Source organism: Tetrao urogallus, assembly GCF_951394365.1.
Source record: "Tetrao urogallus genome assembly, chromosome: Z".
NCBI lineage: Eukaryota > Metazoa > Chordata > Aves > Galliformes > Phasianidae > Tetrao > Tetrao urogallus.
The window spans coordinates 8398524-8459471 of record NC_136816.1 but is presented as its reverse complement, the minus strand read 5'-3'; the positions used below and the strand labels follow the sequence as shown (position 1 = coordinate 8459471).

General features: G+C 42.6%; 1 protein-coding gene across 2 annotated transcripts; it reads right to left on the bottom strand.

Moving 5' to 3' along the window:
• Positions 1-2948: 2948 nt before the first annotated feature.
• On the bottom strand, positions 2949-39534 carry CEP120 (centrosomal protein 120; the record flags this gene model as incomplete). Of its 2 annotated transcripts, none has more annotated exons than XM_079548687.1 (21): positions 2949-3186; positions 3850-3995; positions 12865-12963; positions 14431-14553; positions 17270-17431; positions 21175-21267; positions 21867-21956; positions 22647-22799; positions 22893-22989; positions 25923-26105; positions 26935-27084; positions 28589-28766; positions 29512-29625; positions 30235-30439; positions 30668-30895; positions 32427-32624; positions 32879-33027; positions 35996-36137; positions 37080-37194; positions 38003-38159; positions 39483-39534. In XM_079548687.1, the coding sequence occupies 21 exons, from the start codon at positions 39532-39534 to the stop codon at positions 2949-2951; spliced, it is 3072 nt and encodes a 1023-aa protein (XP_079404813.1). The 2 variants fall into 2 exon arrangements, with proteins under 2 accessions (XP_079404813.1, XP_079404814.1); XM_079548688.1 differs by having other exon boundaries at positions 29527-29625.
• Positions 39535-60948: the final 21414 nt, after the last annotated feature.

Genomic DNA, 60948 nt, shown 5'->3' with positions numbered 1-60948 from the left:
AGTGCCAGATGTAATATTGCTGCTTCTCTGCAACAGCAGTTTTGAAAAGTCTAGGGTTGAAAATGTTGGGTAACTGGTAAAGTATGGAAATAATAGTTACAGCTTCATCCCCAAGTACACAACATGCTGGAAAGATCTATTCGTAGCTACATGTTTTAATAAACCAGTTTTAGAGGAAAACCTTTCTTCTTATTTCTATAATTCTAAGATTTTTTTCACAATGCATTTCACTGCTTGAACAATTAAGAATTTAGAGAAATTTTCTGATAAAGCCTAATAATAAGTGAAGAAGAGCTCAATTTCCTTGTAACAGTTCTTAGTTCATGCTCCTTATGAAGGTGCATAAATAGATATTATATGCAGATTTGCTGCTTTGCTATACACAATTTCCAGCAGGATTTTTTTGCTGGACAAGTTAAAATAAGCTTAAATGGTTTTTATTCTTGCCACAAAGAGGGATTACGATAGAAAATAAGATAATTTTTGTTTTTATTTTTAATAAAAACAGTATTTGATTTTTCCACTGAATTGACTATAATGTTTAAAATGGCTTCATGGCAACAAAGAGCCCATGGACTCCAATGTAAAAATATAAAAAAGCAGTACCAAACTGCTGTCTGCAATACCTAGCTACTACAAATATGAATACATATTTATTTCTAGATTACTTCAGAATGAAAGACCTCAACCTTTATCCTCATAATTTGAGTTGAAATATAAAGCCCAAAGTATTGTTCACTATTTTATCCTAATACAAATAATGAACTTGAAGCATAATGGCTGCATGACCAAAAAAACTGCTAAGGAATTAGGAAGATATTGTAACACACATGCCTGTCATCCTGTAAGCACTGAACTTCCAGGAGACAAAGTGGTCCCAAAGAGCTTAAAATAGCAGGTTGAGGCATTTTTTCCTCCTAAAAAAATAATAAAAATGTTGACCTACTGTACATTTTACTAAATATTCTGATTTACTAGAAGAAAATTAATCTGTATGGCTTCTTTCAAATTTTACCACCTCATGACTGTTGTTCCCTGTACAAATCATGGAAGAGACTATCAGAAATTGAAGAAATGAAATTAACTTTGAAAGTCAACTGATCAGTTTCATGGTTCCAAGCACCAAAGACTGTCATATGACCTACAGTAATAAAAAAAGTTTTGTTCAAATAAATAGAAAAAAAAGAAACACAAAGTCTTTAATACTAAAAAACATGAGTTTATTAAGTAACGTAACACCTGAAAAATCACAGAATTGGTTAAAAAATTACCCGTCAGGAAAATGCTATTAAACACACTCTGCAATCTGTAAGTCTAATGGACCCCCTAGTGTTGGAAAAAGAAACTGCACGTCTTGTAAAAGAAGCAATTTCAAGAACAGTGTCTTGCAGTCTTCTTGGTAAGACAGAAGAATCCCCTGCTTCATTTCCAATAATGCAGGATTATGCAACAGTGCATGATCATGCATCAATGATAACAGAAGCACTAACATAAAAGCTTAAAATTACATGCCATGGATTTGTGCAGGATTCATCAAGGTGTTACTTGCTTTACTAGCAGAGTAGAATCTTTCCAAATACCTTCACTTGAAAAAATATAGGTGTGAGAGTATAAGTAGCTACATTAAAGCTTCCAGCGGCCTAACACCCAGGCTTTCTTATCAGGAAATGGGCCCATACTAGGCATAGTCAGATGCACTACTCTATGGATTACACCATGAAAAATAGGCATGGTTTCATAGGTTTACACCATGAAAAGGCAATACACGTACAGTTGCATCCATGCAAGTTCACAGAAAAAAATGCTTTGCATAGGATCTGTTATGCTTTGCCTGAATAGAGATATTTAATGCTTCTTCAGTACCCAAGATTCAAACTGAGAATCATGGCAACATGACAAAAATCCCCATTAAAAAGACAGTGCTGTAGGTTTATGTAATTAGTTAAGTCCATGTGAATGATTTTAATCAAACAGAATAGAAGCTAGAAAAAACAAACGTTTTCAACTACTATGCAGAAATTAACATTTCTCATGGATCTTTCTTCTGGCTTTGAAGTATTTGAGGCTATCCTTTTCACACTTCAACAATCAAATAAATCATACAAACAGCAATGAGAAAACACAGGTTGAAACACGCGTTAAAGAATTGCAAACTAAGAAGGCTATGATTAACAAAAATGTCTTTACTTAGTAAAGCTCTTATCATGCATATGCCCAGCATCTGAAGTGTTTAAAAATCTCTGAATTAAATGACTCAAACATCATTTGCATACGTATTTATGAACAAAGGCTGGGTTCACCCTTACAGTCTTATGTGCAAAGCTGCTAGGACAAAGGCATTTTCATCCTGTATGATCATACTAGTTACTTAACATTTCAATCAGTTTCAGTTTCACAAGGTTTGGGAGCTCCTTCCCTTCCAATTAAATGCCTGCCTCTAAAAAGAAAGATGAACTGTAGAACATAGCTATTTTCACTGCAGTTGCAGAAGTGAAAATTGATTAGCTTGTCAATTTAATAGTGACATTTGTCACTTTTGCATTTTGGGACAAAATTAAGAATTTGATCATGGAAGAAAGCTGATGACACTTCTTCCTAGTATAGTTGAGGAACGTTAAAAAAACAATAAAATTGAAATACTGACCAAAAAGTTGAGAACAATTATTAAATATTTTAAAAATAAACCCTGCCACAATAGTGGAAGGAGTTGTAGAAAACACTTCAGAATATAAACATATCTGCATGTGTAGAAGTACAAAAACACTAAAAACAGCCACCCCCTCTGAAACTTACAACTTCACTTAACATCACGCACTGCAAATATTGACACTGACTTCAAAAACAGCTAACAATGTGCAAACCTATGCATCACCACACATTTTTGAAGAGGAAGGTTTAAAAACATCAGTAAGCCTATTCAAATTCAGGCTGTTTTTTTTTGTATGGTTTTATTTAGTGGCATTTCTTTTCGCAATAGCCTCTCTGATTTGACGATCAAGTTCACTTACAATGTGGTCTTCATGATTATACACTCCTGTCCTCAACAAGGTATCCCTCTCCTCCATCAGACGTGAGAGATAATCATCTATGTTCTCATTTGATTTTCTAGTATGAAGACTCTCCACTTTACATGCAGAATTATCTCTAGCATCTTGAAACTGCTTTCTCTCTTCTTGTTGCTTTAGCCTGATGTTGATAAAATGGAAGAGAAGAGAGGATGAGTGTATTAAAAACTGCTTTGCTTTTCATACGAAAACAAGGCATCTGCTGAAATAATTAGTAAAATAAACAAATTGATAAAAGATGAAAATTTACCTTGTGTATACTGAAATTAAGGGAAAAAGACATAAATGAGGTATTAATATGATAGCTAGAGTACTTCTCTTTAAGATGAGTGCGTAACAGTAATAATTACCACCAAAGCTCCTATTTTGATTTTGCAAATGCCACTCACATTACAAGATTTTGATGTACAGTATTAATGCTGACAGCCATAGGAGGATAACAGACATCTAAAAATTTAATGTATCCCAAATAAGGACAAATATCTGCCTTTCCCCACGCCTCCCCCACAATACAGTTCTTTTTAGACCTGACGGTTCAAAATAGACACATACAAAAAACGCTGATGTTCTACAACTACAACAACATTAAGTATACTGACATAGATTTTCTGTAGTACAGTGCTGTAGCATTTTACAGATTTGCAATCTTTACCTAAGGGACACCAAAACATATTCTATTACTGGACTGACAGCCAATTATAAATGATTTAACCAAACCTTTTCTTATTCAGAGGCAGAGTTCAAGAAGAGAGGAAAAAGAGGAGTCTTACAACTGTTGTAATACCTGTTAAGTTCATTTCTGATCTCCTCCAGCTCTTGTCGGTCTGTTTTCCCCAGCTCTTTTTCTTCTGCTGCCAAGTAGCACAGCCTCATGTGCTCCAGCTCTTGCTGCTGCTTTTTAAGGCGAGCCATTGCATTTTCTTGTTCACGCTGATGTGTGAAAGGATAAAAGCAACCCAGTTATCTGCACGGTTATACATGGAAGTGCTTGTTATAACAACACAAGCAGAACTTCAGGAATGAAATCACAACAGTTAAATTCCCAGTATTAGTAGAAGTGCAGAAGTTAAACAAGATGTCTTCATAGTTGTTATCCACAGTATTGTAAAGCTGTTACAACTGCAGTAAACCTATCCAGAGCAGATCACCTGAAGTCCAGTCAGAAATACCTCTCCATTAATGAAGCAGCAAAAGTGGGACAAACCCACTTTTTGAAGGTAGGAGGACTACAAACACTAGCTTAAGCTTGTAAATAGAAAATTTGTGAAACTGCTGAAGATTCTCAGATTTTTTTTATTTTTTTTTTTGCTATTTTGAATTACAGATTATACAAAATTATGTATTAAATAATAAAAAATACACTGAATTACACATACAAAATGCTAAGTAGCTGCAGAATATTCCCATTACTGGCCCTGCAATATCTACCATTAAAACGTCAAGGATGACTTGCCGAGGTTGCAGTTTATGTTGAATAAATAAACCTTAAAAACTTAAAACTCTGGCAAGGTTTCCTTTTACAGTTTTATGGATCTATGCAAAGCGTTAGATAATTTATTTGGTGCATTTTATCCAACTAACCTACCTATTCTGCAAGTCTGCTTGGTTCTAAGTTTGCTTTTTGCTTTAGCATCGTGTATAGAGATGAAAAATTAGGGTTGGAATCACCTATTATTCAGGGACACTGAGCAATGTCTTAATGACAATTATGCTGCCTTCTCTGCTTGTTCTCCTCCCAGTTTTGATAATACATCCTTGATTACTAACTCTACACAGTCAATGAAAAAGAAAGCCTGAGGTGAAGTGTTAGTTGATTCTGTAGTGACACAGAACAAAGTAGGAGAGGGTCACAGAATCATTAAGGTTGGAAAAGAACTCTAAGATTATCTAGTCCAATAGTCATCCACCACCAGTACTGCCCACTAAAGCACGTCCCCTGAGCTCCTCATCTACCCTGTCCTTAAATGCCTGCATGGGCAGTAACTCCACCACCTCCATGAGCAGCCTGCTCCAGTGCCTGATCACCCCTCCTGAAAAGAAATTCTTCCTAACATCCAACCTGAAATATAGACAAACCATAAAGCGTGAGCCTACTGTTTAGTTTTGATATCATTCTGATCTCAGTTCTTTAACTGTTAATACAAAGTTTTATACTCATTACTGCAGCAGAAAACTATTCTCTTTCATGGACACGAGCATATTCATTATACAGCCAACCTAATACTTTCTGAAAGAATCTAATCCTTGTTGTCAGCTATCTCGGTCATAGGCATCTTCAGAACTTCTTGCTGATAACCATTAAATAATAATAAAATCCACATTTTGCAAGGAATCAGAGCAAAAGCTCTAATTGTTAACGAGAGCAGCAGTGAAATACGGAAAACACTCATACAAGATTACATGAAATCACAGGACGAACGTAACCAAACCATTTTATTTTTATACTAAATCCAAAATACCACTCAGGCATATTAAAAGCTGCTACTTCAGTGAGATGGGTCAGAATGACAAAAGAGCAATTTGCTGAATTTGCAGATACTAGTAATCAAGACCACAAGAAGGAATCTTGCCAAGGAGTTTCTACAGCTGATCGAAGTATAAAAAAAGCCACTTAGGAAAGATAAGACCAAAGTTCTTCCTTTTCCATCAAGACTTTGCTGCATAGAAGAGGTAGTCTCAGAACGAAGTAAGTCAGGTTTTATAACAGAAACCAATAAATCTGCACAGAAAACAGTAAGGCATCATTATTGCCAACAGATACCTATCCAAGAGTTGTACAGAAATCCAAACACAAAGTTGTAAGACAAACTGGTCATGTAATCCATCGATCAAATTGATGCTGGCAACCAAAGAGTAACAACCACCTTCCATTTCATCTCCCTCTTATTTATTAAACTGAGTGGAAAAAAGACAAGCATACACAGACATACAAACCTCAGAAACATCCAGGATCTACCACTGGAACCCATTTCTATGCAGGCAGTAGCTTTCAGACACTAAAGCCAAGTTTCCAGTACACAGTGTGGCAGGGATCTTACTGGCAGCAATACCAGATGCTGCTCACGACACACACTGAACTGGGTTGTTATAAAGACAATGCAACAGAAATTTAACACAACCAAATTAGATAATGAAGATGGTGCATTTGATTACCCTGCTTGTCCTGAGCACAGAAATTTGAAGGCAGGTCAATATTTATTTATTTGAAACCATTTGAAACATGACTGTTGTGTTGCTTTCACGAGACCTGCAGTTCTTTTCAAAATGAAGCAAATTAAAAATGCTGCCAGATTTCAGAAAAAAGTTATTGAGATTAATACTTGAAGCAAAGCACAAAACAGACTACATTAAGCTACATTAAACTGTTACTCAATTTAAAATTCTAAATTATATCTAACCTCAGAAGAAATGTTGCACTGTACAAATCCACAGATTTGCCTGTCCCTCTAGGTAAAGCATCTGTACAGTAGTTCAGCCTGCTGACCAGCTACTACTCTTCCTGGTCAGACATTAAGTCTGAAGAAACTTGTCATGCCAGAAAATACATACTGCTGTACACATACAGCCTGCGTACCCAAATTCTGCTTTTGAAATTCATTTGTCTTGTAGCTTAGTTTTCCTATTGGCTTTATCTGAGAATATTGGGAATCCTGAAGGCCACCCAAAAGATTATGTAAGAACACAATACACAAGCAAAAGGCCTTATGTGGAGGAAGAAATCCATGCTACTCAGAGGATAGACATTTTCTTAAATGAAGTCAGAAACCCAGATTTTCTACAGAAAGGAGGCCTTCTAATGTCATTTTCTCCTTTTCTACCTATGCTGATGTGTAGATATGATTAGTTTCAGTCCAGTGAATTGTTACAGATTGTGAGAAAAGGATGAACTTATTTGGGAAAAGAAAACTTGCTCTTCACCTCAGTAAATTCATGCTCTAATTGTACCCAATTTTAAACTGTAACTCCTGTCATGGGAAGCTAGATATGAATGTGAGTTTGTCCATTTTCTTTTTTGTTTTTTCTGTTTTGTTTAAGTCTCAGTAATTGTAGGAGACAATTTTTTCTTTCTTTCTTTTTTTTTTTTTAAACACATGCCAGGCAAACATAACCTGAAAACCAAATACTGGAAAACTAATGCACAGAGGAGCACTCATTATTAGCACAGCAAGACGTCAACTGGCCAGGAGAAAGTGGCACCCTTGCCTATTAATTACTTCAGTAGATAAAAATGAAGCACATAATACATACAAATCTACTATGTGACTGTCCTGAATGGAAGCACTGTAACCCAGTCCTTTGGCTTGTAGGGTGTTACACACATCTAATAAGGTAAGATTTTGAAAATATTCTTCAAGTCACATCTTCAGAGAAAAGACACAACAGTGTTTGCCTGGAAACAGAATTATGATTACAATTTGATACCTTATTCTCTGTGGCAAGGAAGTTCAGTGACTCAGAGCTTTCTGCTGCAATAGCAGACTGATAGCAAGAAGAAAAAGAATATGAAAGAAGTAAACATTTGAAGAAGTATATTCTTTGAATATTCAGAACAAAGTCCTATGCTAAGTTTCAAGAGTACATTCTTTGCTCAGGACAGTATCTCTAGATTTGTAGGGAAGTAAGGGTTAACATATAGAGTATCATGTTATCTTTTTCTCCATTAAGGAGAAAAATTTTTCCAGTACATTTTGTCTCCATAACACTGAATGGGGCTTCTTTCTAGGAAAGTGCAATTAGAATTTTAATGTGACTAATACAGCTGCGATGTAAGCATGACAAAATATTTACCACTTTCTTGTTTGGGAATAATGAGGGAAATGAGATTAATTTTAGTCCTGTCATACTGCAAAACAGCAATTTCTGTAGCATGTTAGAAAGTGTCGTGCAGTGATCCTGGATAATACGATCTTAAACCAGAAAACATTCAATAGAAAAAATCAACAGTATTTTCTGAGGAAATATTTCTGTAGCACTTAGCTTAAGTTACAACTCAGGAACTAAGACATGAAGGCAAGTGACAGGGATTATGCTAGTTCATTTCTGATGGATCCTTCAGATAATTTAAGTTATGCACTTTGTAATACCTGATAAATTTGAAATATATTTCCCAAAGCAAGTTTTTGACTCTTTTAAATGTCTACTGGTTGTTATAGGGTGAGTAACAGTGCACTTGCTCACAGACAGCCAAAAAGATTTGCTACAGCCTGAGAGAAGGAAGAATTCCCTATTCACAGTGGTGGCGCTGGTGCTGCCTCCTTTGTGAGAGATATTCAGGTACTGCATCTACTTTGCTGTCACAGTTTAATAATTCATTGTGCATTTTTTTAAACCAAAGAAGAAACTGAATTCTATTTCACATTAGTATTTAGAATTTAGCAGAATTTACTGCATAATCTTCTAAAAAGGCATTATATTCATGAAATAGTACTAATACAGTACTAATAAAACTAACTCCAACATCTTCATGCGCAATATCTTCATTCTGTTCTGTGTTCATTTAATTTAAAAACAAGAATGTAACTGAATACAGCAAAATGTGTATGGCAGTGCACATAACCTTACACATAAACATATTTAAAGCTCTTATGGCAAAATATTTGTGTGGTCATTTATGCTACTTCCAGAGAGAATATGCTCTTACAGTATATCCCATATCAGGGAACATTTCAGATTTATTCCTAATCACTTATTGTACTCAGTCAGGCTGCTTTAAGACTGAGTGAGAACCACTGAAACTCTGCATAAATTCAAATCTCTAGAAGACTGTGTATTTAAATTTCAGATAAGGAATCATTACAGAATCATCATCTGCCGGACTAATGACAGCTATAGAGAGAGAAGTTAAGACTAGAAACTCTGAACACTTGCAAACTTAATTCTTGCATTACAACCTGAGTATCAACAGCCACAGTACTAAAGTAAAGCAACAACAGATGACCAGGAGGACCATCTGCAAAGTACTTTTAATTTTTACCATTTGAAAAGTAATTTTTGCAGTATACTTAATTGGCATAGGTACTTCCTCCTTCATTACCCTCTTAGCTCTTCACGATGCTATTACTCCTTTCACTTTTTACCTTTTTTTTTTTTTCCAAAGAGTGAAAATGAAAATTTACCAATACTCCTTTTTTTTTTTTTTTCTTCCTATCATTTTGATACTGTGCCATCCTCGCCTTGATTCCCAAAAACAAAGTCAAGCCAAACAGTGCACTAAAGCCACATACTATTTATCAGATTGTTTACTTCATTGTTTTACTGCTTTTATTCATTGGTTTGCATGTCTAGCACAGTCCTTGAGAACAAGAATATTGTTTTAGGGCTGGCACAGCGGGAACTTAAATTGTGTTTTGGAGAAACACTCAACATTAAATAAAAATTAGCCAGCATTAAGAAAACAAAAATTTCAATTACAATCAAACTGTAAAAGAACCCCTCTGAGCCACCAGGTGCTTTGGTTAAGAGGCTCTTCAATCAAGGAAGCGCAATCTTTATTTTGCCATGGCTGCCTATAAATCCAAAAGGGAGATGTAAACATACATACACTAGACTAAACAATGGCTAAATAGCGGCCACTATTCAATCTCCCACTCACACATACCATGCAAGTCTGTGGGAAAACTTACGATTGAAGCTAAAGAACTCAAATAAAGTTTTCTGAAAATAACCCAGAGCTGACAAGGCAGTAGGAGGGCCTGGATGGTTTCAAGACACAGTTTTTAACCAGGAATTGGACCTCCAACTGTTTTCTCCTTTAAAAAAAAAAAAAAAAAAAAAAAGCAAAAAAAAAAAAGCAAAGATTTATATCCCATCCTTTGCTACATTAGTCATAAATTAATCAAATTAATTATGGAGTGGATAAGCAGGAGACTAGACAAAATAGAGTGAATGTCAGCCAGCCAATAAGATCCACACTGCTTTAAGTAAATGCATCAGTATTGGTTTGAACAGATCTGTAGGTCACAGAAACAACAAAAGTCTTAACTGAGAAAGCATTTCTCCCAGAACACCGAATATGCATGCATGTACTTTGAAATTATGACAGTGACTACCAGCTGCTGAAAATGACACTTCTGCTAGTTTAGGTGTTTGTTTTAAAACTGTGGTTGTTTTTTTTTTTTTTTTTTTTGTTTTTAACAGGTTTAGAATCTAGGACCTCTGCAATTTTGTACAAATGGTTTAATTAATTTCACAAACAGGGCTCGCACGCACAAAACTTGGTACATTTTGTTTGTGTAGGTTCCAACAAACATTGAAAGACAGGTTTTGAAACCTGTAGAAGTGATGGAAGTTACCTGCATAAACACGGACCATGTAGCTAACTTGGTTTTGTGTCCTCCTAAGCTGAAAAGGGGTGTGATAACTATTAATATAGAAGTAACAAAGAAGGAATAAAGAAGCTAGGTTACATTCAGGTGAAATCTATTTTCACTCAGCATTACAAACTGTGCTTAAATTCAACTGCCTTCTATTCTGTTAAGCACAGGTTACGTATATACACATGTGTACATGTGCTTGAGGTTTTTTGTTGTTGCTGTTACCACCAGTACAATGTTTTTAATATAGTGCAGTGTTTTTTAACATTTAAAACACTGCACATGGAGAAGCTCAGAGCATATTCTGTTGACAGTTCAACACTTTCTTTTTTAAAAGCCTATGCAGTACATATCTTATTGTCCAAAATGTAAAGACATCAGAAATTTGCGCTAACAACTAGTTCCCAAGTAAAAGGAAACTTTTTAATTAAAGAAACATTGACTTTTATGGTTGCAAATCAGGACAGCATTTTACTAAATGCTTAGCCTGTAGAATTATGCTTCTTTAATTCACAAATTGACTGTACTAGGTCACCTTTGAGTAATGGAAATCTCTATTTAAACATTTTTTTGGCAATAGGCACAAAGCATTAGATCTCATTTCCAAGACTTACCAGCTGGGTTTTGTCATTAACATTTATTAACAATCTAAGATATGGCTTTCAGCGTCTAATCCTCACTACACAAATGTTTTGTATAGTTCTCTAGAGAGCTTTGGTGTGACAAATTACTGGCACAGATTACAGCCCTGTGGCTATTCACCAGAGGCAATGCAAAATTAACATGGTACTAATCCAATTTAAACAAGAAATTGGTCAAACTATGTGCAATTGCACAAATCATCTGAACTAAAGCAGATCTAGAATTCCTGAAGCAACACTTTCCAAATTTATATTTAAAGCACAGTAAATGGTTTTTGATCAGCCCCGCTTTAACTTTTATTTGGCTCTCCAAATACACTTAAATCCTTTATCAATAGACTAAGTATAAGTTGAAGCATGGGAATATAAAAACATAAGAAACCACTTTTAAAGGGTTTGTTCTTTAGTATAGAAGTTTTAAGAAGAATAATTCATGGTATATGAAAGCTCGTTTTTTGGTTCAGATTTTTAGGAATGGGGTCAGCTGAAACCATCCACATATTACTAAATTCAGATCATCGTGTCCACTGTGATAAAACTTACAATAAAATCTTAATGACGATGATATACAGTCAGATTTAATCTGGCAAGCAACAATATTTTCCTTTATTCTGCAGGGATTTTTAAACATGGCATTAAGAAAAAAATATCCTAAACATTTCATGGCAATTCAAGAAATCTTGATCAGAAAGATGAGATTTATTCTTCTTCTATCATCTTGCCAAGAACAGCTATTTCAGAAACTGGAAAGGAAAATTCATGACTCGGTAGGCAAAAAAGATTAATTTAAAGACAACAAACAAATATGAATTTTTAATAGCAATTACACAGCATGTTTACTGTCTTCAAAGTAAAACAAATGCAGCTATTAATTAGAAGAAGTGAGATTCTTTCCTTGCTCTCCAGAAGACGAAAGTTCTGAGAAAAAGAATGAAGTAGGGACTATAATACTTTGAGGAAAAAAGTATCAAGAGACATAGTAAAAGCCTGTTACTAAACTTGAATTCTTTAGGCTTTGATCTGTGTCCCTGTCCCTGGTCAGTAACAGTGAGTAATGATTTATTAATTTGTCACAGCCAATGAACATGCTCTGTCACTCCTACGTATCACAGCTTAGCTTATGTTTACTGTAATTCATGAAAAAGGCAATCACAAGAAGACAAAAGCATCTACAGTGAGCATCTACAGTCCTCATCTTCAGTGAGGACAAAGCTGTTACTACTGCCAAGTTTGAGCAGAGTATTGTTAAGTTGCATATGTATGACTGTAAATATGTGTACAAAAGCACTGTAAAAAGAACCATGCCACTGCAGTTTCAGAGATGAGGATTTCCAACAGCAGGAGTAAAAGTTTTCACCCTCTGTTTCCTTTTTGTTTTTTATTTCCTCCAATTTTATATCACATCACAGCATTCACCAACTCTTAAATCATTGCTTCTATTTTTGGTTCTAATCTTTACTCTTCATTTCTGTTAAAAGTGGGAATCGTTAGGACTGTTACTGACCAAGATAGCCAGGATGGTCAAAGCACTTTCTCTGGAAGTGCAGGCTGAAGTCACTGGGAATGAGATAGAACGTTTCTTTTTTAAACCATGCCTGCTTTCAGCTAAACCAACCTTCTTTGCTGACCTGACTTATGCTCCTTCCTGAATGTAACATCATACTCAGATGGGTTTTGCTATGCTTGTTTTTCCAAATAGAAATGTAGCTCAGAGCTTGAATTTAATGAAGATGAACAAAGCACTAACGTGAGGAAAGCTGCCAGTAATTAGTAGTAACCGTAAATAGCTTCCAACACGGCATTAACTTCATTGTGTTGTATACTGAAAGAAAGCAACCTGCATACCTGTTTCAACCTTGCAAGTTCTTTCAAAGCCCTGGCCCACTGTTGTTTGTAGTGGAGCTTTGACTTGGTAGCTGACTCCAACTTTCTTTCAAGTTCAACCTAAAAGCAATTAAAATCATATCAGCTGAAGCAATAACAGCAGTAACAATCACTGAAAGCTGTATATATACAAAGGGTATGGTTTAAGAAAAGTGTTTATGTAGTGTAGCATACAACATCATCTAAAGCTGTTATATAATGTAACATAAATATTATGGCACATGAACATTTTCTTGTTTAAAACATAGCCTTATTTTTATTGGATAGTCATCTATACAAAAAGGAAAAGATTAGTTTTTAGCACTAAATCTACTGATGTAACCTTTTAAATTTAAGATTCTCAAATTAATAATCTCCTCTCTCCACCCCCCACACCCTCTTTTTTTTTTTCTGTTTAAGATTATGAACTTTAATTTAACAAGAATGCTGATAGACAAATGTTGCCTTTAAAAGGTGTATAATTTTTTTTTTCTTTTTTCCTGGAGCTGATGGAAGATGTGTTACATTCTTTTCTCTGAAACACATCTCTGTTCAGACCTTTTCTTTTTTTTAAAGTCTACGCATATAGTGGGTATCTCTGATCTTACTGTCTAAATCATAAATCTAAAAAACTTCTTAAGCTCTATGAAAAATAATTTGCTGCACTTTGCAAAAATATTCCAGTATTAGAAGTATTGTAAAAAAAATTCCAGTATTAAAAATGAAATTAAAAATTTCATGAAATGAAAACAAATATAAAGTACAGAGCAGGGCTTCCTGAAAAATGAAGCATTTCTACCAAAAATCTGAGACAATGATATTTTCTTTTCACTGGAAAAAAGCTATTTAGCACTACATTTATGAAGATTTTTTTAAAAAGCAAAAATAAGAAATTTAGCAAAATATTTTAGTTAGAAATTTTATGTCTGTACAAGGGAACATTTTGATCATTTGCTAGCATTTTAGAAGCCATTCAACCATAAAATGGCATGCAGACTAGCTGCATAACCAAGAGTCTTTTATATCTGGTTTTTTTTTTCCAGAAGGTTCTGTCAACAATTTGACCCAAAATTCTCAAAAATTCCAGCCTGTATCTGTGTACAGAATATTTTTTGCTTTGAGTATCTATATGCATCGGATATAAAGAAATCAACTTGTGACAGTAAGGAACACAAGCTCTGTCCAAAAATATTAAAAAAGAAAACAGCACACAAAGAAATAGCAGTGTAAATTAACCTTCACAAGAGATTGCACCTTCTCATTTAATTTTATGAACGGAATACTCAAAGTCCAAAGTAGAAAACATGACAATAGCAATTCATTTACATAAGCTTGTTTCTTCTGACTTGGTCTCTAACATGACAGCTTCCTCTACAGAAATAATGCCTCTTTTAGCCTTATCTATGAATATTTTGCTTGAGGAAACTGTTGGAAAAAGTAAAAATAGAACAAAATAGACATATCAACCAGGCTCATGCAAGATCATTCTGCATCTCCCTCACCAATGAACTGTTGCAGTAGCTTTTAGAGACTGAAAAAACAAGATACCTTTTCTAAAGTGAGAAGATTTATTTCTGACTGTAGCTGGATTTCTGGCTTACTACTTTGCTGTTCCTTGTACTGCTGGAACTCCTTCTCCAAAATTTTGTACTTATTTTCTGCTTCACAGAGCTACATTAAAACAGAAACAAAACAGATACTGAGAGTTATACAGTCATGATTAATGATATATTGGTGATGGCATACACTAGTGTTTTAATAAGAATAATTTTAAAGAGGATCTTTGCTCTGTGCTAGAAGGAAAAAAACAAGTCTCTCCTCATACAAAAGAAGATGATTTATAAACACTGCTGTTTGCATTTCAAAGAGAGCTTTGCAAAAGAAACACAGAAGACAAAACTATTTGGATTTACACACAACTTTTAAAGAAAGCCAACAATGATATCTGCTATATGAAGTTCTACTCCTGACTAAATTTCAGGAGCATAATTTGTTTAGCAATGTCTGGATGAGGAAATGACCAATATCTCATACAGCCAAATAATGATTTAAAAGGCTGAAGCAAACAGTTCCATGACGAATGACTTCGTGCTGCGTACCTCTGCCCTCACTGTGTACTTCCAGACTTTCATGAAGATAACATAAAAAGAGCTTTGATTTCCTTTTTTCAAACGAGCATTTTGAAAAAATTAAGCCAGTATGTGATTATATTACTTTGCTACAAAAACTTAAACAAGTCAAAAGCTTAACAGCCACTTTTTTCTGTTGTATTGATGTTATTAATAAAACAACTAATAAAAATGTTCTGTTGATAAAATAACGTTACAGAAGAATGAATGTTTCTCAGCTAGAAAACGCTTCAAAGATTCCTTTTTGTTACAAACCTAACATTTACTATTTTATTAATACGTCAATGTTGTAATTCTTGGGAACTCCCAATTGAATTGCCCCAGTTTTTCTTACAAAACAATTTTTTTCATTGATGTTTATTATATAATTTATTATTTTTAATAGAAATTGTGAGAAAGCAAAGATACACGTAAGCAGTTCACTGCAGTTATTTTTCCACTTATACCATGACAACTAACTTCGACAATGAGATATCGTTTCCTATCAATACCTTTTAATAGTTTTTAAAATACTGTTATAAAGATATGATAAAGACAATAATCAATCTATATAGAACTTCAGCAATAAGGTTTAATCTTTGTCTAAGAGTGCTTTTTTTGTTTTTAATATTCTCTCATGAGACCTCAGGCTATTAGAGAACTGCACAAATAAAGCAAAACCTTCATTTTCAGGAAATAAAAGTGATTCTTTAAGTTTCAAGAATCATTCTAGAGCTCACCTCCAAGCAAGTTAGACTACAGTTCTTTATGTGTGAGAAGCATGTATTTACACATCTCCTTAAAAGGTAAAAGATTAATCAAATGATATGCTTTAGAGTATTTCCAATTTAATCCACAACAGTCCTTATTGAAAGCAAGTACCAGAAAAAGCATACTGAAAATCATATGAAAATAGAGGCCCATGACAAGTGGTAGCAATAGGGACTTTGTGCTTGTTCACACAGCAGACTTATCCCACAGTGAGGCTCCAAAATTACAAAAACAAGCAAAAAACCCAGCCCATCAACTCATAAAGACCAAGTAAGCCAACCAATCAAAAACCAAAACCAACCCTGTATTTTTTCTTTAGGAAAATTTTTTTAAAGTGTATCTTTATATTATGCAGGTAAGTAATATTTCCTCATCCTAAAGCACGAGAGTGACTCAAAATAGTGGGAGCCACACAGAAAGAGGCAGCCAGGATGATCAGCAGAAGGTATAGCCTTCATACAATGGAATACAAAACACAGTAGGGTTCATGTCTGGAAAAGAGTATGAGACGCCAATGAAATTACAGGAATGGCACGTAGCATGGCACAAAAGGATTACTCACATAAATTAAGCTACAAGCTTAAAATGAACAAAATATATTTTAAAATACACAAACTACAGAGTGAACTATACAGGATTTTGCACTGCTAAAACTTTTTTTCTTCTATAAGCAGTCAGGTGAGTTCAAGAGCAATACTTCCACTGATGGCAGGTAACTATAAAATGCAGCCTCTCGCTCAGGATATATGTAAGTCCTGATAGTAATCCTGCTATTTTCTATGCTTGTCCTAGTTGTTTTCTTTGACTCAAAATCTAACGTTTGGTCTGATGTATTGTGTCTGTTTTGAAAAGCAGTGAAGGGAGTTCAACTCTCATTAAGATTTAATCTACATGAGTTTCTAAATATGCTCCAAAACCGTAGTGCTTTTATAGTTGTATGGAATTCCTTAACAGTCAGCAAAATGTAGGTGGGTTAGTTTTGTCAGTGCAAACGACAGCATACAGGACAACAGAATGCCATGTAGATTCTTCAGGTTTGAAGCACTATTTTCGAAACAGAAGATCACAACATGAGGATTACTGCCTCCCCACCATAATAAAAATAATATTTTGCAGTGAAAGCATAAAATGAATTGCAAAGTCAAGCTACCTAGACATTTTGATAGATGCTCATTGCTAAAAATTCATTAGAAGTTACTGAACTGTACACTAAAGTTCAGATCGCAGCCACACACAACATATGCTTGTAATCATAATTTGATCTTCAGCATTAAAAAAAGTAAAATTATAATGACTGCATTGCAAAGTGGCCCTAACATTAAGCAGGACTGACAGAGATGGATCTCTTCACGTAATTCACTGAATAAATGGAAATAAAGTATGCATTAACAAACTGCCAGAATATGCTTGTCTAAATATCATTCCTCCACTTAACATATTTAATTTTAAGGTTTTATTGCTATTATCTTGAAGTAAATGATGTAAGCAGAACATATAAATGGGCATACCTGCTGTTGTATACGAAGCTTGTCTTCTCCCAGCTGCTTGATTTTTGATCTTTCTAGTTCAACCTGGTGGGCACATTCTTCTCTGGTTCGCCGCACAGAATCCTGTACCTCGTGCTTATTTTGTTCATGCTCTGCTTGCAACTCCTTCTTTACTCTTTGAATCTTAAAAATGAGACAGCTGCATTAATCCATAGTGCAGGATCTTTCTTTTATTAGTCTCTTAAAAATGTTACTATTTATTCATGACAAAAAATTATTTTCAATTTTTAAACAGAAATTGTATTGTTACTGGTACATACAATTTGTAGATTATTCCAAAAGTAATACTTCCTATTCATTTCCACAAGAACTATAACAGATACAAGGACCACAATAACACTATTTGATAAAGCAAACTCTGAGCTACAAAACACTATTTTTGAACACACCACCATTAGCTATGTGTTTTGAGCAGCTATGAACAAGAGCCTGCATACTGCACCTGTACAAGTCTGTACCAGGGGAAGTGACTCACACTGATGAAACACAGCACCCACTTTCTCACTGTGCTCACAGCCACTGCTTAGTATCCATAAATGTTCAGCAAGCGTACATGAGTGTCAGTGGCTGCCATTTTTTCCCCCACAGATGAATTCAATTCCACAGTTTTGCTTCATCTGCACTTCCATGTCAGACTCCTTTCTGTAGGACTGCCCTTATGCTGACACCTGTCCCATGGCAACAACATGGAAGGGAATACTGATAGGAAGGGTCAGCCTCTACTGCCATACCATCGCTGCCTCTGATGTCGTAGGCCAACATCATAAAACAGGAAGCATTACTTTCAGAGCAGAACTTGCATGTCCTCTTATTTCCTTCAGCATAACTAATCATCTTCCAATTACTATAGTTGGCTTACAAAACAAAACAAAAAAAAACAAAAAACAAATAACAAAGCAGTGCTATCTGTGTTTCTATTTGTTTCCTAAATTAAGCTGCAATTTAATTTTCCACTAGCAATTTAAAAATTCAAAATTTTCCTTCAATGCATGAATAGCGAAGTTTCAGCTACAGCCAAGACAACGTCTTTAGTTCACTAAGATGCCACTCTTCAAAATGAGAGCACTGAAAGAAGTTCCAGCTGAGCTTAATAAGAGAACAATCTTTGACATGATTGAATTCCCTAAAAAGATGTTACTGGCCTGCATGACTGCTAGCTGAATACAAATCTCTCCAAATTGCTCATTTCTCAAACTGTAATTGCTAACTAAACTCTACATAATTTTGTCTAGCCTCCTTTAGAATCCACTGATTTTTATCACCCTAAACTCTCCAATTAGAACCTCATTAAATTTAAAGCAACTTTTGAGACAAAGGTGTATGAGAAAAATAGTAATTATTTTGATTGAATGTATTTCAGTCTGAATAAAACAATCACCAGACTTTGTACACAGAAGGTAAAGTCGGACAGTTTACAGTACAAACTGCATTCTGGGTAGTATAAAGAGGTCCTGAGGACAGAACAGGACACAGGCTCCAACAGCCAGTCCCTCTGCTGGGGACTTGACCTTCGTTCACAAGCAATGGATGGATAACAGTCACAGAATGGCTTAGGTTGGAGGGGACCTTAAAAGTCATTGAGTTCCAACTCCCATGCCCCGGGCAGAGCTGCCACTCACCAGATCTGCCCACAACTCAGCCAACCTAGCACTGAATGCCTCCAGGGACAGGGCACTCACAATTTCTCTGGGCAGCCTGTGCCAGTGCCTCAGCACCCTCTAAATAAATATTTGCCACTTAATTTGTAGCCTAATCTGTCTCTTTTAATTTAAAGCCATTCTCTCTTGTCCTGTCGCTATCAGTGAATGCAGACATACCTGGGATTGTCCCAACCTAAGTGCAGCATCTTGCACTTGGCTTTTTTGAACCTCATTAGTTTTACACAGGCCCATTTTTCAAGCCTGCCTCCATCTCTCTGGATGCTGTCCCTTCCTTCTGCTGTACTGACTGCACCAATCAGCTTGGTGTCATGAGCAAACTTGCTGAGGGTACATTCAATCCCACCATTTATGTCCTTGGTAAAGATGTTGAAAAGCACTGGTTCCAAAACAAACCCCTAGGAGACACCATTTGTCAATAGCCTCCACTTGGACACAGAGCCACTGACCACAACCCTCTGGCTGTGACCATCCCACCAACCCCCTGCCTTCTGAATAGTCCATCCTTCAAATCCGTATTTCTCCAATTGAAAGATGTAGTGCAGAAGAGTCATAAAATCATTAAAGCTGGAAAGACCACTAAGATCAACACATCATCAACACAATACCATTAAATCATATCGCTCAGTGCAACATCTACTCTTTCCTTAAAAATCCTCAGGGATGGTGAGTACAGTACTTCCTTGAGCAGCCTGTTTCAATACCTCACTACCCTTTCTGAGAAGAAACTTTTCCAATCTGAATCTCCCCTGGCACAATCTGAGGCTATCATCTCTCATCCTATCACTGTTACCTGGTAGAAAAAGCCAATGCCTGCTTCACTACAACCTCTTTTCCGGTCACTGTAGAAAGTGATCATTTCTCCCCTGAGCCTCCCTTATACAGAAGGCCACTTGACTGGTCAGGCACTGTCTGCCCTTGGTAAAACCATGCAGGCTGTCTCAGATCACATCCTCATTTCCCATGTACCTTAACATAGCTGCCAGAAGGATCTGCTCCATAGTCCTCCCAGACACAGATGAGAAAACCACCAGTCTGTAGTTTCTCCAGTCCTCCTTTCTCCCTTTATTAAAAATGAGAGTGATGTTTCCCATCTTCCAGTCACCAGGAACTTCACTGAACAGCCACGATTTTTCAAATATGATGGAGAGCAGCTCAGCAATGACATCAGCCAGTCCTTCAGAAGACAGGACTCGTGTTGTCTCGCCCCATTGACCTGTACACATACAGCCTCTTGAGACTCTCTTGGACTTCCTCTGCTTTTACATCAGGATAGATTTCTCCTCCCTCCCCCCTGCCTAGAGGTTCTGGGACACAAGAGGTGTGGGAAGCCTAACTAGCCATGATGACTGAGGCAAAGAACTCACTGAGGATCACACATTCTCCATGTCTTCTCATTTATCAAAGCGGGTACATTGTTCTTTGCCTTTGTTCTTATTTTTCACATCCCTTGCCAAGTTTATTTCCACTTGTGCCTTATAAAAAGAGTGACATGAGCTATAGGAGAAAAGAGACTGCTGGACTGCTAATTCAACCACAGCTACCTGTGTTGTGAGACTGTTCTGAAGAAACAAAAAGAAGTTCACCCCATGCCCCCTTTCCACATTACCAGCTGAGGACTTGATTACCAGCTTGCTCCCTAGATGTAGGATTATTTAGTGAGATCCAGAAACAGTCATAGCTGCCATTTCTACCATATTTTCTTTGGTTCTGTCACTACTGAAAATACAAGACAGGAATTATATTGAATTCCTGGATGACAAAACATGGACAATCACAGTTCTTCCCAGCATTCCTTGTCACCTGGCTCTCTGTTCATCTAGCAATTACTGCTTGAAATGAAGCATGCTTGTACACGTGTACAATGCCTAGCATAACAGGATACTAAACCAAACTGTGATATTGTAATGTTATATAAACATCTCAACTAATTCTGTTAAGAAAACACTATTTACAGTTCTACACTTGTTCAGCAAACTCTTAAATGTAACAACTTCTATTTCAGTAAACATGCATCCTTATAAAAATTTTGCTTTAAATTATTAGTGCTCATCTATGTATCAGTATGAATGTTGCTATTTTAGTTACTGTACACAGATCACAACTTTGTCCATAAGAAAACTTAAAAAAAACAACAGCAACCCAAGAGAAACTTGTAAAAGCAACTCATGCAATTAAAACTGGATAAAGTGACAAAAGACTTTTTACCTCTGATTCAGCAGTCAAAAGCTGTCGTTCCCGTTGATCTAGATCTCTCAGGGTTTTCTGAAGCTGTTCTTCCAGAGCAGTATATTCTGCTACCTGTATTAAAAATATACATATATTCACATATATATATATTCACACACACAAACAACAAACCTTTTCTCTTGTAATAACCATTAAGTTTTAGACAGCTGAAGATTTCAAAATTCAAAACTTGATAAAGTATCAATAATATTTGATCTAGAAATTTACACAGAAAACAAATTTCCAGCTTTTAATGTTGATAATAATCTTTTCATAATGATGATAGTGAACCTTTATTTTATTAGAATCTGAGAGAAACACAGCTTAACATATTCCAACTGTACTGTTGTCATTTTTTTTTACTCTTATATTCACAAGAGCCAAGTGAGATTAAAACCCCTCCTCCAGAGAAAGCTAGCTAACTGAAGGGATGTGTATGAAGAATTCTCTCTAGGTAATCTTACAAAAGGTAGACGACCTAGTGATTTCCCATCAATATTAAACAAACATATGATTAGCCAGATTTTTATGCAAATCAAATTACTTTGTTGTGGCTAAATACATACTCAGTATGAAGCTGTGAGAATTTACTATGGTCTCTCTCTTGTTTGTTGCAAAGTATAAAAATTATAATGAGACATTTCAGCAAGTATATGAACTAGTTTCCACACCTTTTTCTTCACTAGTGCTTCTCTCTCTTCATCTCTTTTCTTCCATTCTTCTGCAAGTGCTTGCATACGGGCCATTTCCTTCTTTTTAAGCTTTTAAAAGCAAGAAACGGAAAAAAAAAAGTCACAAAATACAAAAAGTCACGAAGTAGGAACTCAAATCAAAATTGTTGATAGCACAATCTAGAGAGACAACTAGCAGAATTAAGCCTTTAACACACTGGTTTACTGTAACTTATGGTATGGCTTTGACAGCGAAAATGTCCCTTACCCTTACAAATGAATTGTGAAGCTAGCCTACTTTTGAAAAAATAACCCAAAACAAAGTAGATTCTCACTCTATCAACTTGCACAGGACTGCAACAATACCTATCTTCACTGTTAGAGGAAACATTTATAGGATGAGCAGAATGGTTTGAAGCATACAAAGACAACAGTAGGACTTAACTGAGAATAAGTAATTGTAGAGTTAATATTTAACAGTAATAGTTTGCACCTTGAATACCTCCTGCACTGCAGAAGCCATGAAGGGAGATCAATACTTTAATATTTCATTACACAGCAACTACTTTATCACTTCATAATAATCAATAATTAATATTCTGCCTTTATGAGTACAAAACGATATTTTTGTGTATCTCCAAAGTTTTAAAGCATATGAGCGAGATGTAGCTCTAGAAACAATGGGAAAGTTTAAGAAAAAAACACAGTTAATGTTCCTTCCACCGATGCTGCCAGTTGCTCAATGTGGTTATGTTGTTTAGAAAGTAGAAGACTAAAAACCTGATTTTCAAAAATGTCTTCTTGCATTTCCTTCCATAATTCTAATTCCAGTGCCGCTTTGTATTCAAGAGTTTCCCGTGGTTCTGGCTGTTTTTCTGAAGCACAATGAAGCTGAGCATGAGTGGCATGCCGCTGCTGACCAGCACCTACACACTGACATAACAATGGATATTCAATTAAAAAAAACAACCAACACTTTGGAATGAACTGTTCAGGGAAAAAGGCCATGATCAATGCAAAATTTACTTGAGAAGAGTCTGACACCAGAACTTCATGGATTTTCACAAGTCCGTAGTCTTCCAAAGTGACGGCATATAAAAGCTCTGCGATTCTGGTGTCTGACCTGAAAATTACGTTACAATATTACTTTAATTAATACAGACTTAAGGAAGTGAACTGCAAGACAACCTGCAAACTGCAAAGCTAAAGAGCTATTTGGTTTTCTGTGATTTCTAAGACTTCCAGAACAGTCTTATCTGTGACGTTCCAACCATGCTCTCCCACTTACTTTGTTAATCTAAGGACTCATCTAAACTTTTTTTTTTTTTTTTTTTAAACCTAAGTAGCCAAGCTTGTGACTGGGAACTTAGCTCACCAGCATCTAACCATAATCAACACATCCTGCAGTAAGAGCATGATCCAGAAATGCAGTCTTAAATGTTTAAAAAGTATACGTGTTGAAAGCATTTTGCTACTAAACTGAACACATTAAGATACACAACAAAGTTCTGTTAACCTTCCATAAAATGAACAGTAACTTCCTAATTAACCATAAATATAATAAGCCACCTAACTTATCATTTGTGCTAAGGTATCCTTGGACTCCTAAAAAGCATGCTTCTAGAAGCTTCAGCACAGACAACTGATATCTTTACATGCACTTAGAGATGGACCTTTTTATGGTAAATAAATGTCTCTTCAAATACAGTGAGAGTGTCCAGAAAACAAATATTTTAGGAAACTAATCTGAAGTAAGTTACAGCTTCTGTCCAAACAGAACAGTTTGTCCCTGGCTGTCTTACCTCTAAACTCAGATGAAATACAGTAAACAAAAGTAGTTTTCTGCATAGAAAGACGCTGAGAGAAAGAATCCACAGATAAATCATTTAACTGAATGTTATCACTAGTCTAATGTGAAAGTACATTACAACACAGACCTATAAGTGGTCAGAAAAAACATTACCATATCAGTTATAAACTAAATAAGGATGTGAAGGCAGTGGAACAATCACTTACAGCCTGGACACTGTGATTCACAAGAAAAAAAACATAGGAATTAATCATTTAAGTTTTCACAGAAATCCTCTCTCCTAGCTATAAAATGACAAAACTAATTGTTAAAAAGAAAAAAAAGTGCAACTGTTTACACTATTCCCTTTAAGGGAAAAACATAAATTTCATAAATTAATATAAATTACTGGATTGAGTTCTTACAACTTTCTATCAGTAGCTGACTAAAAAACATTTAAGATAATGGACCTCAGAAATATAATTATGGTGGTTTAACATATGAGTCTAAAATGAACATTACACCAACAGGAGAAAAGCCAGCAAAGTATCAGAACAGCAAAATGCACAGTTGAGGCCATTTTGGGAACGCCATCTAGTGGTTAGGTACTGTGCAAAAAAGGTTTTATCTTAAACTTCTATTATTTGAGAAAGCATCAACCTTAGTGTCCACTGAGATCAACTCTCCAAAGAATCAGGCCACACAACAGAAACTTAACTGGAAGCAGAGATCAATTTTCTGCAAGTCTGAGAGGACAGAAGATACTGGTCTCCATATCAGTCCTCAGAATTTTCCTGCATATAAAACTTAGAATCTTACAAGTAGAGACTTAACACTAAGTAGAATTTTTACTTATTTTTAAAAGGCATAGTCAGGTTTCATTATCACACAGAAAAGGATGAGGATCTAGACACCAACTACCAGAACAGTTCACAATTCTGACAAGGGTTTAAGAGAGAAGTCACCGCATATTAATTTCTCCATATATACGAAAAAGAATGTAAATCCCTCAAGTAAAAAAACATCTTCAGAAACATTAACTAAAGCCACTGCTCCTTCTGAAGTACTCAAGCAGAAAACACTGCTATTATCAGAGATGTTAATCCCTCTGTGGATTGTGCTCCTAACTTCCACTGAAGTCAGTTGTTCTAAAAGCATGCTGTGGACAAACAAGGTTTTCACAACTCTTACATAACTTACTCATGAAGGTTCCTCAGTAACATTTTCTTGTTTTTTATATTTGCTTAAATCTGTTAGTGAAGTTTATCCAAGACCACTATTAAATGATACAAACCAAAGAAAATGACTTGAGTAGCAGTGCACTGTCGCACAGTATGCCTGTGGCAATTAAACTTTTTATCTCTTAGATGCCTCCTCCCACCCTTCTGCTCTGCAAGAAGCCCATTCACCAATTCAGTAAGGATCCTTCACTAGAATTATTTTCTATAAAGATTGTTTCAGACATCCAATTTAAAGTACAGTCTCACAAACACAAGCTGTTGGGAGCTATACTTCGTACAAGGGTGAGAGTAAATAATAAAGTCATGAGTTTCTGTTCTGTGAAACCATAGACTGAATTTTCAAGTGATGAAAACAATCACAATTTATCTGGTCTCAAAATGGAAAGCTTAGGTTAAAAACAAACAAAAAAGGTTGTGAGTTTTTTTCATAATATTTGCAGTCTACCAAAATCATTTTACACTTAATTTCAAGCAGTATTTTTTTTCCAAATATTAGCAACCCTCTTTGAGATCCCTGCAAGATCTGTTAATAGTCATGATTCTGTTTTAATTTTTTTTTCTCTATTTAATTTTTTTACTTATTATTCCCTAGAGTTCCTAGTATGAAAATGAACAAGTTGATGTATCAACAGTTTAAGTACCCATGCACAGATATTATGCAGGAATTTCCAAGGGTTGGGCAAAGCAGCTATAGAAGACCTGTAGCACTCCTAGTTAAATGTCTGATTTTGAAGATTCAATCCGTCAGCATTTCTTATTTCCTGCTTTTATCATAAAAAATAAATCGTAAGAGTACTGCAAGTAATTGTTGAAAGATTAAAAAAATTATTACTTCTTAAGCATGTTTTCTACTACAGGCTACAAAACACAGCCTTTACAAGGAAGTCTCAATTTCTTCCATTTAAAGAAAGGTTTTAAAGCTACAGAGCAAAAAGGCAAACAGGAAAGGCTGGCCATTGTTGAGAGAAATGTTAAACAAATAATTCTTCAAAGTCTGCTACAAATAAAGCAATTTTTAGTTATTACCCTTGTGCTGCTGTGACGTCGACTGCTTCATTGTAAGTCTGACGCCAGCACTGCTCACCATTACCCCCCAAGAACCGTGTTTTCTCTGAAGTCAAAACATTTGAAAGCTGAAGTCTTGCAATCCCTAGAAGCAAGTCTTTGGCTGTTTTATCCTTGTGCCACAATTCAACCAGCAGAGGTAGTCTGAAACAAGAAAATGGTCTTCGCGTCAGCGATCAACACGCAAGAGGAGAAAGACTTCATGTAACTTCCCAAATCACGACTGGTCACAAGAGTCAAACGAGAGAGGCTTACTGCCTTTCACTCAGAGGAATGACATTCATGGAACTGGTATATTTTCCATCACTTACTCCTCAGTACTCCAATTACAATGAAGAGCTATACTGCAATGAAAATGACTAATTTTAACTTTGATAATATTAGACCTAGATCATCTTCATTCATAATTACCTATAAATACTTCAGCCACTGTCACTCACTCACAGAATAGCTCTTCTGTGCCTTCTCTTTCAAAATGCCACTATTTTGACTACTCTTTTATTCCACATCTCAATCCCCTGTCAAAAGGGATAAACCTACTTTTGGAAAAACCATGCTAAAACCCACAATGGAGCTGTACTCAGTTTCCCGGGTTTCAGTATTTTCAAAGATATCAGAGGTCATCGTATATTAAAACAAAAGAATATATATATATATATCAAATGAGAAATAAATGCTTCATGAGAAATGTTATTAACCTTTAATTTAAAAACTTTATGCAGCAGCATGCAACTATTCCAGCCTACAGAAATACTTAAGAGACAAAAACAAGAATTTGAGAGTCTCTGTCTTAAAGTAATAAAAGAAAATGAAAGAGCAATGTATTAAATATACATTGCTACAAGCATTTTGATTCTTTACTAAGTTCTCAAACTGAAGATCTTCAGTGAAGTATTAGAAACTGATGTTATCTGCAATGAAAAATATGAAACACATTCAATATAATTATGACAAAAAGAATGAAAATTATCACCTGAAAAACGTGTCCTGAAGCTGATGAGGCGTAGTTGCAAAGTGAAATACACAGCAGGACTGGGGAAGAAAAACTTCCATGTTCTTTCTGACTTCTGTAGGAGGGCTTGTCATAATAGGCGCTGCACTGCCAAAAAAGGGGTAGGAGTACCTAATAAAAACAGCAACAGCAATCAGTTTAATAGATGTGATTAATTTTTTTAAGCTTTTCAGAAAGAAAAACTAGCGTTAGTGAAAACAGCAGAAATACATGCAGTAGTAGAACTTACCTAAGAAATACTTAGGAGTTCTCATTTACTTCAGTGCTAATGCAGCTTCCTTTGTATTTGCTGTTATTTTGACAAAAAGCTTTCAAAATCCATATGGATGTTCAGAAACATGAATTAATCTTTTGGTATAGTAAAATTCTATTTCTCTGCACACTTTATAAAATAACTGAAGAAGAATTAGGTATTCTAGTACATGTAATTGTTTATAGTATATGTAATTCTGTGTTGTTCAGCCACGGTAATTGATGAAGTACAAATACACTCCATGTCAGAACCAGCTGAAAATTTAACTCACATTGGATGCTTTATGTTTATAATGCCCACGGTTCAATTTACTAAAAGGAAAGACATATTCTACAGGTATGACTGAGTGTGTACTGAAAGTACTGCATAAGCAAATTCAGGGTGTGATAACCAAGAGGCCAAGAATTTACTGAACTCTGGTTTGCTTGAACTGAAAATGCCAATTTATTTAATGTTAGAAAGCTGTAAATTAACATTAATGTTTCATATTCCAATATCTGTGAACTTTTGAACCATAATTTTAATAAAACCCTAAAAGAAAACAAGTTGATAAAAAAAACCACTGGGAGAATAAAAAATAAAAACACTAAGTTAAAGAAAAACAAACTGAATACTGAGATGGGGGCTTGTAAGTGGTGCTTCATCTTTTAGTTCTTATTTCTCTTATCCTCAACTTCTCCTCCATGCCAACTTTCGCTCCCTGAAGATTATGCTCCAGAAGTGCTCCCACACTTTTCCTTCATGTTCAGTACAGTAACAAACTGATCTTTACACAAATGTTCCAAACTAGCATGGAGGCTTTGTATTTCTGCTTGAAGCACAACATTCAATTATCCAAAAGCTTGTCTTTTCTTTCAACTTGAGGAACAAATGTAAGAAGAATAGATGCATCTTCCTACTAAAATTTGCTCCCTGTATGAAAACCACTATCAAACCAGTAATACTACTGCTCAGAATGATAAAGCATTTACTACACAAGTTCTTCACTGTAAGAAAAAAGCGTGTGTATTTTAGATTCAACATTGCACACAACCAATTATCTTACTAAAACACAACCTGTTCCTGATAGAGACATTAAATGCCACAGAAGTTATTCCTTCTATCACCTGGAAAAATAGTCAGAAGGAGAGAAAGGAGAATTACTGATATTCAGGTGAGCTATTTAATAAGAATTCCAGTGCAGGTTAAGTGTTACATACTGTCTTTAATGCTCTCAGAGGTTTAGTGACGGACTAGTTGAATATTCCAAAGCATTCAGCTAAATGAAAGTAAAATTCATCAGGCAGAGTATTGATAGCAATTATTCAGAAGTATTAATTGCTCTACTACCAAGTGCAAGAAAAAAAACAAAACAAATCTTACCTTAAAATGCAGTTTATAGGAAAACCAACTTCTAGACCACGCACACTTCGTAAGTCTATTGAGAAGCAAAAATGGTGAGAGGCTGCTGGAATGAGAATTTTCTGCGCTGATGCAGTCCCAGAACAACCAGATGCACTCACAGAACTGGGCTGAGGTGCAACTACAGGAGCATCACCTGCTGAAATCACAAGAGAACATGCACATTTTTAATAATTTGTTCTGCCCCAAACAACAAAATATATAGCTTATTTCTTATATAAGGGCAACTGCGTTACTTCCTAAACGATTTTAATTCCTTGCAGTATAAATTATAATATTCAATTATAAAAGTCAATCACAGAAGTATTCCAGGCTTATCAAGTCCATGAACTGGGACCTTAGTCTCTCCACTACCTCTTTCAAAAACGTAACAGGTCAAACAACAAATTTTTACAAATAGGCTCTCCAAAAGTCAGCCTCCAAAACTTTTAAGACTAGAGCAGACAAAAAAGGCAAGATCTGTCAGAGAGAAGCTCATATGCCTTTTGTAAGCACTAGTTGTTCTGATCTTCTTCCTTCATAATCTTCCAAGATGTTTCTGTTATTGTAATTTAAAAAAAAATACATCATTGCTAGCATCAAATTTCCTTCTCCTGCTGGTTTATCGAGTGATGTTTACATTAATAATAAAAAGGAAAACTTCAGTACTTCAACATCAGCTAGTTAGCATAATGTGGTAATGAAATTAAGTCTTCTAATTTACTTAGGTAACAGATTATGGCACTAAATTGCTTTGTGCAATTAAATGGATGGGAAGAACTTTAAGGCTCTCACAGAGAAGAGAACATAAAAATTCTTACAGTCTACAGTTAAAAATAATTTAAGTTGCTACTACATTTAAATTCCATTCAATGTATTAATTTTTGTAAGTTATTTTGCATTACTGGAATTTTCCGAACCTGAAAACAGCAGTGATTTTGCATTGCTCTGTGATTTGAAAACTGGGAGCTCTTCAGTGTATTGTTTGTTAACATCTTTGCAGGACTCATCCACTATCCCTGAAAGATAATGTTGAAATGACATGTTTTTCATCTTGCCAAAGCATTATGAAAGTGTTAACTACATATTCTTAATCACAGATTCAAAACAGTTTTATAGCTCATAAAAGTTTTGATGCATTTAACATAAAAGGATTTAACCTTTGCTTTGCTAAGATCTGTTAGGGTTAGAAGAAATTTTTCAGAAATAGCAGACAAATACTGAGAACAAGATTTTCTTCTACAGAACACGGTTTCTTTAGGATCAGTATCTCCTCTTTTAAAAATCTAATTTTAAAAATTCTGTTTAAAACATTTGAACTTTTAGATCATTACAACCAAAGAAATAATTCTCCTTATGAGTTTGTACTGAACCTCACCATTCTCAGATTCAAGTAATTTCAAATGCTTCTGGTATTCTTTTTCAAGATGAAAACTATCCTTATCACTCACAATCCAGACAACAAATCCTCAATCTGAGGAGCACTTACACTATCATCTATCCTATGTAAAAAATTCTTACTTGCCAAAGATTTGTGACCACAGATGCGTAGTACATAACCCAAGATTGTGCTTGGCAATTAGGAAAAACAAAAACAAACAAACAAAAAACCCACACACATCACATACCAGCTCCCTTTAGCTCTGTGCCTTCTTCAAACTTCAGACTTTCTGCTTCACTTTCTGTTGCTTCACCTTCTCTTGGAGGAGAGTGGTCAACTTGAGACGGGACATCCTGGGTTCTCTGCTTCAGGCCCTCTGCTTCTCTATCAGTAGGTGAAAGAACTTTCTTTGGCTGTTTGAGTTCAGCTGGAATGTTTGAAGGAATCAAAGGCTGAATGAAGTGATATGATATTATTACTGATCATGGATTGAATGGGAAAAATTCTGTCTGTAGTAAGTCTGAGATTATCTTTCTGACATAGAAAAAATGAAGCAACAAAAGTATTCTTCATCTTTTTCTGATTTTTTGTTACATATTTAACTGTCAAATATGACTTAGAAATATTCTTTCTTAAACATGAAACTGTGAAACGACACTCTAACTATTAGTAAGTTATACCTGATCATTTAAGCACTCCTTTTGCAGAATTACAGATACCCCAACAGTAGGAGCCATATCCAGAGGTAACTGTGGCAGGTTCTGCTTAGCCCTATTTGGTGGAACAAGGACAAATGCTCCTTCTATGGCCATAGGGTGTCGATCAATCTCCACACTTCCTTTCTTCAGTAGTCCAGACAGAGGTATTCCGGTGCTTCCAAGGGACTGGTCACCACAGCAAAGATGAATCTGTACACATACAGAAGTACCAGGAAGTAAATGCCATATGTATTTTCATATGTATTGCTAATAAAAACCTTCATTCCTAGTCTTGTCCCTATATGCTGAGAACCAGTATTCTGAGCAGTGTAAGAACTGCTGTGAGATTTCAGTGCTGAACTGGCTGGCTGTGCCTAGTGTTATCACAGCAGCTCATCAGTGCATGCTGTTTTTTGAGGACAATCATCACATCACCCCTTCTGGATCACAGATTTATTAGTGTGTGCCTTGTAAGCACATACCAGATTCATGCCCTTAAGGTATAAACATATAAAATGCATGACTCAGGAAGAAATAAAGCAATTTATTTGAAAGTTCATATTTAAACTCCACTTGAATAATTTAATCAAGCTTAAATAGCTTAACAGAATTAAGTAATCATACTCTTAAGTCTTGCTAAGAGTCTTAATTCCTTTTTCAAACTTTGACTCAACTCTTTCTACATTCCAGAGTCTAATATTTGCCTATTTCAGTAGAAGGATCTAAAAAATGTGATTTACGTTCCTCAATAAAATCTGTTTTCTGAAACTCATGAATCAATTTCACTTTTCCCAATAAATCACTTCTGTTTGTTAGTTTTTTTAAGCAAACCAGAGTGCTGTATTATATATAAGTTTAACATTTAATACATATGAGACACTAATATACACATATGAACATACACCCAAATTTGCACATTTTGGCATTAGACTTCTTTTTCAGGGGAAAAAAAAAAAAGTATACTAAAATTAAGGATTAAAAAAAAAAAAGAAAAACTCTGCAACTGGATCCCAAATTTTAAGAAGCTATGTCAGAGAAACAGCTCTACATCAAGAAATAGATAGTTGTCTTTAGAGTATAAGTCTGGATATGGACCCTTTATAAATAACACTGTAGTACTTAACAGCTATGTTTAGAAAACCTACACTACCCTCAGAAACACTGACTTACTTGTAGTCACTTAAGAGTGACTTAAGTGTGAGCCAAGTGCAGATCACTATAAATACCCCCAACACTTAAAGGCACACCTAAAGACAAGCAATATCCCGTAACAGCCTGAATATGGCTGCAGCATTTTTTAAACAGCTGAGAAGCAGGGGGAAATCCCAGACCACTCTTATTATTCACACACAGCGCTGAAGGCAAGTCATTTTAGAACTTATTCGAGGGTTACAGGAGCACGGATTGCAGATGGTCTGCTTTCAGGACGCTCCAGAGCTGAGAGCCCTCGGGGATGCCACATTAGCAACACTGTCATTTTGCAGCAGTGTCTTTCGCCATGACATGCGACCACCAAATTATGCTACATGTCACCATATTAAAGAGACTGCACTCTTTATGAGCAAGGAAACTTGTTGGTGTTTCTCACATTGGCATAAAAAATAAGTTATACTTAGCCAAAACACTGTAACATAAGGAAGCACTGGGAAAAGAAATCTACTTTCAAAGCAAGCCAGATTCTATTTCCTTTATTTTCAGTATTTCATTTGTTTTCATTCACATTTGAGAAGAAACAGGTTACCTGCAGCTTTGACTGTGCACAAAGATAAACCTGAAGGACATCGGCTGAACTACGTATTCGAACAGAAGCTCTTTCTGGTTCAAAGTTTGGATTAATCAAATCAGTGAAAGGTTCATTTGTTACATCATTTCCCAGTAATGAGTAGTAGAAAAAAAACTCAGGCTGATGCTCAGGAAGCTTCATAGTACTAGGAACTAACTGAAAGAGAAGCGAAAAAGAAGAATGTATCACTACAGTTTAAGTGCCCAAAAGAATTCTGATCTTTTAACATGTTAATACTACACAGAGTTTTACAATTTCAATTTAATTTATATTAATTCAGTATAGGGACAAGGCTATTTGTTACAAGAGAGAAGGTACCAAAAAAATCTAAATAGAAAGGAGCTACAGGATGGCAAAAACACAAGTGTAGCACAGTACTTCTTCAAAACTAAATGGGACGTGAAACAAACCTGTTCCAATTGTGTGGCAAATGCAATGGTCACAGACAAAACAAAATAGTCTCTGCAATGCTCTGCTGGTCCAATCTGATGATAGCCCTCTTCTTCATTCAGGACTGGTACAATACTTTTAGGATCAAGTCTAGAAAGACGGGCAGACGCTAAGGGAAAAGAGACAATTAAGAAATAAGTTACAATGTTATCAAATTGCAGCAGAAATCTTCTTTATAATCACAATTTTTCCACACAGATAATAAAGAACTTGATGACTGGTCCCAAAGTGTTTTAGCATAAAGCAGATCCCTAGGCACAAACACCTTTCACTACAAAGGCATTGTGGGCTTGTTTTTTTAAAATTATTTTCTATCAGGGATCACATACATCATTTTGCACACCACTAGAAAGAATGCTAGAGCATTCCTAAAGTGATGTGAACTTTATTTCACTATGTTGGAGTCTGTTATGCTCCTTCTCTGACTTGTTGAAAGAGATGAAAGGCAGTAACTGGACAGGTCAGACTGTCCACCTGTTGATGAAGTATGATGTTTCACTGTGCAGACCTTTGGAATGGCTCATGTGAAAAAGCTTCACCTGAAGTCTTCAGTGCATAAAACACCGGAGACTTGCATTGTGGGTTTTCTAATTTTGTGGAAAATACACAGGAAAGTAGTGCTTTTAGGTTTCACAAGCGGTGTGTCAGATGCTCTTTGGTCACTGCTTCCAATTTGCCAGTCTCCAGCAACACCAACGTACCCACTGAACTATAGCCCTCTTTAACTGATTACTCACCTACAAGTTCGTATCACAAGGTAAATACAAAACCAACAAAATATCCTTGTGTGTCCCCTTTAACTTATGATATTCTACAATACCATGAAGCATGCTGTATGCAAACCAGCTTTTACTGCCAGTAAAAGGATCAGTGCTTTCCACCTAAAATTGCGAGGTCTTGGCAGCCTGCATGCTTTGAAGATCAAAGACGAAAATGAAATCTGAACTCCTGTTCAGGCTTCAGAATCACAGATGTGACGTTATACAGATGAGACCAAGAAGACAGTGTACTTAAAGAAACAGTCAGCTCAATCCTGGGTGCAAGAGGACAGTTTCTAAAATCCACTTCATGCCCCAAACATCTAATCACAGTAACTTTGGTACATCTCCATTAATGAGTCCACTTCCAACCCAACAAAATTTTGAGACTCACCATCAGAGCTAGACACGGATGGAAGAATTGTCAGAGGCAAGGAGGTAAAGTTACCAAAAATTATAATTTGTAAAGCTGCACTGAAATTGTACTTCAACATCAAATAACTTCTACATACTGAAATACAGTTTAGAACAGTAAAGTGAGACATATGGAAATGAATTAAGCAAAATAATGCTCATAAACCATATTACACAACTTATGTCAAGCAAAATTATAAGGTAGTTAATGCAAATCTTGTAATTATACACAATTTACACTTGAAATATGCACCCCTGCTTCCTTTAAAAATAAGGAAAATGATGGAGTAAAGAAACACATTGCCTACTCAAGAATGAACCCTTTAAATCATTTACCAGTTACACATTCTAGTAACTTACTAGATTTAATACATTTAATAGATTTCAAAGCGCCTCAGACAACAGCAAATAGTAATAATCCCAAGCACAGTTGTGAACCAAAAGGCTCTGTTTCAAACACTGGTAAAACTTAGATCACTCCTGACAGTGAGGTGAAATTAAAAATGTGTATGAATTAAAAAAAGAAACCATTCCCTGTCTAACAAAAGTAGTACTGGGCAATGCAGGGCTGTCGTACCCAATGCTTAGAACACTAAAGAGGAATTTTCTATCATTTTCTATACAGTGAGCCAGCATCGTGAAGGATGACAGAGCTCCAGGTCACATAGAAAGAGGTGAAAAATTAGGAAGTCATTTACAATGCTTCACTGCCTCTATGACAAACTTCAGATTATGTAAAATTGCCTGTGCTTTGCTATGAACTTAAAAGGACTCGTGGCAGGGGAGTTGGAGCTTGATTATCCTTGGGGTCCCTTAGAATCACAGAATAGCTAGGATTGGATGTAAACTCAATATACCTGGAACTCCTGTAATGCCATAGCCCGTAACACAGCTGAGAAGACAAAATGAGGGCCAGAAATCTTGTGCAGTGCTGCCACTGAAACTTTATCAAACCACCGTCACAGACCACAGCAAGCAAATGATTAGTTTGGAATTATGAAGAAGTTACCCTTAGAGTAAGAACAGAATGTACTACAAGGTATGTAAACAAAAATCCTCCAGTCTAATGGAGACTCCATTTTAACAAATGGAAGTAGGTCTGGTTTTGGATGCAAAGAGATATATCTGTTTTTAGTTTGTTTTTAAAACAAAAACACATCGATCAAGTTTCTACAGAGATTTAAAATTAAAAGAAAAGAACAGCAAAACCTGAACTTTCTCCAAAAGACACACATACAAAAATGAGTGAAAAGCATAGGACACATGAAGACACCTTGTACTACTCAATATAATTCAAGTTCTAACAGATGTTGATATATTTCACAAATTATCTCTGAAAGGAATGTAGAAGAGAATCCGGCTCCAGAATTACTGCCAACAGTTAACTTGCAGATGTTACTGCAAAAATTTGTTGCAGTACTGAGTGGCTTAGCTTAGACAAAAAAAGAAAACAAATAACGTGTTAAAGGAAAACAGTGGGGAAAAAAAAAGCTGACTACTCAACCAATGAATTACTGCGCTACTTGGCGACTTGTCAGCTTAGATTTAGAATTACACACTGTAAAAAAACTCCCTTTGTTTTCTTTCTTTAGCAACAGGACTGAAATCTAACCTGACTGAAATGCCAGTAGGAGTAAGCATGAGTCTCTGATGCTGATTTTGAAGATCAGTTAGCCTGTATCTCTGTCCACCTAAGTAACTCAAAGTAAAGCACGTCTGCTATTACAACACAGTGCGTTTCCTATTCACGTGCTTTATGGTTACACATGATACAAATGATTTACAGTTAATTAATGTTCAACTACTGTAGCTCTCTTTGAGCTCAAACACCACGTTTGCATCAAGCAATACACACCCAAAACAGGAGCATCTGTAATTCAAAGCCAACGGTATTGTATTACTTACCCCTCCCTTCTCTAGGGGCTGCCTCCTTTGCTTTTAAATCGCCATCTGGTGCTTTGGAATCAGTTTCCAACATAACGCCTACTTTTATTTCGGATTTAAATTTAGCATACTTGTTACTTAGCAAAGAATACCACCTTGGTGTCTACAAAATCAGAAAAGGAAAAAACATTTTCAAAGTAGCAAAATCATAAAATACGGTAATAGACAACAGATTTGCTCTAGCAATTCTATTTTATTATTCACAGAAAATCACCCTAGCGTTCATTTGCAAAAACATGGTCTATTCTGCACTGCTACACTCAATAGCTCTATATTATCATTCCTGGAAGAAGAGTTGAACATACTCTCTTCCATTGATTTACAAAGTAAACCGTGGGGGAGCAAAATATAAAATGAGTCATCTAATTAGAAGAGAGAATGTTTAAATTTTCAACTAAAAGAGTGCAGACTGTATTACATGGATTATAAATTTTAAGTGGGATGTCAAAACACTAAAGCAACATCATATCGTGACCCATGCCACAACTACATCCTGATCAAGCACAACATAAAATTCACTCATCAAAATTCTATGTAAACAATCATGATTTCTCCTGCTTTGTTAATGGGCCAGAACTTCAGAACCCCTCAGACATCCTCTGTATGAAAAAAAATAAATATAAAAAGAACACATCACAAACAGCTTCACTCTCTAAAGTTTTGACTTAACTACATTTAGTTGCTCAGTAAAGGACCTTGTTTTCTTCTTTTCCCCAGCTGGTAAGTCATAGCAGCGATTAAACAGGGTGACTAGAAATGTTTCAACCCTCCAATTCTAAAGTGTAAGAATTCTTTTTTAATCTGCATACTTGGCTTTTTCATGTTCCAGAGCAGGCTGTGTAAATATTTTTCATTTCAATAACACTGACACAAAACTACTTTCATTTGTTCTCTTCAAAAAAAAAAAAAAAGGCAAGTATGTGATGAAGTAGGACTCATTCTCCTGAACAACTCAAAGATTCAAATTCTGCCTTAATTCAAATTCTACTGCCAGAGCACTGTTTTATAAACATCAAAATGTAAGACTTTACACTTAGAAACATACCTGTTTCTTTTCCTGCACAGCCCTTAAATCAAGCACAACATAGCCTATGTTCTCTTTAGCTGAAGACAGAGGATCCAAAGCAAAACACTGGAGTTTGATAGGTGTGCGCTGCAGCCTGTAAGAACATCTCAGTTGAAATCCAAAACGTAAAAATTAACCTGTGCAATTAGGTCATAACAAACGATTCACATGTTTCAAACATATCAACAACAATTTATTGAGATTTCTAACATAGCTAGTTCTAATAAGTTAGCAATTCAGTTTACACCCAATTCTAAAAATTTGGGATTAAGCGACAGATAACGAATAAATAGATAAATCTGGTAAGAGAAGCTTACTGGACTCTGAAAGACCCTCAAGAGATATTAAATTCAGTCTTTTCCACGTTCATGAAACAAGTAATGCAACTGAACTGCATCTTCACTTGGGAGCAAAAGATTGTTGCAAAGCACCTGCATGTTCTTAGAGGCATAGGTGTGGTGTCCAGCATGAGGTGCATTTAGACATCTTTCCCTCCTCCAAGTTCAAGCGGCCTTCTCATTTCTCTGACAGATTCTAACAGTATCTCCATATTTTCAATTAAAAATGACGACTGTTCTGGAAACCAAAACCAATGTATCAGTTCTTCTAGCAGGATTCTCAGGCTTTAAGTTAATTCTCTGTCAGGGTTTATGTAAGAAAGCAAGAATCCAGTACTTTTCCAATTTTTTTTTTTTAAGTAGTTCCAACAGAAGCTTTAGAAACTTCTAGTCACCTATATCACCACATAATACTTTTCTCTGTTGTGAAAACAAAACAGTAGATAATTTCACAGATAAAAGAAAGCTTCTATTTATAAGTAGTTTAGATTAAACACTGTGTTTCAGCAGCTGTAAGCACAAGAAAATTAAGTTTTATCTCAGGCTAAACTTTCAGGCTGTTACCTGTGCTGATGAAGTGCTTTTCGATCGAGTTCCCAGGCCAATTCAGTGGCAAATTCCGGCTGATCAGTATGCTCCACGGGATCAGTAGCCAGCTGTTCTCCATCAAACTTCGCTTCAACCATAAGCATGTGTTTGGGTCGTTTTGGAAAACAGCGTCCTGAAACACAGTGCAATCATCAGACACCACCAATGGAACAAGGGAGCTCCGATCCTTATTGCAAACCAATTACACGGAGATGTATTCACCCGTCTTCCTCAAACTTTCTCTGCAATTGTAGTTTTCTTACTTTGAAATGTCTTCTCACTACTTAGAAGTAATAAAGGACACAGCAAAGAACAAAGCATTTGAGAAGCACCCAGAAACAGCAAGATACCAGGTAACAGCTAAGAACTATGATAGAAACCAAGTACTTGGTATGATTTAACATTGAGAAATCTAAGAAAGGGAAAAAGTCAAGGCAATAGGTGGCAAACAGCAAAGATAAAGCATTCTTCCTTCATTGCAAATTTTACTACTCTCCTGCATTAAAAGAGCAAGCATGATCTCATGAATTATTAAAAGTTTATCCAAGCACGTGCTGTGCTTTTTAGAATTCACTGCTAAGAGAATGTAGAGAGCTGCATAGAATTTGTCTTGGATTCAGCATCCTTCTACATTTTAATTCATAGTTTTTGTGACAAAATGAATGCTTAAAGTTTACAGGCATCACAAAACAGAGAGAGGCTCCATGCATTTCAGTTATCAGCAAGCAACATAAGCAGCCAGAGAAATAACACAGTGCTTTACAAATGGAAAGCATTCAGACACACGCCCCAACAGCACCAACAACTTGCACAGACTATTCATACACCTCAGCAAGCCTATCCAGCACAAATCTCAGATGACCTGCGATTAACCAGCACACAGCATAACGGTGGATTTGGTAACTGGGATTGTGAAACAGCAGACTGCAACAACAAAAACAAAACATAAATGGGAAGAGCCCAGCGAGAAAATTCCTGTTCTATTCCTCTGCTCATCATTTCTCCAATGTCTTGGGCCCAGCAGAAGTCAGAGGCCAGGAGAGAGAGGCCAGGAGAAGTCAGCAGGAGGTTTTGCTTCCCACAGCTGGAAAAGGCAGAGACACGGTCGCCTTTACAGGGGTGACGGCTCTATTCAACCGGGCAGCAACAAACGGTCACGGGGAAAAGCAGCAATAAGGGGTTTAAACATCAGCTACGGCAAGTAGAGATACGTGTAAGGATGGACGTCCATGGCGTTTAAGCCATAAAGAACGAAACCTCGCTGCGCCTTTTCTGTACGAAAGCCAGCACCAGAGCTGGCTCCGCTTCCTACAGATCGCCTGTCCGTGCAGCGAAGCATAAAGAAGCCGCCGCGGTCCACCCACAACATTCCCCCGGAACACGCTCTGTCCACGACTCCCCACTGGCCGTGTGACTTCAAGGCTACGGCTCGTGTTTAGAATCCGCCCCCGCTTACCTTCCAGAACGGAGACGACGATCAGCAGCCGGTCGGCAGCCCTGGACACCATCGCCCCGCTCCGCCCGGCGGGCGCGACCACAACGCCGGCGCGGACCGGAAGCACCGGAAGCACCGGAAGCGCCGCAAGGCAGCCTCGCACAGCTTCCAGCACGGCCGCGCTTCCGCCTGGCAACGGCGGCACCGCCCTGCGCGCGCGCGCACTTCCTGCACGACGCAGTGTCTCCGCGGGGCGGGGCGGTGACGCCGCTTCCGGTGCGCCGTTGTGACGTAAGGCGGCGCGGGCGACGCGCTCTCTTCGGCCCGCGTCGCTGAAAGCGGAGCGACGGCCTGCAGGCCGGCTGCTCGAACACGGGGGCCTGGGGCTGCGCAGCTGGCAGAATCGTGCGGTGGACCTGGCAGCTGCTTTCCTGTGAAAGCTGGTTTCTCGTGGACTGGCTCCCGGGGCTTTACAGGAGATCTCCTAGTATCGAACAGCCGATGTTTATAGCCGAGATGAACCAGAGTGCAGCAAACGCTATATTTAGACACTGTATTTATCGTTGGTTAATAAAGCTTCTCAGAAGTGTGTGTGCCCATCCCTGCAGGTGCTGTAGGCCGTGCGTGGGCCCTAGGCAGCCTGAGCTGGGGGGTGCGCAACCAGCTTATGGCAGGGCTGGGCTGGGGGGCTGTGAGCTCCCTTCCAGCCTGACCATGCTGCGATTCTAGGAATGCTATCGCTATCAGACTTGCACTTGTTACATTGCTGTCCCTATTGACAACCAGGAGGATTCAACGATTCTAAAATTCCATCTCCAATCATTCCAGGCATTTAGGGTGTTTAGTTCAAGGAGCGGGAGCTCAAGTGATCTCCAGCTCTATACCTTCAGGGCCAGTAAGGAACACTGAACGGGATCGGAAAGCACAAGCAATGAATAATTGGTTCACAGGCTGGTGTCAAGCCAGAAACTTTGGGTTCTTTGATCATGGGACAGTTTAGTCAGCCCCTGGTCTATCGTCTGTCCGTGGAACACACCTATCTCAAAGGGGGCAACAAATCCTAGCACAGGAGCTAGCGGGGCTTATTGAAAGAGCTTTAAACTAGCTACAGAGGGGGAAGGAGACAAAACAGGCCTCACAAGAGATGAGCCTAGGGGAACAATGCTTAAGATGGGGGTGAGGCAGATGACTCAACTGAAGTGCATCTATACCAACGCGTGCAGCAGGAGCAACAAGCAGGAAGAGTTGGAAGTGACTGAGAGTCAGGCTAATTCTGAAACATGGTGAGAGCACTCCCATGACTGGAGTGCTGTGATAGATGGCTACAAGCTCTTCAGAAGGGATAGACGAGGAAAGAAGGGCGGTGGTGTGACCCTTTATATTAAAGACTGTTTTGATGTTGAAAAGCTTGGGGTTGGGAATGAGAGTTGAGTGTCTATGGGTAAGGATCAGGGGGAAGGCCTGTAGGGGCGACATCTTGGTGAGGGTCTGTTATAGACCGCCTAATCAGGATGAAGAGTTGGACGAAGCATTCTATGAGCAGCTCGCAGAAGTCACGCAATTGCCAGCACTTGTTCTCATGGGAGACTTCAACTTCCCTGATATATGTTGGAAATATAATACAGCACAGAGGAAGCGGTCCAGGAGGTTTCTAGACTGCGTGGAAGATAGATTCCTTATGCAACTGGTAGGAGAGCCTACCAGGGGTGGTGCCCTGCTAGACCTGGTCGTCACTAACAGAGAAGGGCTGGTGAGAGAAGTGAAGGTTGGGGGCCATCTTGGGCAGAGCGACCATGGAATTGTAGAATTCTCCATTCTTGGGGATGTCAGAAGACTGAGCAGCAAAACGACTTTCTTGAACTTCCAGAGGGCAGACTTTGATCTGTTCAGGGCGCTTGTAGCACGGGTCCCTTGGGAGTCACTTCTCAAGGGTAAAGGGGTCCAGGAAGCGTGGACGCTCCTCAAGATGGAAATCTTACAGGCACAAGAACAGGCTGTCCCTGAGTGCTGTAAGGTGAGCCGCAGGGGAAAACGACCGGTGTGGATGAGCCAGGAACTACTGCTGAGACTCAGGAAGAAAAAGACAATCTATGTCCTCTGGAAGAAGGGACAGGCTGCTTGGGGAGATTAGAAGAAAGTAGCTAAGGTATGCAGGGAGGAAGTTAGGAAGGCAAAAGCCCAACTTGAACTCAGATTGGCCACTGCAATAAAAGACAATAAAAAATCCTTTTATAAATATATCAACGGCAAAAGAAGAACCAAGGATAATTTTCATCCTATACTTGATGCAGCAGGGAATGTGGCCACTGAGAACAAGGAGAAGGCTGAGGTCCTCAATGCCATCTTTACATCTGCCTTTAGTAGCCAGATCAGTTATCCTCTGGGCATTTTACACCCTGATCTGGAAGTCTGGGATGCTATTCAGAATATACCCCCAGCGATTCAGGTGGAGACAGTCAGAGAGCTCCTCCTCCATCTGGACTGTCACAAATCCATGGGACTGGATGGATTACACCTGAGGGAGCTGAGGGAGCTGGCGGAGGTGACTGCCAAGCAGCAACAATCCCATGCAGCGTTATAGGCATGGGGATGAGTGGCTGGATGAGTGTGAAGAGGAAAGGGACCTGGGGGTGTTGGCTGATGCTCGGCTGAACATGAGCCAGCAGCGTGCCCAGGTGGCCAAGAGGGCCAACGGCATCTTGGCCTGCATTAGAAATAGTGTGGCCAGCAGGAGCAGGGAGGTGATCATCCCCCTCTACTCAGCACTGGTGAGGCCGCACCTCGAGTACTGTGTTCAGTTTTGGGCCCCTCGCTACAGGAAAGATGTTGAGGTCCTGGAACGTGTCCAGAGAAGGGCAACGAAACTGGTGAAGGGTCTGGAGCACAAGTCTTATGAGGAGCGGCTGAGGGAGCTTGGATTGTTTAGCCTGGAGAAGAGGAGGCTCGGGAGAGACCTCATTGCACTCTACCACTTACTGAAGGGAGGGTGTGGTGAAGGGGGGTTTGGCTTCTTCTCCCAGACAACAAACAGGACCTGAGGAAATGGCCACAAGTTGTACCAGAGGAGGTTTAGGTCAGACATGAGGAAAACTTTTTCTCTCAGAGGGTGGTCAGGCACTGGAATGGCTGCCCAGGGAGGTGGTGGAGTCACCATCCCTGGCAGTGTTCAAGAGGCATCTGGATGAGGAGCTGCAAGACCTGGTTTATTAGCTTGTGGTAGCAGTGGTAATAAGGAGACGGTTGGACTGGCTGATCTTGTAGGTCATTGTGATTCTATGATTCTATGATTCTGCTTATCCCTGTGCTCAGGCACTTGCTCATATGTCGCTTTCATCATTCCAGTAGGTAAGTTAGGATGTTGAACGCCACAATAAGCATGACTTAGAAGTTTGCCACTCCAAGCTGGAGAATGTTCACTTCAAGATTAGCTTAAATATGTATAAAAAATGCCAGTGAGATGAGTTTTCACCAAGGACAGGCAGAATTTGGTGAGACTGCTGTGTTGTGTGCCATTTCAAGACTGGCACTCTGGAAGCAACCAGTCCTTTCTCATTGGGTGTGCCTACTGTTAGTTTGAATTAGGAGTGTTGTGCTTCCCATTGTAGATCAGTTCAGTCACCACTGAGGCTTCAGAGCTTCAGAGATTCCATCCTGCATCTCTGTCGGGCTAACATAGAATCATTATGTGCTTAATTGTGATCAGATTGCATACAATTCAAAACGGATGAATAATCCTTTCTACTCTGGCATTTTGTTTCTCTTAGCCTCTCCTCATAGGCAGTGCTCCATTCCATGGGTCATTTTTGTGGCCCTTCTCTGGACGTGCTCCAGGAGGTTTATATCACTCCTGTACTGAGGACTCCCCGTGCAGTACTCCAGGTGAGGTCTCACCAGTGCAGAGTAGAGAGGCAGGATCACATCCCTCAACCTGCTGGCCACAGTTCCTTTGATGCAGCCTGGGATCTGGTTGGCTTTCTGGGCTGTGAGGGCACATGGTGGCTCATGTCCATCCTGCCATTCACCATTACTCCCAGGTCTTTTTCACCAGGGTTGCACTCAATCCTTTTGTCCTCTAGCTCGTATTCGACTGCCTCGACTCCAGTGCAAGATCTGGTGCTCGGATTTGTTAAATCTCATGTTGTTCACCTGGGCCCTCTGCTCAGGCCTGTCTAGGTCCCTCTGAATGGCACCCCATCCCTCTGGTGTTGATCGCACCCACAGCTTGGTGTCATCAGCAATCCTCCCGAGGGTGCACTCAACCCCACTGTAATTGTCAGTGTCACTGATGAAGGGGGGGGACAGCACTTGTCACCGCTCGTCCATCTAGACCCCGAGCCATTGACCACCACTGACCACTCAATGCTTGTTGGAAATATCCAAGTAATTTTGTCAGGACGGTATCTCTGATAAAAGCAGATTTTATTCGCGATTGCAATGGCAGGCGTCCCGCAAGCAGGAGCGCACCTATGGATACATCATGACAGCCTTTAGACCCGTTTTTCTCCCCCTTGCCTCCCCCCTCCTCTGTTTCCCCACTGGCTGGGTACTCCAGGTTCACAATCTTATCAGAAGGTTTACATTTGCTATTTACTTGTTAATTTATTTGTTATCTGGTGCCAGTCAGTAGCCATCCTGTTGTTTCCAAGATGTCTCCATGCTCTCCTTGTATTGATACAGTGATTTTCTTTAAAGTCTTCGTTGAACAAAGAGTACTGGGGGATGATGCCAGGCCTTCCGGTGTCTCTTCAGGCGCTTCCTCGGGCATGTGGAGTTCTCTCCACGTGGAGAACCATGACTAGTTCTCTGGTTTGCTCTCGTGCAGGATATTCTTGCAGTGTGTATGACAAAATATGCATCTACCCGGGAAGGTTCGTCTAGAGGATAAGTGATGTAAACTTACCAGAGATCTTCCACAAGTAGAAGGACTCCCAAAAAGAACTATGATAGCGGAGATCATGAAAAAAAAAAAAAATTATCCAATTCTAATGCAGAAACAACATTTGATTCCCACAGAGGGAAGTGCCAAACACTCCTCAGGTGCTTTCATCATTGCTGTAATTCTGCACGACACCTTTCGATACCACGGCGATGAAAAGCTATGCTAAAGCTTAAGGCAGCAATGTGACAGAGGCGCTGTGAAAGGGGAGTGCATCAGAGAGGGTGTGTTTGTGTAGTGCCTGGGGCCATATTCAGCCTGGACTTTCAGCGAGACAGTTCAGGTGCCCAAAGGTGGACAGCCTCGTGGCAATCCTCGGGCAGTGGGCAGCGCAAACATTGTGACGCAGGTGATGTTACAATACGGCCTTTGTGACGCCCATGGAACGCCTGGGGCTACCCAGGCACGGCACGGCAGCCCCTCAGTGTCCAGGAGGACAGCGACGGGACTGCACGGGAGCACCGGAGCTCGCAGAGGAGCCCCCAGTTATACCGATAGCGTTCCCCCAGAGTCCCGGCTCTTGCGTTCCCCGGAGACAGAGATGGATAGCCGAGAGTCGTTCGAGGAGACCCGCGGTCTCCAGACCGGTGAGTACGCGGGCGGCACCGGGCCCGGCGAGCCGCAGCCCCGGCTCTGGGCTCCGCGGCGGGCTGCGGTCGGGGCTCGACGGGGGCCGTGTGCCACGGCGGCGCCGTGCCAGCCGCTACACGTGGAGCCCGCCCGGCGAGCGAGGCTTTGAGTCGGGCTGGGCGGGACCGCGGCCAGGGAGCGCACCCTGCTCGACGCCGGGAGCCTCGTTCCTCGCTCCGCCAGGGGAAGAGCGGGCACCGGCGCCGGAGCCGACGCGTGGCTTCCCATCTGCGGGGCGGCGGCAACGGAGCCGGAGAGAGCGCGGCTCTTCCCTGCGCCTCCCGCCCTCGCCCCCAGCTCTCCACGCTCCTCCTTTAACAGATGACGCTGCCGCTGCCTTCGGCGTCGAGCAGCTGGATGACAAGGAGAAGGAGGACTGCAGGTTCTTCTGGTCCTTCCTCGCCGGCCAGGAAAAGGTAACGATGTCCGACTTCGTCGGCGCGAGGCTCTGGCCGCCGCTCCCAGACGGGTGCCGCCGTGCTTGCTGCCCGCACCCAGGCTCTCGGAGCGCGGCTAGCCGCGCAGAGCTGCTGCCCTCCCGGCCCCCCGCACCACCCTGCACCCCCTCCGCGCAGCGGCCCCGCTGCCCGCGCCCTCTCACTCTTCCCGTTCGTCTCCTCGACTGTCAGGAGCTGGACGCGAGGACGAGCTTCCTGGCCTCCCTCCGTACCGTCTGCAGACTGCGGCTGGAGGGGAGGTACCTGGCCGACGGCAAGCTGGACGCGCAGCACGAGGTGAGGGGCACCCGGCGAGGCTGAAGGAAGGGGCCGAGCTGGCCGGACGCCGGCCCGGCGGTGCGAACGGGGACGAGTGGGACAGGCCTCTTTGGGCGCAGAGCTGCCTGCCGGCCATGGGGCTCCTGCCTCGGGTACCGGTGTCGGCGCGGGGACAGCGGTGCTGCGCACCCTCGTGCTGGCTGCCGGCAGCGCCCGAGTCCCAGCTCAGCTGCGCCGTCTGTCTCTCTCCAGGTGCTACTGCGGAAGAAGTTCCCCCGCTACTGGCACCCGCTGATGTGCCTGGGCAGGCACGCCGTGCTCGCCATCACTGCAAGGAGGCAAGTGCCCCAGAGCCCGGCTGTGCAAGGGCCTCTCCACAGCAAGGGCCTGACAGCTGCAAGCATGCCCCAGCTGCCAGCATCCAACAGGCATTTCCTCTCCTTGCAGCACTGAGATAACAGCCCAGATCCAACAGCACCTCAGCCCCTGTGTTAGCTACATCTGCTTTCTCGCCGAACAGGAGAAACAGATCAGCTTTGACGCTTCTCTCTACGATGAGGTAAGAGCTGGCTGTGCTACAGAGAGCCTGCCAGCCAATTCTGCACGCTTTTTCCAGTTAGCTTTGGCTGCTGGAAGGAGACAGCCAAGGCAGACCTGGAGGCACCACAGGGCAGGCTCCTGGCACCGTAGGGTGGCTGAATTCTGCTTCAGGTGGCAGGAGTTGAAGCCAGCTTCCTGCAAAAAAAGGGCAAGCAAAAGTGCACACCTGCTCTGTTCTTCTTGCAGGTGCTGCAAGCTCTGGACAGCGTGCTGCATGTGCTGCTGCGTCTTCCGCCACACTTCGCCACCCTCAACCTGGTGATCATCTTGCAGGTCTGGCACGTGCAGAGAGCAAGGCTCACGGGCTCTTCCTTCCTCCAGAGAGAAGGGATGCTCTGGGGTGGGCACCGCGTCCCAGAAAGAGGCACAGAAAGCGGGCAATGGGATGGGGACGCAACCACCTGAAGCCCAGTGGTTTGCACCTGAGCAGCGGAAGGCCGCTGAGTGCCCTTCCCAGACCCCGCAGCGGCGGCTGGCACTGCTGACCCACTGCCCTCCTTTGCCTGCCTCGGGGATGCTCTTTGTGCCAGGTGTCAGCAAGGCCGAGGTCTGCTGGGATGTGGCCACCATGCAAAGGGAGCTCAGCCTTGAAACGCTCTTCTTCTGGCCGCTGAGGGCACCCAGCAGCATGCCAGCCCCAAAGCCCTTCCCTCTTGGAGAAGGGGCAGAGCCATTTTGTAGGAGCTGAGGGTGGGGATAATGATCGGTGACCGAAGCAGGTCTCTGCTGGGGCAGCCATTCCTGAGGCTGCCAGGAGGCCGGGCCTCCATTCCAGGCTCTTCTCCTGATCAGGGGAAGCCTGGGCACCTTGTCAGTGCCCCGCCAGTTGCCCGGCACAGCGGCCGCTTCAGGAGCTGCCATCGCATCTGTGGTTGACCAACAGCTTTTGTCTTCTCAGGCCCTGCTGCCCTGCGCCGAATCTGAGTGGCTGAGAGTGCGCCAGTGTGCCATGCGGAGGATTGCCAACCTGAGCAAAGTCCTAGTCCCTGCTTCTCTGATAGCGGTAAGGAGCCGGAGAGACGGGCAGCATTTAACCCCCTTCTTGCCCCTTCCTGGTGCCCCAGTAAGCTGCTAGCTCTGGGCTCCCTGCAAGACCAGCAGGTCTGGGACAGAGTCCCCCACACACCAAAATCCAGCAGCCACTCAAAACCCTTCAACAGTTCCGTGTGCTCCTCACCTAGATGTGGGTCTGCCATGGGTTGGCCCCTGCGTGGCCCAGGGCAGAGCTGGCCAAAGCACTGGTGCTCAACTCCTGTGGTGCTCAACCCGCTGCTGGCTCTGGGGGGACAGGGCTTTTGTCCCAGGCGCACCAGTTCAGCCCAGCGACTCTGCCTTTCCTTCGTTCCTCAGAGCTCGCCTCGATACAGTGAAAGCGGGGACAGCGATCACTCCATACAAAATCAGTCCAAGATGCTCGTGGGGCAGCTGTTGGGGTACCTCATCTTGGGCTGTGCCGAGGAGGACCAGGACATCAGGCATGATTCTATGGAGGCTCTGCATGGCATCCACAGGATCCTGGCAATGCGAGAGAGTAAGAGAGGCTGGGATGGGCTGCGGTGCTCCACACAATAACTTCCAGGCGAGGCAGCGCACGTCTTTGGGCGCCCTCCTTGTCTTGGCGTGTCTGTAGCAGCGGCATGGCAGGGCTGCTCTCCTCCTTCAGAGCAGAAAGCTGGACCTAGCTCTCCTGCCTCGCTGCAGCCTGAGAGGTGCTCTTCTTGCCTTCTCCCCGTCACTCCTACCACTCACTCTCTTACTCCTTCTGCCCAGGTTACAAGTTTGGACATGCCAATCTCCAACCGTATGCGGAGGGTGAATGCTGGGACTTTTTCTGTGCCCAGTATGCTGCTCTGAATACACCGGTAAGCAGCTCGTCCCTTGCTGGGATGCTAGACTCCCCGTGGCAGGAGGCTCATGTGAGCCAATGGGCCAGTAAGTGTGGGCACGAGGCAGGGGCTGTCTCAGCCTCTCAACAATCCGGCTGCAGGGTCCAGCCGTGTCTCAGCAGGGAGTAGCCAAAGACTTTCTCTCAGTGTCAGAGCTGTGATTGCAGCTGTTCTGGATATCGGTGAGCCCCCGCTGCTTGCAGAGCCAGTGCTCTGTGACCCTGACTCCAGCCCAGCCATGGCTCTGCACAACAGCTCCCTCTCTGCACCCGCTGAGGCTGCAGTCAGCTCAGTGCTGGGCTCCCCTGGGGCACAGCGCCAGTGCTGCCCTGGGTCTCTCCCCCTCTCCAGAGCCACCCTCGCTGCTGCTCACATGTGCCCCATCACCATTAAACACAGTGCATCTGGCCTTATCTCCCTTCCTCCTTCCCACAGGTAGTGGGCAGCTGGCTCTGCCCCAGCGAGATGGGAGACTTCATCCTAACCATCCTGCTGGGCATAACGCAGCCAAGGGTCTCTGACACCGACATGGTTGCCAGGACGTTGGATGCGGTCCTGAAAGATGCGGACCCTCAGCTCTCGAACGTAAGCAGTTCTCAGCCAGATTGCCCTGTGCTTTTGCCCTCTGCGGGGCTTCCCCTGACCTGAGAGTGGAGCCTGGGAGCTTGGCTGGCTTTTCAGACCGGTGAAGCGTCACAGGAGGGAAGCAGCAGTACCCCCTGGCAGCTGAGGCTGTGGCTGTGCTCCATCTCAGTGCCCTTGTGTCTCCTCCAGGTGCCACTGATCGTGGAGAGCATCTACGACCACCTCACGTCGGACTGTGAGGAGTCGTTCCAGGACATCGCGATCCGGACCCTTCAGCAGATGACACGCTTGAACCCGCAGTGTGTGGTCAGCTCCGTGCTGCTTGACATCCCATGGTGCGACACTTGCGGGGCCCGCCCACCTCATGGATGGCTCAAGACCCTTGGGGCCAGCACAGGCCAAGGGATGGTGGCTGGGGCAGTCCCTGACACAGCGTGCTTCGTCTCTGCAGGTCTTCTGCAATCATGTGGCAGACGATGGTCTCCGAACCCAGCCTTGCAGAGGTCGTGCTGGAGACCCTGCTGCAGAAATGGCCAAAGCCCAGGCACGATGGCCTTGGCCCGGGCCACAACTGCACCGGTTACCTGGCAGTGAGTTTCTGGATGACACCTTGCTCACCCCTGGCAGGGCTGCATTCCCCACGCCTCCTCTCTCCTCCACTCCCTTTCCCTTCCTTACTGTCTCCTCCCTCCTCCCCCCTGCAGCCCCTCTGCAGCCCTTTGTCCTCTCTTTCCTTGCCCCTCGAACCCCAGCATGTCACCCCATGGGCTTGGGCAGCACAGCAGGGGCAGCTGTACCCTGAGGGCCATCCTTGGGTGCTTCCTGCAGATAAGTCGCGCCCTGCATGCGATCCTCCATCTGCCCTCCACTGAAGGCTGTGCTTGGCAGCTGATCCACAAGCTGTACATAGGGATGCTCTTCCAGATCTTCTTCATGCTGCAGTGCACACAGCGTGGCTGCTTCAGTCCGATCGCCGATGATGAGGACATGTCGCCTGTGAACATCATCAGGTGCTCCATCCCTGCTGCCGGGTCTCTGCCCCAGGCTCAGAGCCAGGGCTTCCTGTGTGACGCACGCTTTGCTGTGTTCGCAGGCATGCGGTGGAGAGCATGAGAGCTCTTTTCCAACACCTGAGGAGTGACGGTCTGGTGGAGGACATAGAGCAGCAGGGTGGCTGGGACATGCTTATGAGCCTTGACACCTACCACACAGGCGTGGCTGTGCTGACCAGGTGAGAGCCTCCCCACTTGTCCCTGTCTCCCCAGCTCTTTTCCCCTGGAGAGCGGCTGCTGTTGCCTGGTGAGAAAGGACTTGCAGGGCCTGTCACCTCCCAGAGCGCCCTTTCCCTGTGCACTGCTGGCTACGGCTATTGCCGGGGCTGGCTCCGCATGCAGTGCCGCGGCCTGTGCCGGAGATGTGTGGCAGAGCAGCCAGAAGGGTGGCCTTCGAGCCAATGAAGAGCCCAGGGACTTGGGAAGCTGAGGTGGCCAGCAGCGGCCACCTGTGGGAAGACCGCAAGTTGTTCGTAAGCGAGGCTTCTCAGCAAACTGAGTGCATCTCTGCGTTCTTTCCCTGACCAGGGCACTGCGAAGCACAGTACCGCTCTGCTGTCTCATGGTGTTTCAAGAAACAGTCACAGCTCTTGCGCAGAGACAGGAGCACAAGGAGATCGGGACCATGGTTGTGTTTGCTGAGGTGGGCCTAGAGGCGAGCGGTGCCTCCTGGAGGTGCCTCTGCCTTAGTCTGTGTGGCAGAGTGGGGAGGGTCAGGTTGCATGTCCACAGAGCAGGGCTGCTCTCACCGCTGGGGACAGCCCTGCCCCGAGGCCTTTTCCCTGTGAGGCTGAGGAAAAGGGTGGAAGCACATGCATTTGGTGCAGCTCCTGAGAGCGAGAGGCTGCACATAGCTGTGAGGGCAGGAGCAGCAGGAAGGGAGCTGCTGTGCTGCCACGAGACAGAACTGTGGCTGGCCCTTGGCCTCCTGCCCTGGGCCTTGCGGGGGGTGGCAGTTCATCACATGTATCCTGCCGATGGGGACGGCCTCTCATGGTACTGCTGGGTGTGTTTCAGCTGCTGGACTGCGTTAAGGTCACTGACATCGTGGCGTACGTCAATGGCTACAGCATCCAGAGCCTGCTCCAGTCACACCTGCAGAGTCAGAACTCAGTGCTGCGTGACTTGGCTACCACCAGCCTGGTCAGGCTGTCTGCGATACCCGAGATGGTGAGTGGGTGGCACTGAGACAAAGGGATGGCAAAGAGGGCCTGCAGCCCAGCCCCAGGCGACGGTGCCCACATAGGCTTGCCTGGACTTTGTCCATAATACTGAGAGGTGTCAGCTGCGTTATTGCCCCACTGCCTTTTTCATCAGCCACTGAGGGCTGCACTGACACCAATGGTTGCTTTGGGAGCCAAAGGCAGCAGCCCTTCTCATCCCATCCCATCCCATCCCATCCCATCCCATCCCATCCCATCCCATCCCATCCCATCCCATCCCATCCCATCCCATCCCACAGGACACTGTGTGCTCAGATCCGGCCCCAAACAGGTCTCTGCCCTGGGCTGTGCGGTCTGTAAGCAGAGGTGTTCTGCTGGGGCGGTGCTTGGGGTTTCTGAAGAAGAAATGCTGTGTTTGCCACAGGCAGTAACTCTGCAAGACCTGCTGCCAGAGATCACGGAGCAACTGCAAGATGCCCACAGCATCATCGGTGTGAAGTCTGTGACTGTCCTCCACAACATGCTGCACCTGGCAGACCGACAGAAGGCGGTGCCCACTGCCCTGCAGCTGCCTGAGCTCCTGCTGCCCTTCTTCTTAAATGTAAGGCCAGCGGGGGAGCGGGAGGCTTGGAAGTATGGCTGCGGGGCATATGAGCGCGTGGTGTGTGCCTAACTGGACTGGCCTACAAATTCTCCTCTTCCCACCACAGTGCCTGGCTGTGTGCAGGAAACCTTTTGCTTGGTGCTTCTCAGGCTGTCGTGCTGGGGCAGCCCCACCTGTGCAGAGCCCTGCAGATGCACAGCTTTGACAGTGGTGTACAGCTGCGCAATGGTGCTGCTTGCACAGCTGGCTTTTCGCAGCTCCCTGCTGTGAGCGGGAGAGCCACAAACGTTTGGGTCCCTGTTGGCCAGCCCACCCCCTTGCTCGACCTTGGCTTGGAGGAGGCAGGACTCAGTTCTGTGTCTCTTGTTCTGTGTCACCAGGAGTCCGCCCAGACGAGGCAGCGCTCCATCCTTCTCTGTAAGGATGCCATGGAGGTTGCAGGGGACACCCACACAGAGGAGATTAAGAAGGAACTGTACAACATCCTCGTGCCTCTCTTCTTCCACCTGCATGACGAGGACCAGAGCGTGGCTCAGGTGGGCATTTCTAAACTGCACGGTCACTGGAGGAAGCAGGTGCTGACAGCCCTCAGGATGGCCTGGGCATTGGCAGCACCCAGTGCCGGAGATGGTGGTTGGCCCATGCCCCTGCCTGAGCGCAGAACAGATACCTTTCCCCAGCTGCTGCATCTTCCTTCTCACCAGAGTCCAGGAAAGCCCCGAGCCGTGGCAAGGTGCAGGACGCACCGGCCCTGTTTGGCAGGCACTGAAGGCATCTCCTGGTCTCTGTTCCTCTGCAGGCCTCCTGGGAAGCCCTTCTTTGTGCGGCCAAGCTGCTGAAGCACAGGCACCTCAGCTATCTGCTGAAGACAGCGCAGCCGCAGAGGATCGGCGAGTGCCTGGTAAGGACAAGTGCCCCAGAGCTCCTGAGACCTGGCCCAGATGAGGCTGCTAGGCCTGGCCCAGGGTGTGGGGCCAGTGCCCGTGCCTCTACCACAGCCTCATGCTGAAGGGCACAGCCTGCTGCCGTTCACATACCCCTTCCCCTCAAGTGCCCGGCAGCTCAGGCTCTTCTCCGGCCTCCTTTCCCTCACGGAGGCCTGTGCCATGCACGGCCCTTGCCTGCCTGAGGGGAAGAGAATGCGCCAGCCCCATCCATGTGTGCTGTCTTCCAGCTGGTGGGCCACGGCAGCAGAGCAGATCAGTTCCTGGAGCAGAGCCTGTCCTACCTGTGCAGCCCCCAGGAACCACTGCAAGAGGCGGCCGTCAGGTTCATTGGTGAGCCACGAACCCCGACCCTTCTGTGCCCCGCAGCAGCTCAGCCCCGGCACGTGCTGCTGCTGGCTGAGCCACGTGCCCGCGGAGCTGTGCTGGCCCAAGGTGGGGGCCAGGCTTTCGAGGGGCTCCCTGCTGCCCTCCCGCAGCCCTGCCTGTGCAGCGGGTGGCGGTGGGAGCTTTGCTGGGTGCCTTGGAGCCTCTCAGGGTGCTGCAGTCGCGGGTGTGTGGCCAGGCCAGCAGGGATGCTGGGGGAACAGGGCTGGAGAGGTGGGCTGGCCAGCGGGATTTGTGACGGGTTGTGTGTGTCTAGGGCTTGCCGGGCGACACCTGAGAAATGGGCGTGAGGAGAAGCTGAACACCACCATTGAGGGTGAGTGAGGGCAGCGTGGGGGTCAAAGCAGTGTGGCAGGGAGAAGAAAAGACCCTGGGCAGCGAGCTGCAATCCCGGTCCCGACCCAGGAGCGCTCTGCAACCTCTGCGGACAAGGGGCAGTGCGGGCAAAGCAGCGAGCGTTTGCTGCCAGCCCCTCTGCAGCTGACCCCGCTGTCTCCCTGCTCTGTTCTGGCCCTGGGAAGAGCTGGGTGGGGTGGCTACACAGGAGAGTTTCCTGGCTTGCTTTGCACAGATGAGGGCTCTGATCTCCACTCTGTTCTCTTCCACATCAGCCCTGAGAAGTTTGAAGAGCACCAGCAGCCCTTCCGTTTCCATCCTGCTGGCTGAAACCATCCAGCTCCTGAGAACAACGCCTGTAATCAGCACCCAGCAAGCTCTTTGTTACCGGCTCAGAAGTGTGTGCGAGAGGAGGCTGCACTCCCTAAGAGCTGTCTGGCTGTGCTACTCTGGCTGAGTTCAGGGCTGTCCCCAGCTCCAGCCCTGAGGCCCTGCACACCCCTTCGTGTGCTCCTTGCTGGGCCCTCTGCTGGCTTCCCTGAAAGACAGCCAGCCTTCTTGCTTCACCATGCTGTTACTGAAGGAAACCAGTGCACCATCATCTTCACTCGCAGTAGGGAAGCTTTTGTCTTTACATCTACATCTATGTATTAACATCTATGTATTAACATCTATTTACTGATACAGAATAAACATCATCTGTATTATTCATGCTGTGTAGGTATCATGTGATTTAACACCCCCGTTGAGTCACGAGGCTGCTTTCTAAGCTCCCTGAAGCGTGGGGCAAGGAGCCTCTAGGTCCAGCTGAATCCACTCCTACTTGCGGGGCCGATCAACGGTTTGTGTCTGCGGGATCACAGGAGCACAGTCAACCTAAGCTAAACTCTTAGCGAAGCTGACAGAGCCTAAACAAACCATGAGGCGCTTGCTGAGGTCTATATTGGGCAGGCCAGAAGAGGAAGTGTCAAGGGCCTACTGTGAACGTCTTGGTCCTAGAGGGTGCCCTGCAGACCAGCAGCGCTGAGAGCTCTGGCAGCTGGATGAAGATACAGTAGAGAGTGGGACAGCTTCAAAAGCTACTTGACTGTCTCCAGATACAGAAGTTAACCTGCTTTATTTAGTTTTTCTTCACAACGACTTGCAGAGCTCCTCTAGAAGGCAGGGTGGCTGAAAGACTTTCTTATCGCTTCCATGTTACATTAAGCCAGATCAATAAGGCTAAAGCTAGGAAGCTGGTGAATGAACCGTTTGTGGGGGAGAAGGAGTGTGGGAGCACATCTTGACACCACGCAGGTGGATGTCAGCCCCTTCTGCCCTACCTCCAGCATCTGCCTCTGGCGCCATAGGCTGACGTAACAAAATAGGAGGCGTTGCTTTTCTTAAAACACAGAAAGGGCAGCACCAAAACCATCTGGCGTTTCTGTGAAACACCTCAGTCTGTCAGATGGAAGCAGCTGCCATTCTCAGTGAGGTCTCAAAGTGTTTGTCAGAGATTTCGGATACGTTTCTCCTGTGCTTCCTCCTTGAGAATGGGTGCTCACAACTGTGCGTGCGGCCTAAAAGCGGTGACACGAATATGGCGTGGTGTTTCCCTCTGCTAAGATAGGGCCACCGCTGCGAAGGCGCCGGGCAGGGACAGCTGCACTGCGAGCTGGGCCGTGTGGGCCAGGGCCCACGGCTCAGAGCCTGTCTTTTACCCGTCAGCTCTCAACACGATCACGGCTGTTTTTCAGAGGCAGCCCTGCGCAATCCCCATTGGTTAATGTCACGGGTTATCCTTAGATATAAGTGCGTGACAAGGGGCACAACCCCGGGAAGAAGAGGAAAAAAAAACGGTTACGAACGGTTTGCCGCCACCCGGCCGGCCCCGGGCCACGCGCGTCCGGGAGAGGGGGAAGGGCAGAGAGCTGGCCGGCAGTGTTAACAAAGACAAAACACGACGGCAACGATCTGAGGAGGAAGGGTAATTTACTGAATCGAACTAAAACAAAACGAGAGAGACGAGAGTATCAAAAAATGAGAGTCAAACCACGACAGTGCGAGGAAAGCACGCGCTTTCTCCGCGGCGAGCTGAGCCGGGCCAGACGGAGAGAGGCAGCCGCTCCGGGTCCCGTCCGCAGCTCCACCGAACTCCTCTGCCCGCCAGGTCCTCCGGGGATGCCGCCCCCTCCCCTCCCATGGCGATACTCAAAGAGTCCGCAAAAGACAGTAAAGGGAACCAGCACATTCACGCGTTAACTCCCACTGGTCCACATGATGTTCAGATGTGGAATACTGACCACAAAAAATCACGAAACCACAACAGCTAACACCCAGTTAACACTGAGGGCAGCTCCCCAGCCTCATCTTCCCTGCCTTCTTTCTTCCAAAAGCCTTGTGGCACTCCGTTGTAGCACCCCAGTGTGGTGGTTCGTCTCACCGCACTGCTGTGATAGGCCACAGTTTTCTGATTGCACTGTAGCTCCTTCTACTTCTTAACCGTGCTGTGTGTGTTGAGGCTTCAGTTGGGCTGTGAGCCCTGTTGCCTTCTTGGAGGAGAGTTGCACCGGTACAAATCTGAGTTTTCTCTAGGCTGTTTCCAAAAGTGACGGTGTTTCCAGTGTATTTCCACTTCCAGTATTTCCACTTGGAAATACACCCCCATCTCTCTCTATATCCAGTGTGAAGCTCCAATAACCAGCCCAGCCAGCATGCTGCCCAGAATTTTTGCCCCTCCTGGTCAGCTGCATTTCATCCAACCTCAATATGCCTGGTATCTCGAAGTTGTGTCCAGGAACACAGTACCCATAACCCTGAGCAAGACATCATGGATATTAGGAAGAATTTCTTCCCAGAAAGAGCAGTGAGGCGTTGGAACTGGCAGCACAGGGAGGTGATGCAGTCACCGTCCCCGGAGGTGCTCAGGAAGACGTGGATGTGGCACTGAGGGATATGGTTAGTGGGCATGCTGGGGATGCGCTGATGGTTGGACTTGATGACCTGAGAGGTCTTATCTGTCCCTAATGATTCTGTGGCTGTATCACACCACCAGCCATTCACCTGCTGGGTTTGCCTCCTTCTTCCTGGGTCATGGTTGCCCAGCAGGAAGGTCGAGGAGAACGCTACCCATCTCCCTTCAGATTTTGTCATCTCCTTGTTGCAGTCTCATGTGACCCGCCTTGAAGGAGAAGGGTTGATAGTAGTTGTCTGTCTTTATCAGACCCCATGGCCTCCTTCTTCAATTCTCTTCATGAACGCAGACGCCTGGCAGGTAGCAAACCTACTTGGAGAGCTCATCCAGGCGGCAGACGGCTGCCTTGGTGCCTCTCAGCAAGTAGCCTCCAATTGCTAACACCTTTTGCCTTTTTCTCCTGACACTGGTTTCGAACCAGTGGCGTGAGTCCTTGGCTGGACCGGTTGAATGTGGCTGTAACTTGCTGGCTTCAAACTGTTACCTGCACACCGTCCTCTCGTGTCTTTTTTACCCCACAGGCTCTCAGCTGTTGCTCTGAGCCACTTTAGGGGAAAGGGAGTGGGTCCTCCTTCTATTCCGAGCAGAGATGAGGATCCAGTTTCCCTCATCTTGTGAGTTACTGTGGTCTGCCTTCTCAGGGCTGGAAACTAGCTTATCTTCTTTGCCTTACAGGGACTTATGGCAGGGCCATAGGCAGGTCTGCCTGCGTCACTGCACGATGCTAAGCATCAGTCTCCCTCTGCGTTTCTGAATGAATTAATGAATAATAGCAGGGTATCTGGCAATTGACTCAGTAGCTTTTCTTTCACTCCTATTTAACCTGTCCTGCAGGTTCAGTCTGTGCAGATCATTTAACTCCCACTGCTTTACGTGATGTTATGATGTTATGAATACCTACAACAAAAATCACAAAACCACAACACTTGCAGTGACAGGCAGCGCACTCTGCAGACCATGCTCCAAGACACACTAGAAGAGAGCAGCTACTGCCTGCTCAACGATGTTTTCTTCGTCGAGGCGAGAGCGAGAGGCCATCCTGCTTGGATGCTCTGCTGGGAGCAGCTCAGCTCAGTGCTGGGACTCGCGGGGCTCGTACCCCACCTGTCTGATTCCTGTGCCTGGGAATCTAGCAGTGCGTGGGGTGCTCCTCTGCCGTGCACGTGCCCCGTGTCTTGTTCAGCACCCTGGAAATGGCATTGAAGAGGAGCTGGTGCTGGCCGCATGCAAAAGCAGAGGCATTTTGCTTTGCAGTCCTACTTTGGGGAATAGGTGTGCCCAGATCACAACACCCGTGGACAGGGAAACCCCCGGGCACAGGAATCAGATTGGTGGATACAATTATATAACAATATAAAAGCTGGATCCTCTTGTAGCAAAGTTGGAGACCTCATCTGCGTGAGTGGATGCGCTGTGGAGGACCTCGCAGTTGCCAGAAGGGTTCTCAAATTCTCGCTGCAACCAGAGCTCCTGAGTGACTGCACATCTGGTTGATGGTAAAGCAACTGGTGATGGTTTCCCTCAAGTGCCCGGCAGCTCGGGCTCTTCTCTGGCCTCCTCTTCCTCCCAGAGGACTGGCCCGCCGCTTCTGCTGTCTGGCTGTCAGGGCCAGCGGCCTGGCAAGTGGAGGCTGCAGAAGCCCATGCCACGCACAGTGCTTGCCTACCCGAAGGGAAGAGTCTGCGCCAGCTCCATCCATTATGTGCGAGGATTCAATCCATTCATCTTATGGCTGCAGCATTATGTCATTTTGGTGAAAGAGTCATTGAGAAAAATTATTTTGTAGCCCACACATCAATTGGGAAAGAGAAAAAAAAATTACATGTTGCAGAGAACATGCTGTCTAGTTTCTAAGGAACTTCACGGTACCTTAAAATTAGCTGAAAAACTTTTCAGAGCAGAAGCCAATAGGATAGGACACCGTAGGTGTTCAATTCCATGGGTCATTGTTGTGGCCCTTCTCTGGACGTGCTCCAGGAGGTTTATATCACTCCTGTACTGAGGACTCCCCGTGCAGTACTCCAGGTGAGGTCTCACCAGTGCAGAGTAGAGAGGCAGGATCACATCCCTCAACCTGCTGGCCACAGTTCCTTTGATGCAGCCTGGGATCTGGTTGGCTTTCTGGGCTGTGAGGGCACATGGTGGCTCATGTCCAACCTGCCATTCACCATTACCCCCAGGTCTTTTTCACCAGGGTTGCACTCAATCCTTTTGTCCTCTAGCTCGTATTCGACTGCCTCGACTCCAGTGCAAGATCTGGTGCTCGGATTTGTTAAATCTCATGTTGTTCACCTGGGCCCTCTGCTCAGGCCTGTCTAGGTCCCTCTGAATGGCACCCCATCCCTCTGGTGTTGATCGCACCCACAGCTTGGTGTCATCAGCAATCCTCCCGAGGGTGCACTCAACCCCACTGTAATTGTCAGTGTCACTGATAAGACATTAAAGAGTGTCAGCCCCAGCTCCAACCCCTGGGGGACAGCACTTGTCACCGCTCGTCCATCTAGACCCCGAGCCATTGACCATCACTGACCACTCAATCCTGCAGCCAGTTCTTTGTCCACTCAACAGTCCACCTATCAAACCTGTATCTTTCCAATTTGGAGAGAAGGATGTTGTGGGCTACCGTGTCAGAGGACTTAGTAAAGTCCAGACAGATTTTTTTTGATAACCTGATTCTTAAACACAGGCTGCCTTGGGTTTGTTTGTTTTCTTTTTCTTTGAAATAACCTGTCTGTGCAAGGGTGAATTGTAATTTTCCTGCTCCTTCGGTCTGTCGCCAGTGTCACTTTTTAATCTCTGTCTTTCATACTGTAGCCCTGCCACAAGGCAGAGCAGATGTTCTGCCAGCTCACACCTCACACAGCCATTCTGACTGCTGCTCCAAAAACTGCAAAGCCAACTAGAGGCTCATGAACTCCACACGGCCGGAGGTCTGAACTGCTTCCTGGTCACCTCTGAATTCAGTCAGGGTTATTGGAAACCCTTATTTATGTTGACTATTAGATTTGCTCTTTACTCATATAATCCATGCTCACGTCCAGCAGCACGAGAACTTCAATTAACCACCCGTTAAGGCACGCCTCACAGTCCTTCCCATTCCGTGGCACGTACATTTTTTAAGCAGTGCTTGTTGAAAACCTGCAGTAACCGTGAGCAGTGCATTCCTTTGCAGAGGTTTCTGTGCAATGGAGTGCAATGTCATCCTCGTCCGGAAGGGGGGACTGTTGTTTCGTGTACAGCGAGTGCTAAATCCTTCAGAACATTTTTACATCTCCGTGTTTCGCGTACGGCAAAGAGGAAAGTGAGCTGCTGTAATGATAATAGAAGATGGACTGTGAAAACAGAGTTATTGAGGTAATTTCAAGAATCACCAAAAGTTTGGATCATAGAAAAAATCGAATCTTTGTGTTTTGTATATTCTTACGTCGGGGATGTATACAAAAACATGTAGGTTAAATCAAACTGTATTTATCACAAAACTTGACCAGTCAAGATCTTGTTTTCTGGAATGTCAAATTAATTTGTTGTAATTAGGCTCCTTAGGTAACACAGCTGACATTACTGTGATGTGTGTTCAGTCAGTGCCTGTGATTTTCTGGGACACAACAGAAGCCCATTCTACAAACGGTGGTGTTTGCAGTTCTGCTGTTAGCCACTTTCAGGAATCACAAAGAAGTGTTCTTGAAAGGATGTTCTCAAGTGAACACTGATTCTCGGTGTTTTGGTTTTACAAATCTTTGCGTTTCATTAAGAATGGCTTATGGGCAGTGATTTTTTTTTATTATTCAGTTGTAAACATGTGCTGAGAGAATTTAACAGTCATTTACTTTGTAGTTCTGGAGAAGGTGCTTCTTTATCATAACTGGTCTGTTTCCATCTCCACTCTGCTGGTCTCATCTTGCATTCTCAACATGAGATGAAGTATTTCAATTGTGACATATTTCGCACCGTCCTTCACCATGCATAAAAACATGCAAAAGAGTTCAAGATCGAAGGCACAATATGGAACCATCAAACCTCTGTCAGTTTGTTTTAAATTTGGCTTTGAGTATACAGACTGGGGTAATACAGAATAGGAATGAAAGGCAATTTAACTGTTTTCAAGACAAAATGTGGACAATGTGTCCTATCTATGACGTTCCCTGTACTATAAGAAATCAAATCTGCTGAATTGCCAACACTAAGGCTAGCATGTGAGATTAGATTTGAAAAAAGATCTGAGGGCTACTGTGAAATTGCAATTAATGACTTGTCAATTAAATCAGTCCATTATCTTCATTGCTGCTGCTGACCATAAAAGCAGTGTATTAAGACCACTAATATCATCCTTGTGGCTCTGTCTTCAGTCCTAATAATCTTATGGCTTGATGATGGCAGCTGTTTTGTATGCTCTTCTTTGTTTCCACCCTTATCTATCAGCATCTCATCATACTGAAAAAAACTAACATTTCTAAGTATTTTCAATTGTGGTTATCTGGGAGATGGTTCTGTACAATGACTTCTGTTTAACATCAGTGGACCAATAGTATTTCTTAGATAACTCCAAGTAAAAACAGTGGCACAGGTTTCTAGATGTCTTACATCAACACTGCAATTTTCAGTGAAGCTGTGCCTCTTACAGTCTGTGGCTGAAAAAAAAAAAAAAAAAAAAAAAAAGCTTAGTCACTTCTAATGAGTTTGTTTGTTCTCTTTTTT